This window comes from Bos javanicus, chromosome 19, assembly GCF_032452875.1.
Source record: "Bos javanicus breed banteng chromosome 19, ARS-OSU_banteng_1.0, whole genome shotgun sequence".
NCBI classification, from domain to species: domain Eukaryota; kingdom Metazoa; phylum Chordata; class Mammalia; order Artiodactyla; family Bovidae; genus Bos; species Bos javanicus.
The window spans coordinates 20695483-20766462 of NC_083886.1; the positions used below are offsets into that span (position 1 = coordinate 20695483).

At 49.5% G+C, this 70980-nt stretch overlaps 1 protein-coding gene across 4 annotated transcripts; it reads right to left on the reverse strand.

Moving 5' to 3' along the window:
* Positions 1 to 374: 374 nt before the first annotated feature.
* On the reverse strand, positions 375 to 43144 carry NOS2 (nitric oxide synthase 2). 4 transcript variants are annotated; one of them, XM_061390481.1, is made up of 27 exons: positions 42892 to 43141; positions 41184 to 41356; positions 31997 to 32081; positions 31088 to 31210; positions 29444 to 29592; positions 25730 to 25892; positions 24676 to 24767; positions 23584 to 23725; positions 23353 to 23492; positions 21447 to 21621; positions 21252 to 21353; positions 16570 to 16764; positions 15477 to 15559; positions 14572 to 14716; positions 13614 to 13718; positions 12424 to 12473; positions 11894 to 12068; positions 10971 to 11103; positions 9751 to 9829; positions 8561 to 8742; positions 6624 to 6787; positions 5078 to 5285; positions 4145 to 4232; positions 3550 to 3671; positions 3086 to 3234; positions 1742 to 1936; positions 375 to 964 (listed from the first exon to the last, which is right to left on the reverse strand). In XM_061390481.1, the coding sequence occupies exons 2-27, from the start codon at positions 41291 to 41293 to the stop codon at positions 848 to 850; spliced, it is 3471 nt and encodes a 1156-aa protein (XP_061246465.1). In that variant the 5' UTR covers positions 41294 to 41356; positions 42892 to 43141; the 3' UTR covers positions 375 to 847. The 4 variants fall into 4 exon arrangements, with proteins under 4 accessions (XP_061246465.1, XP_061246468.1, XP_061246466.1 ...); XM_061390484.1 differs by lacking the exons at positions 41184 to 41356; positions 42892 to 43141 and adding an exon at positions 35733 to 35947; XM_061390482.1 differs by lacking the exons at positions 8561 to 8742; positions 9751 to 9829 and having other exon boundaries at positions 42892 to 43144.
* Between the last annotated feature and the right edge of the window lie 27836 nt (positions 43145 to 70980).

A 70980-nucleotide genomic window follows, 5' to 3' on the forward strand; every position in this document is an offset into this window, starting at 1 on the left:
TTTGTCACCCAGGAGCCAAATCATTATTGGCCAAACTGTCATGAAACAGGCAGCCCCAGAGCAGAAGGCGGTGACTCCCGCAACAGGGCTGCAGGGCAGGCCTTCACTAAAGGACTGGCAGCTCGCGGCTCAGCTGGCGTCCTCAGGCCAGCTGTGCTTCCTCGCCTCCGTCACAGGTTTTCAGATGTGCACAAAACTTCATGTGCTGCCCCCAGGCCCAGTGGGCATTTCAGAGAAGCAACGTAGCCAAGCTGGTATGTCCCTTTGTGGGGGATTTTTGTCCAAGCTGTGGGAACCCCACCACCAGCCAGCCAACCCTAACTCTGTACAGCTTAAGGCTGCCTTCCTTACAAAACACACACATACATATACAGTGTGGTTAAAATAAAATGTATTTAGTATAAATATATCCATCATAGAATCATACAAGGAAGGCCCAAGAGGCAGACTGGGGTTTGCTTGTTTTAAATACAGAGGCATAAATAACTGTACATGGGCAGTTAAATACAGAGTGGTGTGACAGCGCCTCCTAGTGGTCACTCCAAGCGGTACAATCAAGGAAGTTCCATCTTTCTCACCTCTGGCCAGACACTGCAGATTTAGTCTCCAAGGGACCAGGGAGGCCAGTCTCTCCACCACCCCGGAGCAGGGGCTCAAGAGAGACAAAAGGTTCCACTCTGTCTCCAAGGCTGCTACTTGGTAGCAGGTCAAGTAAAGGGTTTGAGAGGGAAGGAGATGGGGAAATAAAATGAGAAGCTTGGGGATATAACCTCCCTCCAATCTCCCCAGTCCTGTGACCTCAGATAATTGAGAGTGGGTGCCATCATTAAGTTCCATGGCAGCAGCTTTAACTTCTGTGGGCGCCTGGAGCTCTGGGATCACTGGGCAGCCCTGCTGCCCCATCCTTTTTCACCTCATAGGGAAATACAGCACCAAAGATGTCTTCATGATAGCGCTTCTGGTTCTTTAAGGGAAAACAGAGACCAAGGTATTAATATCAGCTCTGCTGGTGCAGCCCCCTCTCACTCAGCAGGTACAGGCTGGGACCAGTCCCCAGGGTTCCCTGGTTTCCCCATCACACGGACACTCATGAACTATTTGCCTTCCCAATTGCAATGCTTAGATTAGATTTGAATCTCACTTAAGACTCTTTAGCTCCCATGAGTACCCACTCTGGTGTGAACCACAAAACATCTCCCCAAGCTTTATGATGGCCATTAAAGGCTGTTCATTGGAAAAGACCCTGATGCCGGTAAAGATAGAAGGCAGGAGGAGAAGGGGATGATGGAGGACGAGATGATTGCATGGCATCGTTGACTCAATGAACGTGAGATGGTGAAGGACAGAAAAGCCTGGTGTGCTGCAGTCCACCGGGTCGCAAAGAGTCGGACACGACTGAGCCTGCCCTGTGCTTGTCCCACAGGGCTCCAGGCACTGTGGGCTCTGAGATAAATATGGTTGGGAAATGCTGTGCACTTTCTCCCAGTCTTCAAGCTCTTTGATGCACAGCAGCATGTTAGGGACTCTGAGTGTCTTGCAGAAAATCAACACGTTTGCCTTTGTCTAACTGAGCAACCAGATCAGGATGGAGAGTCAGGCCTTCTAACAGCTCACCAGCTCTGACCTCCCGCCCTCTCTAGGATTCCTTTGAGTTCAGTCTGAGCCTGAGTTCCCTGGTTCCAGCTCCCAGGCCCATGCCTGTGACCTGCATCCCGAGCCCACACACCACCAGCGGCCCTACCTTGAGCTGGAAGAAATAGTCCTCCACCTGTTCCTCGTTGAGGCTCAGCGCAGTAGCCATCAGCTGCTTCAGGGTGCGGGCCACGTCCCGGGCCATGCGCACATCCCCACAGACATAGAGGTGGCCTTGCTCCTCGTGCAGCACGCGAAGCACCTCGCCCGCCAGCCGCTGCCGCAGGATGTCTTGAACATAGACCTGAAACCAGAGGAGATGGTGGGTCCAGACCCCCGCCTTTGAGGGCAAAGGCTGCGGTCAGGCCTCCTGGCCATGGGGAGGTGGGGAGGGGGCACAAGGGGCCATGGGGTGAGCACCCTCCCAGCCAGGGCCTTGCATGGGGACAATCAAGGTCGAGATGAGGAGGTGCACTGGTGCCCTGCCTGGCCCAGGCCTGAGTTGGGGCTGGAGACGTGAACACCGGCCACAGCCCTGTCCTTGAGGAGCTGACCTTCAGTGGAGCTCCCAGATTTAGCACACTTGCTCTGAATTTAGCACACTTCAAAGAGGCATCAATCAAGCCACTTGCCCTGCCCAGGGATCTGAGGCCCATCTGCTTACACCCCAGAAAATGAAGCCTCTCGGCGCAGACTGTCCAGGGGACCCTCCTTGTAATTCAGAGCAGGGTTCCCCAGATATTCAGAAGTCCTGGAGTCAGTCGGGGACTCCCTGCTCTTGCTTCACACAAGTGATGCCACCAGGCATGGAGATGCCACCAGGCATGGAGTACCAGCATGGGAGGGACCCAATGGGACAAGTTCACAAAGGCTGAGCCAAGAGACTGTTCTGACTGCCCAGGCTCTTGGGGCAAAGTGCCCACTGGGGTAGCAGAGTGAGTCAGCAGGCCATTCAGGGAACAGCAGCCACCCTCCAGCCTTGCGGTGCCTGGACCACCACCCACCCAACAGTTGTACATCCAGAGGAGGGAGCCTTCAGCAGGCTGGGCACTGGGGATGAACCCATACATGACCCTGACTTAGCCCTGACCATCTCAGGACCTGTCTCTTCTCCTGGAAGAGTGAACGTACATCAGTAGCTTCACAGCACCGCTCTGGTGACTGCACCATGGCTTCCATTTTATTTTTAAATATTTATTTGGCTGCACTGGGTCTTTGTTTCGGCATGCAGGATCTTTAGTTGCATGATGCCTGACCAGGGATTGAACTCGGTCCCCTGCATTGGGAGCATGGAGTCTCAGCCCCTAGAACACCAGGCAAGTCCCTTGCCTCTATTTTGGAGCTGAGGAGGTGAAGGCTCACAGAAGTAAGGAGCTTGTGGGGAGCCAGACACCCACCATAGTCTGTTCTTTAAATGCTCTGCCCTTTCTACACGCACAGTCGTGGCATTTACCTTGGGCTGGTCAGGCAGGCGGGAATAGGCGGTGTGCACCTCGTGCAGCGCCCCCTTGCGGGCCATCTCCAGCATCTCCTCCCAGTAGAGGTGGTCCTCTTCTGGGCGGCGGCACCCGAAAACCAGGGTCATGCGGCCGCCCTGGAGCCCTGCAAGACCCAGAGCAGGTTGCAGTTACCAGGGTGGCCAGCAGAGGGCAGGCGGATCATGCTGCAAGGCTGGCTGAGCTGGGCACCCAACTGGAATCCCATTTCACCACCACATCCTATCTAAAATAGTACTGTCCCTATTTTACAGATGAGGAAACTGAGGCCCAGGGCATTCATATCATTTTTCCACACATGCTGAGGTAAACTTGGGAGAGGGGCCAGGAAATGTCTGTGGGATGGTTACAGTTACAGTTTTACTCCCAGGCAGGCGCTGGGCACCACCCCTCCCCATCCCCGGGAGCCTTCCGGTTATACCTTTGTGCTCAGCCTCATGGAGCCGCTGCTGCCAGAAACTGCGGAAGGGGGCGATGCCCGTGCCGGGCCCAATGAGGATGCAAGGACGGGAGCGGTCCTCGGGAAGCTGGAAGCCGCTGGCACTGAGGGGACAGAAGGAAAGAGGTCCTGTCCTCAGAGACTCTGGGTCCGATGCATGCACACAGGACAGGGGCACGGGAACTGAGGTGTGGTGGAGGCAGCAGTGTTGAGGGGCAGGGGGTTGCAGTGGAGACAACGAGCTCAAATTTGATTTCCCAAGTCCAGTAGGCTATTTCATGTCCCCCATCCAGGTGAACTACATTCACCATCACCTCACCCTGGGGTCCTTTGGGAAAAAGGCTGAGCCTCGTTTTCTGAGCCCACCACCGCTGTCAACCTCCCTGCTAGAGACCTGGCTGTGCTCTATCGCTAGGGGAGATACCCAGTGTGAGGAGACACCCAGTGTGATGACCCCAGTGCCTTCTTTATAGGCCAATAGACCCCAAGTGGCATCTAAACCCCAGAAGCCTCCCTTTCAACCCAGTATTCCCCGGGGCCCGTGGTCCCACAATAGACACAGTGGAGGAGTGCCTACCTTCGCACAAAGCAGGGCACCGGGTCTTGGGGCTTCAAGCTGCTGAGCCACGTGCTGCAGACACCATGGTGCAGGGGACCTTGGCCATCTGCAAGGACAGCACAAACTGACCAACGTGGTCCCCGCCACCCGTGCATGAACGCTTTCAGTGGCTCCTCCCTGAACTGCCCGCTCAGGCGCTCAACAGGGTTTAATCAGAGGGCTGCTTTTCCTCCCGGTTCTGAGCTCTACTCTCTATGTGCCCAGAGTTGGCAAAAGCTGAAAGGGACTCAGAGCGGGCAAGGCTATCTAACTGCAGAAGCTGAGTCTCAGAGAGGGAAGGTGACTTGTACAAGGCCCCTCAGGTAACGGTAGAATCAGGTCACAACTCAGCTTTCCTAACTCCTACTCCAGTGCTCCTACCAAGAAGTCCTGTTGGTTTCCCTCAGGGTGGAATCCTGCTTTCACAGGATGTGCACCTGCCTCCCCTCCCCAAGGACTGAGCCCTGGCCTCTTCAGATGTTCTTTGAGTGAAAGTCGCTCAGTCACGTTTGACTCTTTGCAACCCCATGGACTGTAATTGTAACCTGCAAGGCTCCTTTGTCCACGGAATTCTCCAGGCAAGAATACTGGAGTGGGTAGCCATTGCCTTTTCCAGAGGATCTTTCCAACCCAGGGATGGAACCCAGGTCTCCTGCAAATGTTCTTTAGCAGAGCAAAGAGGGTCTCTGCCTGGTTTTCAGAAACCATGTGAATGTGCTTCTCAGGTCACATCTACAAAGAAGTTAGCTTGGTGCCCAGTTCATAGTGATCTCTCCCATACTCCTCCCACTGCTGTTAACAGGGCTGGAAGATGGGTGTGTAATGATGAGGAGATCAAAGCTCAGAGGTGTTGAATGGCTGTCCAGTAAGTAGCAGACTTGGGCTGCTCCGCAGTCACTGCCCCAGCCTCACCTCGGGTGCGGTACGTGAGCACGGCCACAGTGAGGTGGATCTCCGTGGGTGTGAGGTCCCTGGAGGAGCTGATGGAGTAGTACCGGGGCTTCAGAATAGGTAGCTGGGAGAGCAGAAAGCTGGCAGACACCCGCAGGGACGGGAACTCCTCCAGCACCTCCAGAAATGTGGGGCTGTTGGTGAACTTCCACTTGTTGTAATCTGAGGGCTGAAAGCCAAGGACAATGTGAGTGTCTCTGGGAGCTTGCTCCACACGGAGGGAAGAGGCTGTCACAATTCAGTATTCATTCATTCACTCACTCATTCATTCCCACAGCAACTATTTCAAAGAACTGGGCGCTGTCCGTGGTGCTGAAAACACTAAGCTGGAGAGGAGTAGCATTTCTCTAACCTGTGTGCTTAGAACCTTACTGTCAACAACTGGTGGGCAGCAGTCAAATATTTATTATAACCTAATTTGGGGGAGTGTTTTGGAATCATACGTGGGCAGCAGTCAAATTTTTATCATAACCTAATTTAGGGGAGAGCTTTGGAATCATATCCTGGAGAAAGAAATGGCAACCCACTCCAGTATTCTTGCCTGGAGAACTCCATAGACAGAGGAGCCTGGCGGGCTACAGTCCACTGAGTCACAAAGAGTAGGACACGACTGAGTGACTAACATACAGACCTGGGTTCAAACCTTGCCTGAAGGCTCTTACTATTTGTGGGATCTTGTCCCCATTACTTAACCTTTGTGGAGTGAGGGCAGCATCACTGCCTCGTGGGGATGTTGTGAGAATTAAGTAAGAAAATGTGCACCGAGTTAGTGTAGTGCAGCCACAGGAGAATGGCAGTGGAGGTGACTGGAATCAAGATAATTAGAGATAATGGTGATGGTAATAATGGTATCCAGTGCCTTTGCAAAGGGCTTCCCTGGCAGCTCAGATGGTAAAGAATCCATCTGCAATGCAGGAGACCCCAGTTTGATTCCTGGGTCAGGAAGATCCGCTGGAGAAGGGATAGACTACCCATTCCAGTATTCTTTGGGCTTCCCTTGTGGCTTAGCTGGTAAAGAATCCACCTGCAAAATGCGGAAGACCTGAGTTCGATCCCTGGGTTGGCAGTGCCTTTGCAAAGACTTGGGCCTAGAAAGTTTCCTGTGAGTTAATGCATTCTTTCATTCATTTATTAATTCAACTACTACACATCTGTCACTATGTCCATTCATCCACACCATCTATCCTCCAACACTTCCTGAGTTCCAGGCTTCTTCCAGGTGTGGGGAATACAAGAGAGAATGGTTCTCCTTTTCTAGCTAATTTCTGAGGAAGGGCACTTAGGTTGCATCCTGCAGACATTCAAAAAACTCAGTTCACTCAATGCAACTAACTATGTCCTAGAAATGGGATGGAAGAAGATGCCTGACTTCCTACCAGCCTTTGACAAGTCACGCTTTGGGAAGTTGGGGTGGATTCCTCTTGAAGCTTAAAAACCAGCTCTAGGCTCAGGCTCCCTCTGACTCTGGGACCCTGCCCCAGCCTCGCCCACCAGCCCCGACCTTCACCTGGCATAGGGTCTCCAGCCTCTGCTTCTCAGCCTCTTCTGTGGCCAGCTGGGCCAGCTTTCGGAGCAGCAGCTGGGTTGGCGGGGTGGTGATGTCCAGGAAATAGGTGAGAGCCTGGCTGAGTGAGCAAGGTGGCAGCCGCTTATCCTTGACCCAATAGCTGCCTGAAGCGGGAAGAAAGGAGACAGGATAGGAAAGAGGCCCCGTTTAGGTTTCCCAAAGAGTGATAAGGCATCTGGGACAGACATCCTCCACTCTCCAGCTCCAGGGGAGAGAAGACACTGAAATTCTGGTTCCAGGAACAGCAAAAGGGCTCACGTGCCCAACTCAAGTGCAGGAGGATGCTGCTCAGAGATAGGACTGCTAGAAAAGGCTGATCAATAGTCCCCTGAAGGGCACCCAAGTGGACACAATCCTGCAAAACTAACCAGGCACCAGAGTCCAGTCCCTCTCTGGCACGGACTTGAACTTCAGCAGTACACACACAGGTGAACCACAGACTCACAGTGACTAAATTCACCAAAGACTGGTGTACACCCTAGAGGTAGAAGAGTTGTTCATTTAGAGAAAAGCCTTCTTCTATCCTGTGGTGGCTACTTCTGTTATTATTATAATAGTAATTATTATGACTATTCTTGCATATCTGCCCCCTGTACTAAGTAATAGGTTTTCTGAGGGCAGACACGAAGTCTCATTCATTTTAGCACAGGTATATAGCCCAGGTGGGGGCTTCCCTGGTGGCTCAAATAATAAGGAATCTGCCTGCAATGCAGGAGACATGGGCTCGATCCTTGGGTCGGGAAAATCCTCTGGAGGAGGATATGGCAACCCACTCCAGTATTCTTGCCTGGAAAATCCCATGGACAAAGGAGCCTGGTGGGCTACAGTCCATGGGGTCACAAAAAGTCAGACATGACTGAAGTGACTTAGCACATACACACACAAGCCCAGGATATAGATGTTTTGTAGCCTGGTATACAAAATGGCAACCCACTCCAGTGTTCTTGCCTGGAGAATCCCAGGGATGGGGGAGCCTGGTGGGCTGCCCTCTATGGGGTTGCACAGAGTCGGACACGACTGAAGCGACTTAGCAGCAGTTAGCATACAGATAGTATTGGGCTTCCCTGGTAGCTCAGAGGGTAAAGCATCTGCCTGCAATGCGGGAGACCTGGGTTCAATCCCTGGGTCAGGAAGATCCCCTGGAGAAGGGAATGGCAACCCACTCCAGTATTCTTGCCTGGAAAATCCAATGGACAGAGGAGCCTGGACAGAGGAGCCTGGTAGGCTACAGTCCATGGGGTTGCAAAGAGTCAAACACAACTGATGAGCAACTTCATTTTTTTTCTTTCTTTCTTTCTATACAGATGGTGGTGGTGATAGTTTAGTTGCTAAGTTGCGTCTGACTCTTGCAACCTGATGGACTGCACCCCACCAGGTTCCTCTGTTCCATGGGATTTCTCAGGCAAGAATACTGGAGTGGATTGCCACTTCCTTCTCCAGGGGATCTTCCTGACCCAGGGGTTGAACCTGCATCTCCTGCATTGCAGGCAGATTCTTTACTGCTGAGCCACCTGGGAAGCCCCTGGTATGTAGGTATGAGAGGTTAAAATTTCGATGGAAAAATGAATCAATAAACAGAAATGGCCAGTTAAGGAAATGAATGAAGGGGAAAGACAGCCCAGCCTCTGGTGTTGGGCAAATAGTTCAAGGAAGAATCCCTTCTTGCTGGAACTATTATAGTCCAGAATATATAGCCCAGAATAAATAGTCCAGAACTATTTGCAAGGCTACTTTGGGGCAGGCTTCAGGAGCCCCCTACTCAGCCAGAAGGACAAGACTAGATGAGTGTTTGCATCCTAACCCATCAGTGGGACTGGCGGGGGGTGGTGGGAGGATGCTGAGGTCGCCTCAGCCAAGTTCCCCTGCATAAGGCTTACCATTCTCACAGAGGGTCTCCAGGCGCACAGGCTGGTGTGGGGCAGGGCCATCCACCACTCGCTCAAGGATGCCTTGAACCAGGGCCGGCTGGTTGCATGGGAAAACTCCGAGGTGCTCTCCCGGCAGGTAGCTTGGAGCTTGGCTGCCCTCACAGGAGAGTTCCACCAGGAGGGTGGTGCGGCTGGAGAAGGAAAAAGAAGCCTCTGATGACGCCACCAGGATTTCCTCCCATGCTCCCTGATGGGTGGGCCAGCTTCCCCAGGAAACATGCCCTCCTTTCGTGTTCCTGCCTGATTCCATGAACACAGGTTGCCGGCATCCCAGGGCTGGGGTGCTCAAGAGGGCCGGGGGCTGATGGGGACCATGGCTTCTCCGTGGGGAGAGGGTGGGCAGTACCCCTCCCATGCCACCCTCCACGAGAGCTTGGCCACAGACTCTGCCTAAAGAAAGCATGTCACTGGGAGATACGTGGGCATTGGGACAAACCTTTACTAGTGTCAGCACAAATCTGGTTCTTATTAGAACACAGCCCAGTTTTGCTAATCAGTGTAAGGACAGCACAGATAAACCTCTGGAGAATCGACAACACTGGCTGCCCGGCAGGGAAAAGTCCTGCCCTGTCAAAACTTCTGAAAGTTCTTAAGAGCCAAAGGGTTTGAATTTCTCTTGCCCTCGTTTTTTTGGTGAAATAGTTAAATCACAAAGGACAGGAAGTGAAGCAGGTGCCCGATTCCCAAGCTGGAAAACTGGCCCATGGTTAGTGGAGACCTGATGTGAAGGTGCTGGTGGCCACAGGGGTGAGCAGTTTAGCTGGTCCTACCAATAGCACCATAGCTAAGGCCAGCGGACACTTTTGTTTTCTTCTTTCAAAGACTGACTTACTTTGGTCTTCCCTTGATTAAAATAAAATCTGTGGGGACCTCCCTGATGGTCCAGTGGTAAAGAATACGCCTGCCAACACAGAGGGCGTGGATTCGATCCCTGGAAGATCCTATATGCCTCGGAGCATCTAAGCCCATGCGCTGCAACTATCAAAGCCTGTGCACCTTAGAGCCTCTGTACCACCTGGGCTCCGAAACTAGAGAGTAGCCCCCGCAGACCGCAACTAGAGAAAGCTAGCGCTGCCAAAAATAAATGAATAAGTCAAATCTGTGGAATTTCACCCCGGAAGTCCTGTCTTCTGCTCTACCTGGATTTCGGACTCTGCAGATTCTGCTGCGATTTGAGCCTCATGGTGAACACATGCTTGGCGTGCATACTGCTCAGGGCTGTGGAATAGAGAAACAGTGAAGTGGCGACGTGGCTCGTAAGTGCTGGCAGGGCAGGCTCCACGCGCTGAGTCAGCTACACCCGACATTCCCCTGGGTGTCTCACAGTGACGGTGCTGGGATTTTCCTTCCCTGCCTTTTTTTCCCACTATGTTTCTCAATCACAAATAAAGACCCTTGTTCTGACAGAAGGTGCTTGTGCTGCTGCCAGGTGCTGGGAAATGCAATTTAGATGCCCCCAGTATGGGGATTCCTATAGCATCCCATGGCTTGGGATCCACAGGAGAGCATAGTTGAAGCCGAGGATATACATGCAGAAACCTTCAGGACCACTGCAGTTGTGGTACAAGACAAGAGAAATCATGGGAGCACAGCATTGATAGGGGCCATCCAGAGTTCCCAGGCCACAGCTTGGAATTGCCTCTGCAAAATGTCCTTTATAACACCTGGATGCCACTGGAGTTGGAAGGCTGGGGCCCAAATCCCAGATGGCCTCGTACTAGCAACTTGTCTTACCTCCCTGAACTTCAGTTTCTCTGTCTGAGCTTTCCACTTGGGCTGAGTGTCAGAGATCACTTAGAGCAGGTGGACAAAGAGCCCAGCACAGTGTCTGGCACACGGGAGCACCCTTCTCTTTCCAACACCCTCCCATAGTTTCCTTCTGAATACCCTTCCTCAGAGACCAGACAAGCCCTGGGTCTTACATCCCTACAGACTCTTGGACCCAATAAGAGAGAGACGCCTGGTAGCCCTAGACTAGCTGCCTCCGTTCAGAGGGTCCTAGTGGTCTCCTTGGGTTTCCCAGGCAGCACAGTGGTAAAGAATCCATCTACCAATGCAGGAGACACAAGAGACCTGGGTTCGATCCCTGGGTCGGGAAGATCCCCCAGAGGAGGGCATGGTAACCCATTTCAGTATTCTTGCCTGGAGAATCCCATGGAAAGAAGGGCTGGGCAGGCTATAGTCCAGGGGGTTGCAAAGTCAGACATGACTGAGCAACTAACACACACATGCAGATACACACACACACACACACACACACACACACAGAGTGTTCTCCTTGACCATAGGCTCAGGACTCAGACATGCCCACCCCGGCAGGAAGGGCAAACAAGCTCCGTGTGGTGCAGGGAAGCAGTACCTTTGTTGAGGTCCAGAGGCTCTGAGTCCTGCACGAGCCTGTAGTGCTGCGGGTCCCAGGTCACATTGGAAGTGTAGAGCTTGGGGATCTCAATGTGGTGCTTGCCGCTGACATCGAATGTCTCACAGGCTGCCTGGACGAAGATGGAACAGACCAGTGTTAATAACCATTCCTGTCAGCAGCAGCAGCATCACCACCCCTGGGGCTACCATGTTCCTTACAACTGAGCTAAGTGCTTTAATTACTAAGGACACTTATCTGGTAGGGCTATTATGAAGACTGCAAAAAGTGGCTGGTCCTAGCATGGAGTAGGTGTTGCTGCTATTATGAATATTAATAGTAACGACAGCATCTCCTTTTATCTGCATGCCCACACCATGAGACAGGTTTGATTTCTCCCATTTTCCTGATGTGGAATCATGTGGAGGAGACCTGGGCTTGGGAATCATGCCGGCCTGTCTCAAGCTGGTGCTCATAAGCCCCGCTGCAGGGTGAAAGACTTCGCTTCAGTGAGTTTTCTCAGTCAGTGGGGTCAAGCCGGAGGCCCTAAAGACCTGCTGAGATAGCCCTGTCTCCAAGTTCTCTGTAGCTGGGACACTGAAACAGGACAAGGATGTCAGGAAGTGACCTGGATAATCAGAGGGGGTAAAGATCTTAAACCATAGCTCCCCAAGGGCAGGGAAGCATCTTATCCACCTTCTCCCACCTGGGGGACACATATCTCAGTGGAGCTCTTCTGGGGGCTGTTGGGGTGCAGCAGTGACCTGAGTCCTCCAACCTGCGACCCTGCCCACACTGGGACCATGCCTACAGGGCGCAATAGGGGTGATGACCCCCAGGATGCCTGGCACAGGTGTCTGGGGCACAAGCACACCACAGCCTCCCTGCCCATGTGGTGGGGCAGCTCCCAGCTGTGAACCGACCTTGAAGGTTTGCACGGCCCAGCTGCGAAAGGCCTCCTCCTGCCCGCTGAGTTCGTCCCCTTCCCCGGTTGGGGCAAGCTGAGAAGCCCCCAGCTGGGACAACTTCTGGTCAATGTCATGAGCAAAAGCGCAGAACTGAGGGTACATGCTGGAGCCAAGGCCAAACACGGCGTACCTGCCGGAGGAGGACACGCATGGAGCCTGGGTGAGCCGACCCGCCACCTGCCCCAGAGCCAACAAGCCATAGGCCAGCCCCCGGACACGTTCATGCCAGCTGGGCAAGGATCACCAGGGCACGCGTCCCCTTCCTGTCTTCCCTGACTGCCGAACGTTGTCATCAACTCCCAAGACCAACCCCACCCCTGGCCTGCAGACCCAAGAAAGGTACTTGGTTTTCCTGCTTTGACCCATGACATCCCTGAGGACAGGCTCTCTTTGGGTCTGGATGTCCCAGAGAAATCCCCCTCTGGTACATCCCCAGCTCCATCATCAGATGGAACCCAGAGTCTGGGAGCGGGGAAGGGCATTACCGGAACGTGTTGGTGAGTTCTTTCAGCATCAAGAGGGACTTCTTCAGTTTCTAGAAAGAGAATAATAGAAGTCTCAGGACACCATTAATGAGAGCACTGCTTTCCTAGTCATCCAGTGGCTCATTTGAAAACTGGCCAGATCTGGCAGGACAAAGTCCAAGATCCTCACGTGGAAATTGGTTTATGTGGACCACCTGGCTGGGACTCGGGGACAATTTCAGCCTCAGCAACTCATGGGGCCTGACCTTTGATGGGGGACCCAGGAGAGCCCAGCCCTGGCTGGGGCGGGGGATGGTTGCTGTCTAATAGCAGGGTATCTCTAAAGGGTCTCCTGATGGGACCAGAGCCTTTCTTCTTGTCAGATTGACAATTGGTCCCATATTCTCTGAAATAACCCTGATTTCCCAGAAACTTAAGATAACTTCCCAGGTGGTGCAGTAGTAAAGAACATGCCTGCAATGCGGGAGACCTGGGTTTGACCCCTGGGCCAGGAAGGGAATGCTTACCCACTCCAGTATTCCTGCCTGGAGAATCCCATGGACAAGGAGCCTGGCAGGCTATAGTCCATCGGGGTCACAAACACTCACACATGACTGAGCAACTAACATTTTCACTTTCTTTTGTTTTTTTCCAAGATAACTTCAGATGGAAAATAGTATCAAATCACATGGTGGGAAAATATTCTTTTTCCTATAATTTTTAAATAGTTACTCCAGTTTCAATTATTTTATTTTCTTGTCCTGAACACTAGGGGAAAATCTCAGATCACTGCCAATGGAGACTTAACACTTCTCTAATACTTGCTTATTACTTTTTGAAGAACAAAGCAAGCCATGATAAGGCAACAGTATCTGGCTAAAATTCAATAACTGACTTTCATTGGATTTACGTGGGACCACTCTTTGCTGGCTTTCTATTTCTGAGACTGATATAAAGTTTCCTCTAAAAATGAATTGTTGAATTTAAAAAGGCAGGTAAATTTACTGAAGTATATTAAGCACGTCATAGGCTTGGAGGCTCGAGTATGCACCAGTAATTACCAAGGAGGAAGGCTGATGGCTAACGTTAGGGCAACCCAGAGTGATCGGAGCTCTCACTTCCAAATGCCCTCCTTAGGACATGCTGAGTCCCCATGTCCTTTCCTTGGTCCTTCGGGCCCTTACCAGCCTCCAGACCCCTGGGCCACCCACCTCTCCGTTGCCAGGGGAGTCTCCGTTGCCAAAAGTGCTGGTCACCACCAGCAGCAGCTGCTCCTCCTCCAGATGGCTCAGCTGGTACTGATCCATGCAGAGAACCTGCAGAGCACCCAGGGTGGACGTCAGCCCTCACTTCCAAGGCTGACTCCCTCCACGCCCTCCCCAGGCATCCAGGGCTTGGGTCCCTGTCATCAGCTCTGTCCCCCGGGGCCTGGCACGGAGGAGGTAAGTACTTAACAAGTCCCTGCCAACCGAACCTATTTGCACACAGCATCTTCGGTTCTTGGATTCTCCCACAGCTAGCACATCAGCCAGCCCTGGGGGGTCTGCCTCCAAAACACTTCATGTCCCACATCACATCTTACCACTTTCACCGCTATTTCGGATTCTGAGAATGCGGACATATTTTTCACAAAACAGGATGAGTGGGTTACAAAATTGCTCAACTCCTTTGGCATCTTGGGAACACAAATGCTTTGCCTGAAGCTAATCTCAGGTGAAATACGTCAGGGCCTCAGGTTTCTACCCAGGCCAGCCTGACCCGGGATGCCTTCAGTGACTTCAGTGACGGAGGCTCAAATCCAACACCGCTAGAGGGAATGAGTCACCCTTCGAGGTTTCGTTTTATTTCTCTGCCTCTTATCCATTCTCTGCGTCCTTTGCCTTTAGCCCCACACCCCGTATAGGAGGTACTCTGTAAATGTGAATAAAATTCCTCTGGGACAAGCTCGTGTATCTGGAGACTTGGCATCATTAGGAACATGTTTCTCAAATTGTGTTTCCTGGAACACTATGAAAAGCTTACCTACTGGGAAGTTGGGAATCCTGGGACACATATCTCTCTTTCTATTACAGAGTTGCAAAGTACGTCCTGAGGCTCAGGGCTATCTGGGAGCAGAGCAACCACTGTAACTGGTCCCAGACTGCCCCACACACAGGCTGAGGCGGCTACCTTGGGGTTGAAGGCACAGCTGAACAAAGCCCCCAGGTCCTGGGCCAGCGTTTCCGATCTCCCCGTCTCTGTTGCAAAGAGGATCGTGGCTCTGACCCGGGATGCCATGGCCTTATGCATCAGCACCGAGGCGAAGAACACGGCTCTGTGGGGACAGACAGAGTAGGTGCCAAGTTAGCCTTCCAAAAAGGAAGACGGGGGCCCTGCACTTAAAGCAGGGCAGGTTGAGGGAAAAGAATCCAGGTTTCTTACCAGCTATGGACCTTGTCTCACTCCCCTCCCCTGCTCAACCCGCCACTCAGGTCCTTTGGGAAAATAGAGGAGCGAGAATTCTGGGGCAGAGGTGGCAGGTGACCCATGGAATTGGGGTCTGCTGGCGCCTGCGGTAAAGAACCCATCTGCTAATGCAGGAGACATAATGGACACAGGTTCGATCCCTGGATCAGGAAGATCCCCTGGAGGAGGGCATGACAATCCACTCCAGTATTCCCGCCTGGAGAATTCCATGGACAGAGGAGCCTGGCGGGCTACAGTTCATAGGGTCGCAAAGAGTCAGATGCGACTGAAGTGACTTATCATGCACGCACATCTGGAAATCAAACCCTCTCTCTCTCTTTTTTTTTAAATAGTTTTAATATGCTTTTAAAAAGAGATTTTTAAAGTCTTTATTGGATTTGTCACAAGGCTGCTTCTGTTTAACGCTTTAGTGTTTGGGCCATGAGGCACGTGAGATCTTAGCACCTCCCAGCAGGGATCAAACCCACACACCCCGCAGTGGAAGCGAGAGTCCTAACCACTGGCCTGCCAGAGAAGACCCTCCAAATCATTTCTCTTTGTTCCCTGTCCTTCAAGGCCTAGAAGGAAGGGCTGCCATTCAGATGTCAACATTGACCGCTCCCACTTACTTGACCAAGACTTTGAATCGAATCTCTCTTCTCTGGGGTCTCCGCCTCTCGTCCTGCCAGACGTGGGTTTTCCAGGGCTCCACCTTCAGAAAAGAGGCCAATTATGTGGGCAAGACAGACCCTGGCTTGGCTCCGGCGTGGAGAGACAGAGGGCCCTTTGTGCCCCTCGTAAGTTGGGGGTGGGGGTGGGGAGGCAAGCCACAGAGGGAAGGGCTGCGTCTGTCTGTCTCCCTCAAACTTGAAGCTCCTGTCTGGCACAGATCAGCTGATTTTCATTCAACTGTCCCCCTGGAAGGAGGGGCCACATGTCTCTTTCCTTTTGATGTCTCATCACTAGGAAGCCTATATAGACTGCATATAATGCATAGTCTGACCTGGGATGCTGTTGGGAGTAGAAGGAGGTGCTGTGACAACAGGCCCACAGTGTCCTGGGCAGTCAGTCACCCTCCTTCTCACCTTTAGAGCAAGGAAGCCCCTCCCTAAATCTAACCAAGGTCCTTTTGGATAAAAAAAAAAAAAAAAAGGAAAAAAAGAGCCTGTTTCACTGGGTGGCAGTCCCTGAGTGCACTCTGGGTAGGGCACTGGGGTGAGCTGTCCGTGCACTGGCTCACAGGATTCTTGACCACCTCTGCCATCATGGAGCTGATAGCTTTCTTTTCAGAGATGAGAAAATCAGGGCTTAGATGGGTGCGATGACCCACCCGAGATCACACAGCTAGGAAGTGGGAGAATCACCCCAGATGTATGTGACTGGGAGCCAGGCTCCTCACCACGGTGCTCTGTGACTGTCTACGCCCCTCCCAGGCAGGCGGGCACAAGGGGCGTGCGGAGCACTGGGCTACTAAAGGGACAATGAAAGGAGTTTCCTTCAGTCTCACCTCTGTGAAAATGGACAAAAGCATCCTTGAGTGAAGCCCAGAAAGCATTAAATATATGCCTCTGTGTCCCTGATTCTTCCCTGTATGTCCTGCACTAGTGAGCACACACATGCACACTCAAACACACACACACACGCACACACGCGTGTGCAGATACACAGTCTGTCTCCACCCCTGAGCTCCCAAGAGAGAGTAGAGGAAGCCCCCTCTTTTACCTGGTAGTAGTAGAAAGGGGACAGGACGTAATTTAACATCTCCTGGTGGAACACGGGGGTGATGCTTCCAGAGATCGGGGGGACCAGCCAAATCCAGTCAGCTGGGCAGCCCCCTCGGGAGCGGTACTCATTCTGCATGTACTTCATGAAGGACTCTGCAGCGGAGTGGTGGTCCATGATGGTCACGTTCTGCTTCTAAATCGGAAGGCGGCAAGAAGGCAAGTTGATGAGAGGAGTAAGGAGAGTGGCCAGTGAGCTACAGGGCTCCCGGATGGACTATGGGAGGGCCTGGCAATCTGTAAAAAGGGAGTGCAATCCCCTGGGCCCATTCTCACTGATGAAAGTAAACACCCAAATGCAAGGTACAGCCAGAGCCTCTGAGGAGCCCAAGCAGGCACAATAGCCGTGGTCAGCCCTCAGACCACAGGCTGCCGCCCTTGGCGCTCCAAGGGCGGTGTCCAGCTTCTCAGGCCATGCTCACACTCTCCCCAAACTCCCAGAAAATGGCTCCCTGGATGCTGTTGAATCAAAGCACAGTGCCTTTTTTGTCACTTGTTGGCAGAGAGTTCCAGGAATCACCTCCCAAAGGAGTGGCTGTCTCAGCTAAGAAGGAACTAGACATCTCTGAGGAGGGCTGAAGCCCTGGGGGAACTACAGAGTATGGAAGACAAATTACCACCATGTCTTATTATCACCATGGCATGTCCCATGTCTTAAAATTAGAATCCAAGGGGCCTGAGCCTTCCTGGAATGATCCAGTAAGAGCAGCCACGTTGTCTGGAGCAACTCATGCAGTCAAGAGACATTTGTTTCATGGAGTAGTTCAAACCTTGGGCTCTCATTAGCTCTGTGACCTTGAGCTATTAGTTCCTTAACCTCAGTTTCCTCGTCTGTAAAATGGGGATGGTAACAGTTGGTACATCATCATGTTGTTGAAAGGATGCAATAAATAAGGGACGTGCCTGGGGCTCCAATCACTAAGAATCTGCCTGCAAGGGGGAACACGGGTTCAGTCCCTAGTCTGGGAAGTAAGATCCCACCTGCCACGGGGCAGCTAAGCCCATGCACCGCAACTACTGAGCCCACGTGCCCTAGAGCCTGTGCTCAGAAACAAGAGACGCTACCATAATGAGAAGCCCACGCACAGCAAGCAGGGAGTAGCCTCTACTCGCTGCAACCGGATGAAAGCCTGTGCACAACAACGAAGACCCACCACAGCCAAAAATAATTTTTGAAAATCTTAAAATAGTTAACAAGTGAAGCATAAAACATGCTCAGTAAATGTTAGCTGCTATTATTATTTCTATCTACCAGCCACTGCATATGGAGATGGAACACGCAGCCCCGTTTCTGCCTTAGATCATGTTCCAACTGGGGGGAGGCAGAAGGACCTCGGCCGTTTCACATGGTCTGATAGAAGCCACGACGGAGGTCGGAACAGGTGCTGATGGAGGGCTGAGGGAGGGCTACGCTCATATAGGGTCCCGGAGGAGAGATGGGGGACTTTAGAGACAGCTTCTAAGAGGAGGTGAGTTCTTTAGAGAGCTTCTAAGAGGAGGTGAGTTCTTTAGAGACAAGCTTCTAAGAGGAGGTGAGTTTGGAGAGACGGGTACAAGTTAGGCAGCCGACGGGCATTGCTTGAGACCAGGCCAGGAGGCAAGAGAGGAGCCCGCTGGTGGAGGGACTAGCAGGACCAGCCACGCCTTGTAAACTTTTAAATATACAGCAACTGGGGGCTTCCCTGGCGGCTCAGACGGTAAAGGATCTGCCTGCAGAGCAGGAGACCCAGGTTTGATCCCTGGGTCGAGAAGATTCCCTGGAGAAGGGCATGGCAACCCACTCCAGTATTCTTGCCTGGAGAATCCCATGGACAGAGGAGCCTGGTGGGCTACATACAGTCCATGGGGTGGTGAAGAGTCGGACACGACTGAGCGACTAACACTTCACTTTTCACACAGCAGCTGCTGGATGCCAGACCAGTTTTAGGCTCAGGAGCTGATGGTGATAGTGGTGAGGATGGTGGCAACAGTAATAAATAATAATAACAACAAAACTGATGATGGACTTCCCCGGTGGTCCAGTGGCTAAAACTCTGAGCTCTCAATGTGGGAGGCAGAGGGGACTAGGTTTGATCCCTAGTTGAGGAGCTATTAATATTTAACAGATTCTACATGCTGCAACTAAAAGATTCCTCAAGCTGCAATGTTAAACGATCCTGCATGCTGTGATGAAGACTGAAGATCCTGTGTACGGCAACTAAGGTCCGGTGTAGCCAATACATAAATAAAACAGAAAAAAACCCACAAAACTAATGCTTTTTGAGTGTTTACTGTGGGTCAGGGAGCGCAGCTAAACAATTTGCATTGGTTTTCATTTCATTCTTACTGTAACCTAGTGAGGGAGGTACCATTATTATCTCTGTTTTACAGATGAGGAAATGAGCCCAAGTCTTTTGAAGTTGACCCCAAAGGAGGGTCACGGGGAAGTCCTGCCTGGAGACTCTCAAGCAGTGGAGGGATGTGGTCAGCAGTGGTCAGGAGACTGCTGAGGGTCAGCAGACTGCTGAGGGTCAGCAGATTTTCTGGGACGTACCCACATCCTGCCAATGTCAGAGCTGATCCCAGGGTCAGGATGTGTGGTCCACAGCCTTGGGGCCTTCCCAAGCTGGGCCAGCCTCAGGATGCTCTTTCTGTCTTATCTCAGAGCTTCCCCATGCCCCCTACTCCCCACAATCAGGCACGAGCTTGACCTTTCTATAGGGTGACCAGCCCTAGGGAACAGTGCATGATCATATGTATTTACTGGGTGTTTAAAGTCAGCTCCCACTACTTTCCACAAGGTCAGGGTTTCTGTCTGTTTTGTTCACTGCTCATATTCTTGCCCTGGCCTGGTGCCTGACACATGAAAAATGTACAATAAAACTTTGCTAAATGAATGAATGACTCTCAGCCCAGCGGCCGGGCTTCCAGGACATCTGCCAGCTTTGTGGAGATGATCCCAGCTTCTAAATCAATAATAGCTTCACACGTCCCATGGCTCCTTCCCACAAGGGGAGTGTTTATATGAGAGAGAGCAGCAGATGGGCCAGAGGGCTCAGTCCCACACAGAAACAAGCCTGCTGTGTGTGGTGGACGCTGCTGCCCAGATAGGGAAGCAAGAGTAACCACTGCTCGTGTGGACGTGGGCTCTAGTTCTTTCATCCAATGAATACATTTTTAGCATCTCCACGTGCCAGACACTCTTCTAGGCTCCAGGGGTAGAGCAGTGAACAAGAGAGAAAAGGTCCCTGCCCCACAGAGCCTACGTTCTAATGGGGCAAAGAAAGAAAGAAGAAGATGGACTTCTCTGGTGGTCCAGTCGTTAAGAATCCACCTGCCAATGCAGGAGACATGGGTTCGATCCTTGATCCGGGAAGATCCCTCATGCCACAGGGCAACTAAGCCCACACACCACAACTACTGAGCCCCTGGGCTGCAAGTACTGAAGCCCACGTGCTCAAGAGCCACGCTCCACAGTAAGAGAAGCCACTGCGATGAGAAACTCACGCGCCACAACTCGAGAGCAGCCTCCGCTCGCAGCAACTAGGGAAAGCCTGTGCACAGCAACGGAGACCCAGTGCAGCCGAAAATGAACACATAAAGAAAAACAGAAAGGAAGAGATGGACTATGTCAGGATCTCATAAGGATTGTGAAGGAAAAGAAAGGGTTAAAGGAATAAGAGGATGAAGGTGGAGTGAGCGTGCCATTTTTATGGTGTCAGAGAGGGCTGCTCTGAAGAGGTGATAATTGAGACCTGGCTGAAGGGAAGGAGCTGGTCACAGGATGATTTGTGGCAAGAGTTCTAGGCAGAGGGAAAAGCAAGTGCAAAGGCCCTCGGGGGCGGGGGGGACCATCCTGGTGAGTTTGAATAAAAGCCAGAATTCCAGTGTGACTGGCAGAGCTGTGGAGGATAAAAGCCTGACTGGAGGAGGTGGGAGGTGAGACTGTATTATGAGGTCTTTCAGTGGTTTGGGGGCTTCCCTGGTGGCTCAGATGGTAAAGAATCCAACTGCAATGCGGGAGACCTGGGTTCCATCCCTGGGTTGGGAAGATCCCCTGGAGGAGGGCATGGCAACCCACTCCAGTATTCTTGCCTGGGAAATCCCATGGACAGAGAAGCCTGGAGGGCTACAGTCCATGGGTCACAAGGAGTCGGACACGACTGAAGCAACTTAGCACATCACTGGTTTTGCTGTAAATGGAAGTAGAAAAACAAGGTAGTTGCTGCTTAGGGGGAGTATTTGGCTGGCTAGTCGTTTATCTCTTTGAGATGGGAATCATTACACCTTATTGGTCATCACTGGAAATGATCCAGTGGATAAGGAGACAGCTGCCATGAGAGGGGGAGGATTTTCAGGAATAAAAGTCCTTGAAAATTGGGAGAGGACAGGATTCAGTGCTCAAACGCCAGGACTGACCAGTCTTGAAAGGTAAGGAGTTGCCTGTTGCTAGAAGCATTCAAGTTTACACTAGAAGACCTGAGAGGCTTGTCTCTGTGTCCCCAGCACCTGACATAAAGGTCAACACTTGGATGCACGAATAAATGAGCAAAGCTGTAAGGGGAAAATCAAGAATGACATGAGCGTCTGCACCAGATAACCTTCTAACCAGAGCGCCTTCAAACCCACAGACAGCAGACGTGCCTGGAAACTGTGGAGCACAGCGACGTTGATCTCAACGACAGCCCGGTCCTTCCAGAGTGAGGCCACCTTGTGCGTTTCCAGGCCCATCCTTCTGCCCACTTCCTGTAGAGGCAGAGGAATGGGGGTGAGTCAGTCCCTGGGGCCCCACCCGCAGGCCCACACCTCCAGCCGGCCCAGCTGGACGGTCCTCATTACCTCCAGGATGTTGTATCGCTGGGCGTCGCAGAAGTCCCGGACTCCAACTTCTGTGCCCATGTACCACCCGTTGAAGGGGCACCCTGGGAACTCGAGGCCGCCCACCTCAAGCAGCATGTTGGCCACGGCTGGCAGGGCGTACCACTTGAGCTCCAGCTCCCGGAACCATTCGTACCTGGTAGGGAGGCAGGGCTGGTGGCAATGGAGCCTTCACTTCGGCCCACACCCACGCCCTAATAAAAGCTTCAGAAAGAGAGTCAACCAAGAAAACTCCTTTTCAAGTGCTGATCTCTAAGTTCATCCCACCTGGAGAGGTGAATTGGACATAACATGTGGCTAATTACGCATCCATTCATGAGATTATTCAAGCAAACATATTAAGCATCAAGTAAGTGGCAGGCTCTGGGCTAAATGCTGAGGACTCAACAGAACATACCAATCAAGGATCCCAGTGTCAGAAAGCCTAGGATCAAGTTCTGCCTGACTGATTACCAGCTGTGTGACCTTCAGATATTATTCAGCCTCTCTGAGCCTCAGCATCCCCACCAGCAAAGTAGAGATAAATCATGGGATTACTGTGAAAATAATAGTATCCTTTACTTGTATATTCATTCACTCCAGAAATATTTATAATCGAGTACCTACTATGAGCCAGACATCTTGCTAGGTGTTGGGGATATATTGCTGAACAAGAAAGACAAGATCCCTGATTCTCAAAGACCTTACAGACTATAAATAGGTAAACAAATAAATAAATAAGAAAATAAAGACAAGGTGATGGGACTGCCCTTGTGGTCCACTGGTTAAGAATCTGTCTTGCAATGTAGGGACTCAGGTTGGATCCCTGGTTGGGGAAATAAGATAACTGTGATCTCACGTGCTGAGGAGCTGCTAAGCCCAAGGACCACAACCAGAGAGGGTCCGCTGTGCTTCCCGAGTGACGCTAATGTAAAGAACCTGTCTGCCAATGCATGAGACATAAGAGATGCGGGTTCGGTCCTTGGGTTGGGAAGACCCCTGAAGAAGGAAATGGCAATCCACTCCAGGATTCCTGCCTGGAGAATCCGATGGACTGGCAGGCTCCCATCCATAGGGTCACAAAGAGTCAGACATGACTGAAGTGACTTAGCACGCACACAGAGTCTGTATACCCCAACGAAGACCTGACGCGTGCAAATAAATCAATGTATTTTTTTTAAAAAAGCACAAAGTGATATGTTAGATGAAGAGTAAGGGTTCCTACTCTAGATTGGGTGTTCAGAAGAGGCTTCTCAGAACAGGTAATGGAAATACCTCGTTAACAAGAAATGAACTCTGCAAAATTCTGAAGAAAGGGCCTGTCAGGCAGAGGGAACAGCAAGTGCAAAGGCCCTGAGCTAGGACTAAGTTCAGTATATCCAGAGGATAGAAATAATAGCCCAGCCTAAAGCCTGCTACACAGTGTCAATGTATGGAGGTATTTTTGTAATTCAGCCCCTGAAGCAGGGGCTGAATCCGATGAGCTCTTGAAATACTGTCACCCTATCCCGTCACCACAGTCAGGAGATGAATGGCTAAGAGAGTTGGCAGGAAGGTCAAAGAGGCCTGGGCTGTCCAGTGTGAGAATCTCAGGGCCTTTCAAGGCTTCCCTTCCCAGGGTCACCACTTCCCAAGCTCCCAGGGCCCAGTCTCCCCAAGCCATTGCTTTCCTGTCCCCTTCAGCATCTTCTCATAAGTCTGAGGCCTGACAAAGCTGCTGTACAAGGGTGATGTGGTGGACTGGGAAAGCCAGCCCTGCTGGGCATCAAGCTGCTGCTGGCTGGGCTTTGGGGGAGGAGCATGGAGGGTCCTGAGGACTGCGATCTCTCTTTAGAAAGGAGGGGGCATGCATGTGAACTCACACTCCCAGCACCCACAGCCTGCTCACCTGGGATGTTCCATGGGCACCTCGAGCACAAGGTCAGGGGGGATTTCGAAGAGCTCTGGGTCACGGCCGTCAGCCTGCAGGACTAGAGGCAACACGTCGAAGCGGCCGTACTTGGGCTTCCAGCCCAGGTCGATGCACAGCTGGGGGCAAGACAGGCCCAGTGAGCCTGGAGACCCAGGTCCCTGGGCCACTCTGGGCTCCGCTCTCACCCGCCAAAGCTGGGTCTGGTACCTGTGTGAACTCCACGTTGGCGGGGTCCCCTCTGATGCTGCCATCCGGCATCTGGTAGCCGGCATAGCGGATGAGCTGGGCGTTCCAGACCCGGAAGTCATGCTTCCCATCGCTCCGCTGGGGGAACACAGTGATGGCCGACCTTTCCCAAGATGAGGATGGTACTGTTTGCCACCCGGCTTCGGTGGGGGCTTCCAGCCACCACCCAGCTAATAGATCCCCCTCCCCTGCCATCTTCCCACTCCCCAGCGCTCTGCAGCCAAGCTAACTGAACCAAACCCCTGCAGCCCTGAGACACGCCAAGCTCTCGCCAGCCTCTGTGTAGCCTGTCCACTTCCTGACATAGCTGCTCCTTCCTTCTCCCTCCCCCCAACCCCGCTTCTACCCTTTCCTCCAGACCAGCGCAGGGACCACCACCACCCCTCCAGGGAGCCCTTCCCACCCTTCAGGCTGTTCCAGCCCTTTCTGCAGATGGACCGTATTTCTCTTTTTGGCATCAAGTTAGCTGGGTGCTTGTCTAGTGCAAGGTGTAGGTTCACAGCCGGCTGGAGCCTCGGCTTAGGGTCCTGCTCACTTCCCACCCCCAAGCCTAGCCCTGTGTCAGGTCCCCATCAGGCAGACACTGAGTGTTTGCCGAACAGAAAAATAAATGAATGACCAAATGAGTTGGCCTTGATCTCCTTGGTTGGGGGAGGGAGATGGTAAGGGAGACGGTTTGGGGTGGGTATGATGAGCAGTGAGTCCCCCACCTCCAAGGGAAACACCACACCGGACCCATCAGCTGCAAAACCAACTTCTCATCCCCTCTACAAAGTGGGGACCCTAACCTCGAAGACTGTAGTTACCTCTTAAAGATCCCCCCTGTCTCCTCCAAATGGTTTCAAGTCAGAAAGAAACCAAGGAAATGGGCCACTGATGAGGCACTAGGCTCACGGAGGCGGGCTCCCTGTGACGACTCCCTGAAGAAGCCAAGGTCTTTCTACTTTCTTCCTCTCTGGCCTCTCCGGGAGCTTAAACCCGCCTGCATCTCTTGGCTAAGCCTCGGGGGGCTGTGCGGGGCCCCAGCCGTAGCCTCAGGACAGGCACACGCACCTGATGTTGCCGTTGTTGGTGGCATAACGCACGTGTCTGCAGATGTGTTCGAACATTTCCTGGGCCGTGGAACAGCTCCGGGCGTCAAAGACCTGCGCACAGCCCACCCAGACCACGCCCGTCAAGGACCAGGAGGACAGAGGCCTCGGCGGGGCTGATCAGAAGCTGAGTGGGGAGGGACTGAAGGAGCGGCCCAAACCCCCTACCACCTGAACATCCTGCAGAGGCATGCACCTGCCTCCCCCCACCCCCACCCCCGCCACCTTCTTCCTTCTTCTGCTTTCCTAGGAGAGCCCAGGCCCCCCTGCCCACTTGGAAGACCCTATCTAAACCTAACCCTCAAGAAAACCGGATTCTCAAGCACCATGATTTCCACAGCCTAGTTGCTTTAAACATTTCACACATGGCCTCCAGCACATTTCTTTACAGCCAGAGCCCGTTCTGTTGGCATTTCTCATCTGTTTTTCTGTCCGAGTATTTTCACTACTGTTGTTGTTGTTTAGTCGCTAAGTTGCGTCCGACTCTTTTGTGACCCCATGGATTGTAGCCTGATGGGATCCTCTGTCCATGGGATTTCCCAGGCAAGAATACTGGAGTGGGTTGCCATTTCCTCCTCCAAGGGATCTTCCCTACCCAGGGATCAAACCTGCGTCTCCTGCATTGGCAGGCGGATTCTTTAGCACTGAGCCACCCAGGAAGCCCACAATTACCCAGCAATAAATGTAAAGATGACCTAGGAGGCTAGGATGAAGAAAATGTTTTCTAAAAGACAAGAATTCAATCAAGGTGAAGAACTGGGTCCACAGCAATAACAATAGCAAGGCCATTTGGTTTCATGCTGGCATTTAGTCTCAGATTTAACACAAGGGAGAAAGATGGGCTAGAAATCCTGGTGCAGAGGTTGGAGTCTAGACTCTGGGGGGTTGGGGGGGTGTCTGTGAGCCCCCATCTCAAGTGCAGGGATGGAGAGAGACCCTGCAGCCAGCTCAGGGCCCGCCTGCCCACCCCCCAGCTTCCTCTCCCGTTCCCCCCTCCTCCGTCTAAGGGCATCGACCTGCAGGTTCGACCACTGGATCCTTCCGATGCAGCGGGGGGCGTTGCGCCAGGCCTGCTTGGTGGCAAAGATGAGCTCATCTCCGGTCAGCTGGTAGGTTCCTGTTGTTTCTATCTCCTTTGTTACTGCTTCCACCCTGGCCAGATGTTCCTCTATTTTTGCCCTGCGGGACAGGAAGACATCAGGAAGATCAACAATGAGATGGCTTTAAATGGAGACTGATTCAATCCACAGAAGCAGGAACTGAACGAGGACACCAGGAGGGCAAGATGTCACTCAGAGAAACCGTCCCCTCCAGGGCAGCTTCATGGGCATGTGTCCAGGGCACCGAGCTCAGCAGGGCCCCGCTGGGCTTAATGCCCTGCTCTGATTGTCTTGAATTCTTAATCATTCATGAACAGGAAGCCACCTTTTTATTTTCACACTGAGTCTTACAAGTTACATAGCTGGTCCTGATCCCAGGCACCTTTTCTCTAGTCATACTCATCTCAGCGAGGAGTGCAATGCTTTTCAATGGTCTTGCAAGAACAGACCAGCATCCATCAGGCTGCAGGCACATCCTGCTTCTTGGCCAGGGGAGCACCAATCCACCTTCTCTTGGTTAAGAGATGAGTCAGCTCCTCCCCAGCAGCTCCTCTGCACTGAACAGTCACTAATGAGCCAAGTACTGGGCAACGCCACCCATAGTCAGGGTCCCATTGAGTCTGTGACAGAGGCGTTTTTGTGTCCTTGTTATAGTTGATGTATCTGGAAGGTTAAGTACTGGCCTGGAAACAGAAGTGTGACAAAAAGCAAGCCCAAGATTCAGACTCGGGTTGCCCTGATGCCAAGCCCAGGCTCTTAACCTTCTACCTTCCACCCTAGGGGGTGGATCACAAGCCCAGAGATGTGGAGGGCCTGCCCACATTTTCCTGGTCAGGTCCGGACAGGAATCAGCTCTCAGGACTCAGCCGTCAGGGCCCCAGGGTGGTTCAAGGAGGTGTCCGCCACAGTGTCATCCAGCATCGCAGGGTCCCCACAGCAAGCTTTCTCAAACCCGGTGCCACTTGGCCAGCTCTCCCATGTGAGATTTCCAAGCTGGCTTCTGCCCTCCCCTCCCAGGCTTGTAAAAACATCCCACAGCCAGGAAGGTTTTGAGTCACATGCACACAGAGCAGCCTTGAGATTTCCAATCAGCATCAAAGACGTCTGAAAGTGCCACAAACAAAACTATTTAAGGAATGAACTCTTGATTAAGGAGAGTGGACAGCTCAGGACAAAATGGCCTTTCAGTGGACGAAGAGTGTCTCGACAACTCTTTCTTGATTAAAGAAGAAAGCTCAAAGACAAAACACTCGGCGCTATTTATCTTCAAGGACACTCCTCGCATAAGGACCTGCTGGGCGAGGTTGAGGCTGCCCCACCAACGGCAGCCCTCCCCCCACAACCTGCAAACAAAGCTTCTAGCAATGTTTTTCATTCTGCATCCAAGCATGAAAACAGCAGCAACTACCAGAACATTGATGCTGCCAACACGCTTGGCAGTGTTAATATATGACTTTTTAAGAAAAGATTACGTTTTCACTCAATTCCTTTAGAGGTTTACATTATACCTTTGTTTTCAAACAGTCACATTTCTGAGGCACTAAAATGCTATGACACCTATTAGTTCTGAAAAAAAGGGAGTGGCTTTTGGCATCTGTAAACTGGCTTTGGAAAGAACATTCAGAAAGTTATCATTTCTGACTATATAATCCTTCACCTACGAAAGACTGAACTGGCCCAGGTGTGGGAATGGGCTGCCATCTGTCACTCACACCCCCAAGACCTCTTGGGGGAAACCAAGGCACAGACTTGTGACTGTGAAAACTTCTTCCCTCTGTGAAAAGCAAATGGATTTGAATAGCTATCATCAGCAGCCCTGTAGCTTCCCCAGCTAACAACCCCCCAACTGCCTTCCAAACACCAGCAGGAACCCCTTAGGTCCAGCATGAAGTCAGAGCCTTCAAAATCAAAGAGCTGGATGCTAGATCATTGAGTTTTAAAGCAAGGGCTCTGGCTTAAAATGCCTGAGTTCGAATTCCAGCTCTGGGACTTCAGAATGTGTGACTTTGAACAAGTTACTTCTCCATGGGCTCTGGCTTTCTTGCCTGTAGAGCAGGTAGGATAATAACAGCACCAGTCCCATAGAGCTGTGGTGAGCCTTACGTACAAGGCAGAGTCCAGAACATACCTAGGACATCAAAACAGTGGCCCAGTGAAGCCCACTGAGAAAATTCCTGGGGGCTTCCCTGGTGGTCTAGTGGTTCAGAATCCACCTGCCAACGTGGGGGACACGGGTTCCTGCCCTGGTCTGGAAAGATCCCACGTGCTGCAGGGCAACTAAGCCCACACACCACAACTGCTGAAGTCTGAGCGCCTAGAGCCTGTGCGCCACGAAAGTGAGAAGCCCATGCACCCCAATGAAGAGTAGCCCCCATTCACCTCAACTAGAAAAAGCCCATGTGCAGCAACAAAGATCCAGCACAGCCAAAAATAAAATAAATAAATCTTAAAAGAAAATTCCTGGACCCTGAAAGTCTTCTTAGTCAACAACCGAGCGGAAAACCTAAGGACCTTGGACCTCCCAGTGACAGAGCCTGTCTGCAGAGGTTCTATTTACACAACACAGGCAGTAGCAAACCCCTGACGGAGTTCTCAGTCTACTTAGAATTGCCTCCGGAGCTTGTAGAGAACAAGGATGTCCGCCCCCTCCCCACTTCCTGAGAAGCTGATGCCCTTGCCCAGGGGACCCTGGCACCAGTATTTTACAAGGTCCTTAACAGCAACTACTGGGCAACCAGGCTGGAGGATCACTGGCCCCAGAAGATAAGGACCTCTTTCATAGACTCAAGGTCCCTTCCAGCTCACACAATGCAGGTCAGAGCCAAGGGGGTGTGGCATCACCAGGAGCCAATCTTTCTGCCACACTGGATCCCAGGGTATTTCTGTGGCTCACTTCCTACAGTAAAGTGCCTTGTGGGGCTGCATCGTAAAAACCACACTCCCGTCCCAGCCCATAAAACAGCAAATTCATTCCCTCGGCCTTTCTAGATATTAATGGACTTAAATTAAGAGCCATATATTTTATGCAACTCAGAGATACAGATCCCCACAGAAAACAGTGCAAAGAGCTCTCTCCAAGTCAAGCAGCCTGAATTTCAGCTGGGACTGAACTCTAGCTGCTACTGGGCTTCCTGGCTCACACCTGGAGGTGGAGGGCTTGGCTCGGTAGTCTCCGAGGTCCCTTCTATCTCAAACATCTCATAATAAAAGGTTTTGCATATCGACTCATTGCTTTGCGCCAGGATGCTGTTTCAAACGTATTTAATCCTTGAAACAATCTTAGGAACAGTTTTATCATGACCCTGCTTTGGACTTATGAGGAAGTGGAGATGCAGAGAGGATCTATTTGGGAAATAGATTTCCCAAAAATACAGAACCAGCTACTGGTTGAGCAGAATCCAAACTCAAACATTTAGACACCCAACCCACATTTTCAACCACTACGGCCATGCTCCTTTCTCTTATGGTTTTGAGAACCTATCCAAGGTCTTTTCCCTGAAAAGCTGTGTCTTAGCCTTGGATTCACTGCAAATCTGGGAAGGAAAGAGGTTTGGGGTCAGAGGGAGATGGCAGGAGACTAGAGAGCTCAGGGGAGGCAGAGGGAGTGATGCTGAAGGAAGGGAGCCTTACTCTTTGAAGGAGCCGTAATACTGGTTGACAAATTCGATAGCTTGAGGTAGAAGCTCGTCTGGGGGGGTTGGCTTGTCCCGGGGTCCTATGGTCAAACTTTTGGGGTTCATGATGGATGCCAGGCAAGACTTGGACTTGCAAGAGAGATCCTGGAAAGAAAGAAGAGGTGGTGAGGCTGATCGCTTGGTTCCTCAGCACAGGCACTGATGGCCATCCTCTTCCAGGGCCAGCTCTCCTGGCCACCTCCTTCCACTCTGACTGTTCCAGCTCCCCACCACCCCTCTCTACCTCTGTGGCACCTTCTCCTTGGGGTCGACCAGGCTTTTCCCCCATCCATATCTCCTCTCCTCTGACTGGCTGAACACCACGGACTGTGGGCTGGGCCGCCCCCCCGCCAGCCCTAGTCATTGTTCTTTAGTCGCTCAGTTGTGAGTCTTTTGCAGCCCCAAAGACTGGAACCCTCCAGGATCCTCTGTCCATGGGATTTTCCAGGCAAGAATACTGGAGTGGGTTGCCGTCTCCTTCTCCAGGGGGGTCTTCTGAGCCAGGGATCGAACCCGAGGCTCCTGGGTCTCTTGCATTGGCAGGCGGATTCTTTACAACTGAGCCACCAGGGAAGTCCCCAGCCAGCCCCAGACCTAGAGCAAAGTCAACAGTTCGAATGCTGGGAACATCTCGACTATCTTCTCATTTAAAGAAGCTGATACGACTCCTGGGGACAAATTATTGCTATTCAGCCAAAATGAACTGAGAAGGTACAAATCCCGAAGTAGGGAATGGCACAGAAAAAATACTGAAAGAAAGCACACCCATAGGTGAACAGTGGTCATTCCTGGAAGGCGTGGGAAATGATTCTGCTTTCATGGCCTTGAAATTTTCAATCCTTTCCTACTTTACAATCACAGAATGCATATAAACTTAGAATAAGAAACCTAGAAGTTAAGAAGCCTTAAAGGGCACTTAGTCCAACTACTCACTGGATGCTTGGAACCCCTCTCCAATCTCCCTATCCAATAGCACTTGAATCCTTTTCATGACAGGGAGCTCACTACCTTATGATGTCGTTCAGTCCAGCTTTGGGCAATTCTGTTAGAAGATTCTCCCTGATATAATGATGAAATCTGTCTCTCTAAGAAAGAATTCATGTGTTCCTATAATTCTTTATCTCACCTTCTGGATTATCCATCATCCCTGGGGTAGGGGGAGGGACGGTGGGTGGGAGGGTGGTGTGGAGCTAACAGAGAGTTAGCATCATTTAGTCCTACTGTTTCACGAGAAACAAGAGTCTCTGTTCCCAGTAACCTTTGACCAAGCAGATGGCTGTCTGGTTTGCTGAGGGGGACATCTGTTTGATTCATTAACAGCCTTGATGGCTTTGCCAGTTTGGGACAAAGTGGTTCTCGAGGGACTTCCCTGGTGGTCTAGTGGTTAAGAATCTGCCTTGCAATACAGGGGATGCGGGTTCAATCTCTGTTCAGGGAGCTAAGATCCCACATCACAGGGCAACTAAGCCTGCATGCCACAACTACTGAGCCCACGCTGGAGACTGCATGACATAACAAAGGTCTCACATACCTCAATTAAGACCCAAGGAACCCCTCCCCCGCCAAAAAAAAAAGAAAAGTAGTTCCTCAGACTGCTCACCCCTTTGGCCTTCTGGTGAAGCGTGTCTTGGAAAGTCACTCCGCTGCCCCAGTTTTTGATCCTCACATGCCGTGGACAGGCTGACGGGGGCGCGTCCAGCTTGCTCAGGGATTCTGGAGACGTCTAAGAGGGAGGGAAAAAAATCAGGGGTTTCTAAGTGCCTCCGGCCCCAGGACCACAGGGGTCTCTCCCAGCCCTGAGGCCCTGCTTGGGCCTCGGGTGGGCGGGGAGCTGCGGGCGGCACACGGGTCGAGGTGTCAGCCCACGGCCCTCCTCCCTTTCCGGTAGCCAGGCCACCTGGGCCAGAGTCTGCTGGGAGCTCCAGGTGCCTGGGCCATTGGCCAGGCTCCTGTCCTCATCCAAGAGTCTGCCAAATGCTCTCTCAGGGGAATTGCAACAGGAGGGATTAAGGGGTCTACACAGCACAGATTACCATCACAGCCGCTAATCCTAAGAATAGAAACGGGACAAGGAAGAAGTGCCTCTTCAGGGAGGCACTGAAGAATATGCAAACCAGTCCTCTGCCCACCTCTGTGGAACACTAAGGGCCAAACCATGCAGGGAGGACGGAACCGTTGGACCAGAGGCTGGGGCTGGGGCTGGAGGCTCAGCTGCCAAGTCTGGGATCACTTCTGAGGGTCTCACTCTGACTCCACGAGTGGTCTGCTCCCTCCCAGGTCTGCCTGCCCACACAGGCATGTCACCCAGATGCCCACCCCCCTGGTGGGGTCAGGGTCTACCACTCCTGATCACCATGGTTCACCCCCTCTCTCCCAAAGCTCTTCCTCGCCCCCACCTGTGTCCCTGGGTCTCTACTCACTGCCCAGACCCCAGCATCCACCAGGCTGCCCACCACATCTGTCTGGGCAAGGGAGGAAGGGGCTTCCCACACCCGAGTGACTCACTGACCTTTACTGTCCCCGTGAGGGGCTGGGGAGACTCATTCCCGTGCTTGCCCGGGCTGTGACGTTTGGGGTCATCCTGTGTCACTGGACTGCAAGAGGAAACAGCTCTCATGAGATGGAGCGTCCGAGGGCAGAGAGGGAACTCAGGGTCGCCTCAGCCAGCCCTCATTTGACGAAGCGGGGAGTGAGGTCTAGAGGGTGAGAGTGGACGTCATGGTTTCCAGCCAACGTGGTGGAGGAGGCAGCCTCTGCACCATCACCACCCTGCTTCCTCTTCTCCCCTCACCTGCCCCCCCAACAAAGCCAAAGAGTCCAGAGGGGAGCTGAGCCAAAGCTAACAGGCCAAAGGGTGACCCACAGAAGCTCTGTGAAGATGACTCCCTCAGAAGGCAGGTACAAACGTGATACAGAGTGGAGCTGGCAGAGGACAGCTCCTTCCACCCTGCCCTCCCAGGTCAGCAGTACTGCCCGCCACCCCACCCACTCCCTCTTTGGGACTTAAGCTTTTTTTCTTTATAGCACTTGGTTCATCCTGGTTTATTTATTCTAAAATTTTATTATGGAACATGTTAAACAGACACAATTAGAGAGAAGAGTGTAATAAACCCCTGTAAGCCTGTCACCCAGATTCAGCCCAATTAAACAATTATCAACCCACGGCCAATTCTGTTTCCACATTACTCTCCCAGCCCTCGCTCTCATTTTAAAGCAAGTCTGAGACATCATGCCATCCGTAAATATCTGAGTATTTCTGGAAGATAAGGATACTTTCAAAATATATTGGTTATATTTGCTTGGAAACAACAGATTTAAAAGAATTTAACTTGGGACTTCCCTGGTGGTCCAGTGGCTGGGACTCTGAGCTTCCAATGCAGGGGCCCTGGGGTTCAATCCCCTGGTCAGGGAACTGGATCCCACATGTCACAACTAAGACCCAGTGAAGCCAAATAAATATGTTTAAAAAGAAGAAGAATTTAGCCTATCGTTTGAAGAAGAAAAAGCCCTAATAGTCTGAAATCACTCAGAAACCATTGGTTCCGGTTTGGGATTTTAGGATTGCTCTCCCTACATATACTACAGAGAACAGACAGTGTGAGCACCCCTCTAATAGTCACACCCCACACATGCCTCCTCCTGGGGCATCTCAGGAAGAAAGCTTATTGTGTCCCGAGTTCTCTACAGTATTTTCTAGGGTGCGCACACATCCCAGGGGAAAGGTGATTAGCGAGGACTACAAAGGTCGCTCATTTCCCACCTTATACACGTTTGTGATGTCGGAAAATGACAAATGAGCGTGTGCTGCTTTGTTATTAGAAAAAGTAATGACCATTTACATCGTGCTGTGCTGTGCTCAGTCACTCAGTTGGGTTGGACTCTTTGCATTCCCATGGACTGTAGCCCACCAGGCTCCTCTGTCCGTGGGGATTCTCCAGGCAAGAATACTAGAGTGGGCTGCCATGCCCTCCTCCAGGAGATCTTCCTGACCCAGGGATCAAATCCAGGTCTCCCACATTGCAGGCAGATTCTTTACCCTCTGAGCCACCAGGGACAACCGTTTACATTAGCATTATGTAATTAACTACATATATTATATGGTTGCATTGAATGATTTATAACTATAAAGAGACAGTGTCCCTTTAAGAGAAAATGAGTATGTATCAGAAAGCATCTTCATTCTGATTCAAGTGATTCAGTGGGCCTATACCACGCCCTCCCTGTGACTGGCTATCGTCACCCCACTGGTCTGGTCTGGTGTGCCCCACCAGAAAAAAAGCCGATACAGGGTAATCTGGACACTCAGAACAGGTAAGCCATGACTGAGTTGTCATCATGGGGCTGCTTACACGGGAAGATGTTTTGAGGCTGGGGTCCTCAGGGAGGCACTGCCTTACAGCTCTTCTCAAGCTTTTACCATCACCCCCGACCCCATTCCACCATTTTATTCTTGTTTCCTCTCCTTTACTTCTGCCTGGTTGGATGTCATCACTGACTCAACGAACATGAGTTTGACCAAGCTCTGGGAGTTGGTGATGGACAGGGAAGTCTGGCGTGCTGCAGTCCATGGGGTGGTGAAGAGTCAGACACAACTGAGTGGCTGAACTGAACTGACAGAACTGGAGAATCTGCAACACTTACTGGTCTATAGTAACTTGTAGATTGAGAAACAATGTCCTTGTTCACTTAGCAAAAGTATTGCCCCCAATTTAAAATGTTGGGATTTCCCTGGTGACTCAGATGGTAAAGAATCCACCAGCAATGCAGGACACCCAGGTTCAATTTCTGGGTTGGGAAGATCCTCTGGAGAAGGGCACAGCTATCTACTCTAGTATTCTTGCCTAGAGAATACCATGGACAGAGGAGCCTGGCGGGCTACAGTCCGTGGGGTTGCAAAGAGTCGGACATGACTGAGCAACTAACACACACTCACACACACATTAAAAAGTTACCTAAAAATCCTCTCTACCAATGGACTATAGTGAGTCTGACCCCAGCGTCTATGGCTGGATTTTAGGAAGCATCCGATTTCTTCACTATTATATATAATGCCTCAAACACTATATGTGACCTGATGCTGGCTCTGTGTGCGTGTGAGTGTGTATGTGTACAAAGGCATAGAAAAACACCTGGGGGTGGTGGGGGAGAATGCTAGTAACAGTGATTAGCACTGATAAGATCACAGATGATTTGAATTTTTCTTTATCCGCGTCTGTTTTTCCAACTTTCTTCAGTGACTCTGAATTCCTTCCGTAATTGGGAAACTTCTTTTTAACCTGAAGCATGAATATACGAAGCTATGCACAGTCTCCTTTCTCCCCTAGTAAGCGGATTTCTTTGGGTTAGTTGCTGGAAGATAAGGGTTCACCCAGAGGGTGAACATATCAAGGTTCTGGAATGCAGGCGTTCTCAGTCGCTAGGCTGTGTCTGACTCTTTGGTTCTGGATACTTATTGCCAAATTATTGCGGTGCCCACCCAGACACTGCAATTTGGCTAAATCCACAGCTGTGCTGGGTCCCGCTTGATCCTTCACGGGAACAGAGGACCCTAAGGATCTGGCATCAAAAGGAAAGCTGAAGTGCAGCTCTTGTTCAGACCCAGCAATGTCCACAGGTGCTCGAGCGACAGGGCGCTGAGGTCAGAGCTGCAGTCGGTGGCTCCTTCCGGAGCTGATTCCCTTGTGGTCCCAACTTCGCCACTGGTCCCCTTCTCTATATACGGGCGGTGGGGGGCCAGGAGGGGGGCCAGGAGGCGTTCTGGGAAATGGATCTTACTTGTAAAACAAGAACCTCCTTGCTCTCTAACCCTGTCTATCCTAACGGGTGTTGCAGCCCCAGTGTTGAAATCTAGAAAGCTCCCAAGTGCTGAAACACCCACACAGCCTGCAGACACCTCTCAGGTGTGCATGTGGGGTTTCTCTGGGTCTTTGTTGGCTACTGAGTTGCAACCCCGGATGGCATCACTGACTCGATGGACGTGAGTCTCAGTGAACTCCGGGAGTTGGTGATGGACAGGGAGGCCTGGCGTGCTGCGCGATTCATGGGGTCGCAAAGAGTCGGACATGACTGAGCGACTGATCTGATGCGTTCTATACCAGGAAAAATTTTTAAGGAAATCCCCATCAGAATCCTACAGAGCGAATATCCCAACCCTCCTGTTTTCCCCGGAAAGCCGAGGCTCAGAGAGGCTCAGTGCGCACCGGAGTTAGCCTCCCTCCCAGGGTGGACCCCGGCCCGCGCAGTACCTGGCTCGGCGGAGGCGGCAGGCGGGCTGCGGCCGGAGGATCCTGCGGAGGAGCCGGCAGAGCCGGGGCCGGGCGGCCTCGCACGCGGCGCCCAGCCCCTCGCGCATGGCCCGACGGCGGGCGCAGCTCGGAGGGCGCCCCGCGCCCCGCCGCGCTGGCCCCTTTATCGCCGCCGGATCCCGCAGCCCCCGCCCCGGGGCGGAGCGAGAGACTCGGTTTCATCCCGAGCCTGGATCCGGGCCAGAGTGTCCGCTCGGCCGGCGGCTGCCTGGTCCGGGCCGGGCGCCCCTCGCCCTGCGCCTCCGCTCCAGCGGGCGTCAGCGGGAAGGTGTGCCTTACGGATGCCACTGGCCTGTCTCTGGGCTGAGACTCCGGCCTTGGGTTTGTTATTCCCCATGAAGGAACATTAATGACCATAATAACTCTCATTGTACGGTGCGTCATAGTTTACAAAGCAAACTTTCCTGTCCGTTATTTCATCTTCCCCTTACTAACTCCACTCAAGAAGGCAATTCTGTATTGTTATCCTCACTTGATAGGAAGCTCAGGGCCATGAAAAGTGAAGGAGCTTGCCCAAGGCCTCACAGGAGCCCCAGGCCACAGCTGAAGTTCTCCCACCTTCCGGGGCTGGCCCAGGAAGTACTATTTCTTTCCTGCATGTTCATTTCGATTCCAGGAAAGAAGCCTTAAAGAAGTGCAGACCTGGGGGGGGGACCTTTAGTGGGAGTCAGCGTGGCTGGCCAGGGGCTTCCTCAGGTCCCTTTCAAGCTCCTGGTCCTCATTACCTGGAAGGCGCAACGGGGCCACGGACCTTGCTCCCTCTGTGTGTAGCTCCTTATACCGGGAGCCGGATAATTCCTAGGGTCCAGACAGAGGCAGGGCAGCAGCCTTCGACCCCAGAGTATGAGGAGCCTTCCTATGCGTCCTCCAGTGTGTTTAATCCAAAACCCAAATTAACGTGGAAAGAGGATACATATTTATTCTGAGCCTACTGCAACCCACCTTGATTTTGTCCCAGATCCCATTCAACTTCACCTAGATGTTCTCAACATTTGCCTTTGTCTCTAAAACACAGGCCCACGAACGCCCCATGTTCACTTCCTAATCATTTGTTTTCATAAAATATAGAACCATTACTCACATACAAAGTCCTGGGTCTTATTACACCTGAATGGATTTTAAAATTACTTTTCCAAATCAAAACACATTAATTGGCTCCCACCGCTTTCAGGATAAAATCCCCTTTGTGCTGCAGCTTCCTCTTCCAGTAACATTCTCCCCACCCCCACCCCACCGTTAGGTGAAGTCCAGCTGGGCCTGCCTCCTCTCTAAAGCCCTCTCCCCATTCCCATCCCCTACCCCACCCCCACACACACTCCAGCCAGGCCAGGCCCCCTACGGTATTCCCAGAATGGATCCCAGCATCCCCCAGTTCTCCTGTAACCCCCTGTCTACCTCTCTGTCCACCTCACCCTAATTTATAATGCTCTTTAACGTTCCGGTTTGTGTGTATTCTTCCCCAAACCAGTGAGAAAGATATCCTTTCCCCCACCCTCTGCCCAGCAGTGGGAACTGGGTCTCTTTCCTCTGTGCCTTTCTCAGCCCAGCACCCACCAGGCCATCGGGGAGAGTCCGTATAGTGTCCAAGTTAGGAGTTTAGACTTGGTTCAAACCTCAGCTCTTCCCCTTTCCAGATGTTGTCCAAGGAAGTCACTCAACCTTGTAATATAAGGCTAATAATAACTCCTACCTCATTATTGTCACAGTAATAGTGTTAATCACTCAGTCATGTCCAACTCTTTGTGAGCCCATGGACTGTAGCCCACAAAGTTCCTCTGTCCAACTGTGGGAATCTGTGGGATTCTCCAAGCAAGAATACTGGAGTGGGTTGCCATTCCCTTCTCCAGGGACTCTTCCTGACCCAGGGATTGAACCCAGCGCTCCCTCATTGTGGGCAGATTATTTACTGTCTGAGCCATCAGAGAAGACAACACCGTAATAAGGACTTTCTAAACAGTATCTGTTCTGTTTAGCTGCTGTGTATGCAATGAATGTGCTTCCCAGGTGGCGCTAGTGGTAAAGAATCTGCCTGCCAATGCAGGAGAAGCAACAGATGTGGGCTGGATCCCTGGGTCAGGAAGATCCCCTGGAGAAGAAAATGACAACCCACTCCAGTATTCTTGCCAGGAAAATTCCATGGACAGAGGAATCTGGTGGGCTACAGTCCACAGAGTCACAAAGAGTCGGACACAGACATGCTATGCAATATATTGTTTACTTAATATATATCAATATATTATTTACTTAATTGATAAACAGAAGCTTCACCGACAGCCCTGTGACTCCCCAGCAAGGTGTGAGAGGAGTAGCCCTCAGCAAATTGTCATTAATGGATGGAACATGACCAGAACCCAGAGCAGGGCAGCCAGTGTAGTGGTCATCAGCCAACCTGCCTGGGTTCACCTCCTGCCTCTGTCGTTTGCTAATGACAAGTACCTAAAGATCTAGACAAAATCTCAGCAAGTACCTAAACTTTCTAGCCTTCAGTGTCCTCATTGATGCAACGTGAGGACAACAAAAATTCCTTCCTCCTCGATTGTTGGGAGAGTTAAATGAATTAATGTGTGGTATTTTCTCCCAATCATCTCTAATATCTGATTTGAGTACTTCTTTCCAGCCCAGCCCAGCTGTAAAAGATGCGATAAGTCAGCTGGTTTGCCTCCAGTCAACCTACAGCTCAGGTCTCCTGAATGGTCCCAAAACACAAGTCAATGCTATTAGAGGGTCTGAAATTCAAGGCCACAGCCTATAGGCCACACTGTAAGGATTAGGGGAGGAGGGGGATTCGAGATGATCTCAAAGATTAGGGGATGGATTGGGTCTGCATATCAAGGGAGGAATGTGCCATGTACAGGAAAGTGAGGAAGGCCTGGCTGAGCAGGTGGGATGGACCCTTGGTCTGGGATGGTGATCAGCCAGAACCCAGCAGTCAAGCCTCCATGTGGCGACCGGCAATAGGGAGCCACTAAAGACTCTAGAGCCAGAGTGTGGCTTGCTAGAAGGCAAGTTAGAGTGAGAGAGGTCAGAGCCAATGTGGGGGCTGCAGTTAGGGGAGATCAAGAGGCCAGGGCTGCAATCAAGATGTGAAGAAAGGCAGAAATGACCAAGAAGAATCAAGGCAGACCCCTGGGGTTCACAGACCCCAGAAGGAGGATGGAACTGCTCTCAGACTGCAGCATCTGAGTCCGGAGGGCCAGGAAGACACCTAGAGGCAACCCAACCCTGCATTCCCATCCTGGGCCTCCTGGCCACGTTGGCCACCACAGCCCAGACCGCCTGGTCTCCAGCATTCTCTCCTCCAGTTAAACCCACACTCTCTATCTGGACGATCTTGCTCAAGAATCCACAATGGCTCCCGTTTGCAAGCAGAGAAAAATCCAACCCCCCTGCTCTACATTCAAGCTCCCAAGCTCCGGCATGGCCTCTCCTATCCCAGCCCACCCCCACCCCCACCCTGGGCCCCAACACAGTCACGCTGGCTTGTGTCTCGGAGTCTTTGGCCACCCTGCCCCCTTTCTGGAATGTCTTTACTATGTCTCTTCACCTCCTCCCAGTCTATCCACCCTTCCACGTCCACACTGAGCCTCCCACTCCTGTGCAGTGGCTAGAGGGGACTTTGTTTGATGTTGCTCAACTTTGTCCTACTGACTACAGCAATTACAATGCTGTCAGCTGAGAGAGATGCTGTTTATGAAGCACGGACTCTGCCAGGCATGCAGCTCAGTTGTTTACATGTGAAAACTCACGTAACCTCCTACCACAACCCCGGGACACAGGCATTCCTACCCCTTCTTACAGATGAGACAGTTGAGGCTTAAGGCCAGGGGACTTGCCAAAGGCCACAGGCTTAAGGTTGCCACTAAGTAGTAAAGCCACCTGCTTATCTGGAGAAGGAAATGGCAACCAACTCCAGTGTTCTTGCCTGGAGAATTCCATGGCCAGAGGAGCCTGGAAGACTCCAGTCCATGGAGCTGCAAAGAGTCGGACACAACTGAGCAACGAACACACACACCTGCTTATATGCAAGCCCAGGCTCTAACTGGTGCTGCTTTTCTGGGTTGCCCTGCTGCCTGCCTGCAGGGGGCGTCCTGCCCACTGTGATCCAGGGGGAAGGCTCCCCGGGAGCTCTGTGAAGCCTGGGGCTTTGGTTTGACTCAGACTGTGGTGTTATCACAGGTGGACTTGTCTTTCCAAGGGAGTAAGCCTCAACGTGGAGTGCGAGGCCATGAGTTCTCCTAGCTTTGGAAGCCTTTCCACTGATTGGCAGGCTGGCACTCTAATTCTCTCTTGTTCTATCTCTGGCTTGCTTCTTGTACAAGGTGCAAGGGACTTTGAAGGAAGTCACTCCAGGCGTACGGAAAGTTTCTGTTGCCTTAACTGTAAAATGAGACAATACATTGTACTTCACAGAGCCCTGGAGGACGGCAGTTGAGTGGCAACCCCTGCAATGGGCCCTAGACGGCCCTGGCCCAAAGTGAGTGCTCGGTAAGTTATAATAAATGCTTGCGTTTATTGAGTGCCTGCTCTTTATGGGCACGCTGCTGATAGATCTACATGCCCACTCTTATGGGGCTTCCCTGATGGGCTGTACAGTCCGTGGGGTCGCAAAGAGTCAGACACGACTGAGCGACTTACACTTTCACTTTCCCACTCCCATTTCATCCTCAAAATGCTACAAAATGGGTCGCATTGGTTCCCTGGACCGCAGATGAGAACATCTGAGGCTCAGAGAGGTTCACCTGCCCCAAGTCACCCAGCTGGTGAGAGATACCTCAGAGCCAGTGAGTGAGGCCCAGCACAGGGCTTGGATATAGTCTATCTAACATGTCCACGTTCAGCTGTTTGTGACCCCATGGACTGTAACCCGCCAGGCCCCTCTGTCCGTGGGATTCTCCAGCCAAGAATACTAGAGTGGGTTGCCGTGCTCTCCTCCAGGGGATCATCTTGACCCAGGGACCAAACCCGCATCTCTTATGTCTCCAGCATTGGCAGGCTGGTTCTTTACCATGAGAGCCACCTAGGAACATCCTGGTAGCCTTCCCCAGGTTGATAGTCAAGATAGCTGATCACCAGTGAAGCACACGCACTGGCAATTCAGAAGGGGTGTCGGCCACGATGCTGCCTGGTTCTAACCACTGGCCTCTACTGCCCCCGCCCCCATTCTCAAGTCAGGTATTGCATATCAGACGCTCCCTCCAGGACCGTGCCATGGCCCTTCCTCCTTCACATAATGTCAGGTGCAACAGTGGCTGCACCAAACCCCGACAGGGACATCAGAGAAGCCTCTGGTGAGAGCAGACCTCCAGTGAGAAGCCAGGAACAGAGAGAAATTCCGAGATGGAAACCCGGAGGCGCCCAGCAGGAGGCGGCAGGCAGCAGGGGAGAGCCTACCTGGACGGGGGCTGGTAGAATTTTCCCACATTGTTGTTGATGTCCAGTTCCGTAGCCAAGTCCACCTTTTGGGATTTGATTTTGAACAGAAACTGCCAGGGACAGGCCATCTCTGCGGTCTTGCAAAGCACGTCGTTTGCCTGGATTTAAGCTTGGAGGTTCTTCTCGGCAGGCTGAGGAAGGAGAGGGAGAGCGTGACGGGAGGTTGGGGAAGAGGCGACAGGCCTGGGCCTTCTCAGTGTGGTTGGTTTATCACACCGCGGCATCAGTGCAGGGGATAACGCTCGTAAGTCATGAACTGCCACTTCATCGGGGTTTTGCGACCTCTGTTCCTCTTTTGGAGTTGCATGCAGGGATCCTATGGATTTAATTCTACAAAACAACGTAACTGTCTAAAGGAAGAACACATAACTCAATAAGGACAAAGCACAAACCCTGTGAGCCTCTTGAATGGGACCTGGCGAGCTTCACGGTTGACCTGAAGCAAGGTGGCGAGGAACCCGCTGGTCATCGGAATACCATCTGCCTGGCCCTGCAGGCAGAGCACCTATCACTGGGGAAAGCTTTCAAGTCATAGCTGTGCTAACTCTTTTCTGATTTTGCAGTTATTATCAATGCTGCCATCTGCTCCTTTTTTTAATTTTATTTATTTATTTGGCTGCACCGGGTCTTAGTTTTGGAACATGGGATATTTTATTCTGTGGCATGTGAACTCTTGGTTCTGGCATATGGTATCTAGTTCCCTAACCAGGGATCGAACTTGGATCCCCTGAGTTGGGAGTACAGAGTCCCAGTCACTGGACCGCTAGGGACATCCCTGCTCCTTTGTTATTATGGGGGGGGGATAATTATTTGTGGGGGGAAAATGCACTCAATTCTCAACATTTGAGATCATCTTCTTTTAAAAAAGGATCAGAGAAGAAGACCTAAGTGGAGGCCCAGTTCTGGTCTGGGCTTGCCCCACCCCCTACACCTTCCTATCCCCTACACCCACCCCTGCATATCTCCTCCATGGAAAAAGCATTGGGAGCCAGTGTGGTGAGATGTGGCCCATGGGACCTGGGAATTAGAATCGTAGAGCCTGGGACTTATCTGGTGGTCCAGTGGTTAATAATGCACCTTACAATGCTGGGGATGTGGGTTCAATCCCTGGTCAGGGAACTAAGATCCCACATGCCATGGAGCAACTAAGCCCGTGTACCACAGCTAGAGAGTCCATAGATCCTGAATCTTGCAACTAAGACCCACTGCAGCCAAATAAATAAGTTAAAAAAAAAAAAAGACTCTTAGACCTCCCAAATGTGGGTTCAAATCCTAGCCTTACTAGTTATGTGACCTGGCTCAAGTTATTTAAAAGACTCATTTTTTTTCTCCCATAAAATAGGCTTAATAATATTTAGTTTACCTTTCCCCTAAAGCTGCATGTTACAAGGACTGGACAGTATCACCAATGTAAAAAAGAATTCTCAGTAGATTACTCCCCATTCTCCAAATGTTTTCCCTTGAAATGTAGCAACTACAGCAAATTTGGCAGAAAACAAAATATGAACAAGATGCCAAACCTCATGTTGGCATTTCTTAGATTTTTTTTTTCCCACCAGTTTATCTCTATAGGCAGAAAAGTCCCACATTTTTCTGAGCCTTCCCAAACAGTAAGAAACAGAGTCCTCTCAAAACAGTACCTTCCCCAGAAATGAAGACAACTCACCTTGGGGCCGGCCACACTGCCTATGCAGGGTCTGGACAAGAGAACTCGGGAGATCTTCACGCTGAGAACTTTGGAACCGTCTATAGCTGCCCAATTCCCTCACCAAGGGTGGCTGAGAGGTTTCAGACCAGTGACACTGAGTTCTCTAGGGCTAGAGAGTCTCAGTCTTCAACTCACTGCAAAGTTGTGATTATATCAGCAGCTAAGAGGAATTTATACCCAACCTGTGGCATCCAGGGAGCTGTTTTGCATAAGAGTTGTTTTTCTTTCTTTCCCTAGGGAGTGTTCCTGGCTGGGTATACAGTTAGCTAATTTATGACTCGCCTTTGAGTGACTTGATGTTGCTGTTACATCACTGTGTGTGTGACATCCTCAGTAAACCCAACTCTTCCTGGTCTCAGGTCCAAGGCGGTGGTTCATCAGCAGGGCACTGGGTTCAGTAAAGGAGTCATTATGAAGCCAAGTTTTATTTAGCTAAACCATGTTGCCTCACTTTCATACTCTGGGGGATTTTTTTTTTTTTTACACCTCAGCAGGGAGCACTCCAGTTCATTTCTGTCCAGCCTCTTGGTTTTCCAGTTCATGGCAGAAGACCAGGAAGCCAAGGAATATTGACAATATGGAACACACTGGAAAATGCCCAGGTTACAGAAAGCCAGTGATGCTGGGTCCTGCCAGTGTTCCCAACAGATCTCTGAATCATTCAGCTTGAGCTTTCTGGAAGGGAAGGAAAGCCCTTGGCACAGAGAGACCTCTCAGATGCAGGTATTGCTAATGTCTCTCACTTCAGCTCTGAGTAAGGGAGGGTGGCAGGTATAGTGGTTTTCTTCAGGGGGAAAAAACCTTTCTTATAACAGAAAGTATATCTTAACTTCATTATACTTTCTTAAAGTTCCATTTTATTGCAGTGCCTCAAACACAGTGTTCTTATATGGTATGAATTGTTCCATTATAAAAGAAAAATAATAACTATGTTAGGAAAAAGTAAAAAATGGAGGGGAAAAAAACCCACCCTTGTTTTCACCATCCTAATGCATTGCTGTCACAATCCGTTCATTTCCTTCCTGCATTTTCCAAATTAAATGCAGGATTCTAATCAATTGGATATGGCTAAGATAGGAAACAACTGGAGAGGGGAATGGCTACACACTCCTGTATTCTTGCCTGGAGAATTCCATGGGCAGAGGAGCCAGGCAAGCTACAGTCCACGGGATTGCAGTCAGACATGACTGAGCGACTACTGAATAAAGAAATGAATAGGAGCTCCAAAGATCTTTGTAGAGTGAGTGGTTGAATGAGTGAATGAATGAAAAATAGGAGTAGCCCTCAATGAGTTTCAATGTATCAAGACCATTCTTGTTTTTAGCTGGCTTTAGCCAGTTCAGTTCAGGGAAACTAATGCTGCTTGAGGGGAGATACAGAGTCCCCTGGTTCAGGGAATACAAAGCTTAAAGAGTAGATAATTATGGATATGGCACCCCACTCCAGTACTCTTGCCTGGAAAATCCCATGGACGGAGGAGCCTGGAAGGGTGCATTCCATGGGGTCGCTAAACGTTGGACACGACTGAGCAACTTCACTTTCACTTTTCACTTTCATGCATTGGAGAAGGAAATGGCAACCAATCCAGTGTTCTTGCCTGGAGAATCCCAGGGACGGGGGAGCCTGGTGGGCTGCCGTCTCTGGGGTCACACAGAGTCGGACACGACTGAAGTGACTTAGCATATGGAGTGATCCGTGCAGTGAGGCAAGGGGGCTACAGCTGGAGAAGCTGAAACTGCATTGCTCAGGGAAGGTTGACAGGGGAGAGGGTACCAGGACAGGGTTTTGGGGGATAATTAGGGTTTTGGGGGATAATTAGGAGTTTGTCTTACTCTAACCATGTTCCCTATAATTGCTTCCACATATTCTGGCTATATCTGTAGCAAATACATGTATTAATCCTTTAACTCCTCCAACAACCCTGAAAGGGTACTGCTCCTTGCCATTCATGGACTCCTCTAGAATCTTATGTACTTGACCTCAAAACACCTGGCTGTTTTTGCTTCAGAATATGCAGTTATTCCGTTGTTTAATCGATCAGACATGTGATAGCTGGGCTTTGGCTGCACGGGCAGTGAGATCCCAGGCTGTGTGTATGTTGCCCCTCACTTGAGGCTGGCCCCCGGCTCACTCCCGCAGATGCTCCCACCCTGATGAAGAACACCACTCCCAAACGCAGTCCCCAGAGAGTGTCTCTGTGTCCTCATGATCTTGTCAGGGTACCTCCACAAGGGGCCTCCCTTTACATGACCCCCTGAAATACGTGATGCCTATAATCGGCCAGCTGCCTGTGTGTCCATGGCCTTCTTTGATTCTCCTCCCTGGGGATAGGTGTGAAAACCAAAGCACCTGGAGTCTCAGGTGAATCTGTGGCAGAGTCAAGTGGGAACCCAGATCTGGTGACTGTCTCTCCCCTAAATCGTGAGCCCTGGGGAGGAAGGGACCATGCTGTCCCCATCAACCAACATCCCCAGCACCTGCTGACCAGCATGGAGTGGGCACTGCGGAAGCACTAGATGAATGAATGGTGGATGAGTGAATGATGAGTGGCGCCCCTCTAGGGGCCCTGGAGTAGCTGGCCCAGAGTTAAGGCTCTATAACTACTTGTTTCCTTTTCCTGTTCCTTTGCATGCTGTTCAGGTTACCAGCCTGAGCTCAGAGGCTGCCATCTCACCTTGGGTCTTGCTCTGATTCAGCATCTGCCAATCATGGTGTTCTTGGCCTCCGGTGGCATTTGGGTCAGCAGTGACTGTCTGACCTGAGCACCAGGCTCAGCACCTGACACGCTGCATTTAGCCTGAGAGGTTTTGGGTTCTGGTGACAGTTCTGATACTGAGCTGCTTTGTGGTCTCAGAAAAGATCAGGCCTAGGACTGACCTCAGGCCCTCTAGTCTCTGGGCCTGACTTTTCACATTAGAAAGACTGGCCAAGATAAAGTGAGTAAAGAAGATACAAGAAAATGCTTTGAACTATGGAGCAAAAAGGTAATCACACAAGAATTTCTGGTTCCCACTGTGGGTCAGAGAGGAACAATTTACTTTTTGACAAAGAGCAAGCAGGTGAAGATCCCCTGGAGTAGGAAATGGCAACCCCGTCCAGTATTCTTGCCTGGAGAATTCCATGGAGGGAGGAGCCTGGTGGGCTACAGTCCATGGGGCTGCAAAGAGTCAGACATGACTCGAGTGCACACACACTCACACGCAGGTGACATGACCTGCTTTTGAAAGTTTCTTTCTTCATAAGGGTCAACACTCTTCTGCAAAAATTTGTGTTTTTTTAATTAATGAATTAGTTTGGCTGCACCGGGTCATAGTGAGACATGCGGGCTCTTTGATCTTCGTTGCGGTATGCGGAATCCAGTTCCCCGACCAGGGATCGAACCCTGTCACTCTGCACCAGGAGCACAGAGTCTTAGCCACTGGACCACCAGGGAAGTTCCACCATTAGCTTTTAAATTCCCAATTCTCTTTCTCTGTATAACATTACATTTATGTATTCATCTTCTTATTAGGATAAAATTCATATAACATACAATTCACCATTTTAGCTATTTTTAAGCGTTACACGAGGTGGTGTACAACCATCACCACTCTCCCAATCTCTCTTAATTAGCAAATGGCAAAGAGGGGAGTAAAAACAGCACTAAGGATGGTACACACAGAGAAGCTAAGAGACTACCCACAGTCACACAGCAGACAGTCCCTGGGCTGGGACAAACAGGGCCGCTCACCTCAGAGCTCTAGTTTGCAGGGTCCAGGGCTGGTTCCCATCCTGGAGGTTGTCATGGATTTCTGTATCTGCTGTTCTGTGCGTTCTGGGTCCACTCCACCCTTGGCCCTGCTCACCCGACAGGCCGCATTCCTGCCCGTCTGTTGTTGATAGATGCAGCAGGTGAACGCTGCTGAGGGGAAATCAAAGCGCAGTTTGAAGAGCAGGCAGAGGGCGCGTGGGCCCCCAGGAGGGTGGGGATGCAAGTTCCAAGGCTGCTGTGAAGAACGCATCTACCCTACCCAACCGGTGCTTCAAGGCACCATGCCAATAGCAGCTGATGCTGGAATTTCTTGGCTTCCTCATCCTGGGATTGACTTGCCGTCAGATAGAGTTGGGGCTTCCCAGGTGGCTCTAGTAGTAAAAAAAAAAAAAAAAAAAAACCCACCTGCCAATGCAGGAGGCATAAGAGACAAACGTTCAATCCCTGGGTCGGGATGATCCCCTGGAGGAGGGCATGCCAACCCACTCCAGTATTCTTTCTTGGAGAATCCCATGCACAGAGGAACCTGGTGGGCTACAGTCCACAGGGTCACAAAGAGTTGGACACGACTAAAATTTTAGCACGCACACACATGTTCTAATCAGTAATTTGCAGAAGAGGAATCTGCAGTTCGAGAGGGAAGGTGACACTTCGTCACCCAGGGAGGAAGGGGCAGAGCTGGGATTTGAACCCAGAACTGTCAGACCCCAGAGATAGGTTCTCCGTGTATTTATAAAGTGGGATAAGGGGGCTGTTAGGCAGGATTCAGCATGCTAGTGAGCAGAGGGGTGATCCTCAAGACATGGCCTTTGTCCTCCTCACTCCAGAATAAGGGAAAGAGGGTGACCCTTCAGCATATCCCAAGTTCCATGAGAACAGGAGGGCTCTATCACATTTATCACTATATTACCTTGGTACACAGTAGGTGCTCAAGCAGTGATTACCTGGAGGATCTGTGCACTTACTACATGCCTAGTAACCTCTAGACAACCCTGCAATGGAAGTGTCACTGTTCTCATTTTGTCGCAGGGCACCGAAGCTCGGAGAGGCAGCCCACACTGGCTCGAGGACCCAGGGATCAACACGGGACAGCCACAACTGCGGTTCTGCATGCTCCCAGCTCTGAAGCCAGGGGGCCTCTGCCCTGAGGGTCTCCGTGCTGACTCCAGTACTCTGCCAAATGCTGGGCTGTGTTGCCTAGATCCTGAGGGCACCAGATCTTCAGGGATGGGGGCTCGAGGGCTTTAGGCCATGGGGGGAGGACAGAAGGACAGAAGGACTTAGATGGGGGGAAGAGACAGAAAGGGCATCTCAGGCCAGGGGAAAAGCCTAAACCTCCCCTGATGCTAAGTGCCCTGTCTCCACAGGGAGAGCCTTCTCTCTCTGGATCCAGAGAACTCCCATTCCTGGAACTGGCTGCTCTCAGGGTGCTCTGGAGGACTTAGGAGCAGCCTCCCAGCTTCAGCCAGGCTGGGCGGCCAGGCAGCCTCAGGCAGGCACTGCAACGGCTGATTTGTCAAGTGATGTCATTTCGGCAAGGCTTGAGACAGTCGGGCTTACCTTCACCCCCGGTACACGTGGGACCGTGAGGTCATCCTGAGGTCGTGAATGGTGTCCCAGGCCCAGCTCAGCCAGGTGACCTTGGCCAAATCCCTTCATCCCACCCCTAACCTCACTTTCTTTAGCTGCCAAAAGAGACCAGGAAGCGCTTCTCTGTAGGATTTTCCTGAGGATAAAATGAGATCCTCTCTTTTTTTTAAGAGGTTTTCTTTATTATTTTTGGTTGCACTGTGTCTTCATTGCTGCATGCAGGCTCTCTCTAGTTGCGGCGAGCAGGGGCTGCCTGTAGCTGCGGAGCCCAGGCTTCTCTTTGTGGTGGCTTCTCTTGTTCCAGGGCACGGGCTGCAGGGCACTTGGGCTTCAGTAATTGCAGCACGGGCTCAGTAGTTGTGGCACACGGGCTTAGCTGCTCCACGGCATGTAGGATCTTCCCAGACCAGTGATCGAACCCATGTAACCTGCATTGGCAGGCAGATTCCTATCCACAGTACCACCAGGGAAGTATGAGGCCCTGTCTTCAAAGTGCCAGACACCTCAATAAATCCTAGGGGTTCCCATCCTGGCAGATGGGGAAGTTGAGGCCAAGAGTAGCTCATTCCCGGGTCTCACAGCAGTTCGTTCTGGCCTACTTCCTCTTCTAGGCCAGCAGGCCCCTGACCTTCCTGGTAGCTACATTAGGCCCTTCTCCTCCTCCTTCCCCAGGCTGTCTGGTACCACCTCCCCTACCCTTTGAGATGGTGACATGGATGCCCTCTCCCCATGAATAACCTCAGCACTCTGCACTCTCAGATGCTCAGTAGATGCCCTTACTGGCGATGCTAAAGGTCCATATCTGCATGACCTGGGATCTCTTTTTCAATCAAATGACAAGTTTCCCTAAACGTGACCAATCCAGAGGAGATTTGCAGTGGTAGGTGGTGCTAGTGTTAAAGAACCCGCCTGCCAATTCAGGAGACTTCCCTCCCTGGGTCAGGAAGATCCCTTGGAGGAGGGCATGGCAACCCACTTCAACCATGGACAGAGGAGCCTGGTGGGCTACAGTCCACGAGGTCGCAAAGAGTCAGACACGGCTGAATGACTTAGCATGTACCTGGAGTAACCTTTTTTAATTTTAATAGTTGAAGTATTTATCAGTGTGTTTACTGTCTATGACCATTTACTGACATTTCATGGGTGGGAAATGATAAAAATAGATTTGAGAATTACATTTATTTAAGTTCAAAGAGGAGTCGGTTTAAGGGGAAAGTATCGGAGCAAATAATAATGTAGGTAGTATGCAGGTGTGACAAAAATTATCAAGGTGAGATGCAAGAAAACTGCAAGGAGCACCCATGAGATGTGTGACTTTGGTTCTTTCTCTACACGTGTGCCTGTGTGTGACCTGTGATGTCGCTTGTCCTGTTTAGGCTTCATGCCCCTCACCTGACCAAGGAAGGCAAAGGGAAGAAGCTCTCTAAGGATCCTCCAGTTCTGATACCCTAGGGCTCATGCAAGACCCCTGGCCCTGAGCCCCTCCCTTGTCATTTGTTGACTAATCACTGGAGGGCGTGAGTCACACAAGGTCTCCTGAGTGTATACCACCTTGGATAACTTGGAGTTGGAAACAGAGGGATTTTTGCTGGAAATGACCCGGTTGTTACCTAAGGTGGACAGACCTAGGATGGACCAGGATTTGGACGGCTTTGATCGCTGAATCCCTGGAGTATGACTCATGCTGGCAGGCACAAGCCTGGCACTTCACTGGTAGGCTGGGCACAGTAGGCGATGACCTGACCAGCTCTCGGGGGCGGGTCAGCCAGGAATTTTCTTTAAGGGCCCAATTTCTTGTTAATGCTTCCCAGAACATCATCCCTTTTCTGCCCTTCCTCGCTGCTTCTCGGGTTGAGGATTAATACTTGGCGTGGCATCAGGGCAAGTCCTGAGGTGTGGTACTTCAAAGGTCAAAGATTAAGGTGCAATTAGTACCTGATTCTGTGCAGAGGACATCAGTAGGGGAGCAAGGAAGGACAGGTAACCATCAAGTGTGCAATGCTAAGCTAGTAACCGCAACAGGCAACTGGAGTTCAACCCCACATAGAAACCTAGGTGAAACCCAGACCTCACCCAAGGTACAAGACTTCTGACTGTTTGCCCGACAATTCTAGAGCATCACTTCCAGGAACAGGGTAGGGGCATTAACTCCCCAAGGCCTGTTATGGGCAGGGTAGCCTTCCTTGGCTCTGGAAAAGCCCACAGGCACAGAGATGCCAAGGTTGGACGTACTGCCATGAAGGATGCGGGCAGAGCAGCAGCTGCGCTGCTGCGAATGGGCTAGGGTTAGGTCAAACGGAAGACAAGTGTCTGGTCACTTTCTCCCCCACTTCAGCCTCTGAGGATGTTGGATGCTGATCCAAAGAGAAGGTCTAAATACCTTCTCAGTAGCTTGGGTGAGCACATTGTCTTGGGTCCTCCCCTAAACAGCTGTGAATCTTTTGTCTGGCCCCGTGAGCTTGCTGGGTCTCTGTTTTCTCAATTAAGGTTCTCTGCAGCCTTTCCAGCTCTGATATCTGGGTTTTTCTGAGTCTCCCCAACTCAAGTACATCTTGTCTCAGGTGCTCTTGGGAGAGTTCCCTTGTCGACTGGAGTGCCCTCCAAGAAAGCAGAGCACAGCAGTAACCAGCGCCAGTGACTCCAGACCCAGGCCACAGAGATGTTCAGGGCATCATTGCACATAAGGCTCAGAAACAACCTAAATGATCATCTTCAAGAAAGGCACCCTGGTCCAACTTTAGGGGCCAGGGTTATGGTGGACCATTACACGAAGAAATGAAGTATTTTAAGAATATCTTATGACAAGGAATAATGTTTATGGTGTCAGTAAAAACATCAGATTATAGTGCAGAATCACCCCCTCCAAGTAAAATAAAGGCATAAAAAGACACGAGAAAAAATATTAAAAGTGGTAGAAATAAGGGCGCTAGTTGCTTTCTTGTTTACTCTTCTTTGTATTTTCCCTACAAGAACGAGGGTAGGGCAGGGGGCACAGGCACCTGGAGAGGTTCTCTCAGAGTAGGTTGAAGCTTTGGTTTTTTAATATTTATTTTTTATTGGGCTTCACTGGGTGGGTCTTCATTGTGGCATTCAGGATCTCTAATCGCAGCACGTAGGATCTAGTTCCCTGACCAAGGGTCAAACCTGGGTCCCCTGCATTGGGAATGTAGATTCTTAGCCACTAGACGACTGGGGAAATCCCAGAGTTGATGCTTTATTTCCTCCTGCCCAGGAAACGTTCCTCTCATGTTACTGTAGGAGGGAAATTTGGCCTTTGGCATCTGACACTTGGATTTGTCCTGCCTCATCCTGGTCCCTATTTCAATGTTCTCCCCTTCTCCTGGGAGGTCCCCAGCCAGCCACACCTTTGCATAAGTTATTCTCTCTGCTTGGATTATCCTTCCTGGCAACTCCCCATCCCCACCCTTCTCAGACTCTGCTCTACTTCATGATGCTGTCATCTCTAAAAAGTACTCCTGACCTTTGATCCCCAGGCTTCCCTGGGTTCCCCTCCACCTCAACATTAATCCTACTCTTTTAGTTGTGGACTCACTCATTTGTCTCCTCTATGAACTGCAAGTTCCTGAAGGCCAAGGCAACATCTCATACATCTCTGTGGCACCAGCACTGTGCCAGACACATAGTAGATGTGTCAAGAAAATTTCTAATTGAGACATGATTCACACGTCATAAAATCCACCCTTTAAAAGTGTACAGTTCAGTGGGCTTTATATTCACAAGGCTGTGTAACCATCAGCAGAACCTAATTCCAGAACATTTCCATCACCCCCAAAAGAAATTCCATATCCATTAGCGTCATGCCCCCTTTCCTCCTCCCTCCCAGCCCAAGGCAACTGCTAGTCTGCCCTTTGTCTCTATGGACTTGTCTATTCTGGATATCTTATATATATGGAGTATGTGACCTTTGTGTTTGGCTTCCTTCACTTCAGTTCAGTTCAGTCACTCAGTCGTGTCTGACTCTTTGCAACCCCATGGACTGCAGCACACCAGGCTCCCCTGTCCATCACCAGCTCCCGGAGCTTGCTCAAACTCATGTCCATTGAGTCAGTGATATACAACCATCTCATCCTCTGTCGTCCCCTTCTCCTCCTGTCTTCAATCTTTCCCAGATTCAGGGTCTTTTGCAATGAGTCAGTTCTTCACATCAGGTGGCCAAAGTATTTGCGCTTCAGTTTAACATCGGTCCTTCCAATGAATATTCAGGACTGATTTCCATTGACTGGTTAGATCTCCTTGCTGTCCAAGGGACTCTCAAGAGTCTTCTCCAGCACCACAGTTCAAAAGCATCAATTCTTTGGTGCTTAGCTTTCTTAATGGTCCAACTCTCACATCCATACATGACCACTGGAAAAACAATAGGTTTGACTAGACAGACCTTTGTTGGTAAAGTCATGTCTCTGCTTTTTAATATGCTATGTTGGTCCTAGCTTTCCTTCCAAGGAGCAAGTGTCTTTTAATTTCATGGCTGCAGTCACCATCTGCAGTGATTTTGGAGCCCAAGAAAACAAAATCTGTCTCTGTTTCCATTGTTTCCCCATCTATTTGCTATGAAGTGATGGGACCAGATGCCATGATCTTAGTTTTCTGAACGTTGAATTTTAAGCCAGCTTTTTCACGTTCCTCTTTCACTTCATCAAGAGGCTCTTTAGCTCCTCTTTGCTTTCTGCTATAAGGGTGGTGTCATCTGCATATCTGAGGTTATTGATATTTCTCCCTGCAATCTGGATTCCTGCTTGTGTTTCAGCCAGTCCAGCATTTCGCATAATGTACTCTGCATAGAAGTTAAATAAGCAAGGTGACAATATACAGCCTTGACGTACTCCTTTCCCAATTTGGAACCAGTCCATTGTTCCATGTCTGGTTCTAAGTGTTGCTTCTTGACCTGCAAACAGATTTCTCAGGAGGCAGGTCAGGTGGTCTGGTATTCCCATCTCTTGAAGAATTTTCCAGTTTGTTGTGATCCACACAGTCAAAGGGTTTTGCATAGTCAATGAAACAGAAGTAGATGTTTCTTTGGAATTCTCTGGCTTTTTCTATGATCCAATGGATGTTGGCAATTTGATCTCTGGTTCCTCTGCCTTTTCTAAATGTACTTGAACATCTGGAAATTCTTGGTTCACATACTGTTGAAGACTAGCTTGGAGAATTTTGAGCATTACTTTCACTTAGCATAATGTTTTCAGGGTTTTTTCATGTTGTAGCATGTATCTGTACTTCATTCCTTTTTATGACTGAATAATAGCCCATTGTATAGACATAGCACATTTTGCTTATCCATTCATCAGTTAATGGGCATTTAACTTGACTTCATTGTTTAGATATTTTGAATAATGCTGCTATGAATATGTGAGCACAGTTTCATATGAAAAAATATTTTCAGTTCTGTTGGGTATATATACAGGAGTGGAATCGCTGGGTCACAGGAGAACTTCACGTTTAACTTTTTTTTATTGTTTAACTTGTGGAGGAACTGCCCTAATATTTTCCAAAGGGGCTGCCCCATTTTATGTTCCCACCAGCAGTGTATGAGGGTTCCTATTTCCCTATTCAACCCTTGCCTGTCAACTATTGCCTGTCTTTTTCATTATACAATCACTTCCTAGTGGGTGTGCAGTAGTCAATGGACTTCTGATGAATGAATGAGTGGCTGGCCAATGTATGGGTGGATGGACATGTAAAAGTAGGTGTCAGTCTCTGAGCTCCGAGATCTGATTTTGGTGGAAGAGCCTGATCCTCCGGCTCGCTGGGGGCCTGCACTAAGTGGGGACACAGCAATCTGCAGCCTGCCCCCACCTGTGGCTCCAGACACCCCAAAGCTGCCTCAGTCTTGGGTGGCTTACAGCACGGCTCTGAATGGGACCTGTTTCTGGGTGGGGCTAGCTTGTAACCCCTCTGGGCCTTGGTTTCCTCTTCTGGGTAATGAAAATAAAGCTCAGCGTGTGGAATGACTGTAGGATGAAGCGACGCACGTAAATTGTCCACAAAGGGCACAGAGTGGGCGGTGCCTTTTTCCAGACTGTTTTCTCAGAAGTCTGCCCCATCCGTGCATAAATGTCACTTCACTGGTTAACTGCTGGACAAGAATTTGAGAAGAGGGGGGTGGTGGAAAGGGTGGGTGAAAGACTGGAGGTTTACAGATAGCAGGGAACAGCAGCGGGGGCAGCTGGCGGTTGTGGAGTAGGTGGGCAGTGCAGACAGTCCTGGGAGGATTATCACAGGCCTCCACAGGGCACTTCCTCCCAGTCATTTCTGTCCTCAAGCTCTCCGGATTTTCAGATCCCCGAGTCTTCTATGTAGGCCCTTGAAGGGCATTGGTTGGGAGCGCTGGGGGGGTGGGGGTGGGGGTGAGGTACACCTGAGCGATGCTGATTCAAACTCAACTGCAGGTCTACAGGCCAATCTCATGGAAGGGTGATCGGATGCCAAGATCTAGGATGGCATATGGGTTATCTGTTGTGCCCAACTTAACAGATAAATAATAACGATTCGGAGCCTCTCGGCAGGAATGAGTTTAAGGTTCTGTACTTTAAGGCTCAGCAGGAAAAAGTAGCTGTACCTGTCCCAGCTCCGGAGTAGGGCGTGGTCAGAGCAATGACCCACATTTACTGTTCTAGACCAATATAAGGTGAGCTGTCTGTTGGGTAGTTTCTATGTCGCCTAAGCAATTTGTTGGTTGGGGCAGTTTAAAGGTCAAGAGAGATTCAGAGAATTTGCTGAAATGACTGAGGGTGGTGGCGCCCATGGCTTCCCGCTCTAGCTGTCTTCCAGAGGCTCTAGCACGTGCCAGAATGTTGTGTCTGGTTTATGGGAAACCTGGGCAGAGGTTTACAGGAAACCCCGGGCAGAGGGTATCACTCACGCACAAAGGCCATGGAGTGCCGTTAGAGCCTGACCCAGTTGGGGGAAATTCTTGGCTCATCTGAATGGCTTCCAGTGAGCCAGTTCCCTGGTTCTGTGTAACATGGGGCCACAAGCCTCATGGGGCTTCTGGTCCAGGTGATCCGATAGGCCCTGATCAAGAAAGTAAAGGTGCATGTGGAGGAAATGTATGGTCTTAGTTTGACAAGAAGAGAAAACTGCAGCCTGTACTGGGTGGAGAGAGATGGAGAAAGTACACTCAGAGAGGTGCAGCTTTGTGACTGCAGCTTGGATTGATCCCTGTTTTGTCTGTGAAAAAAAAAACAGTCACTCAGTCATGTTTGACTCTTTGTGACCCCATGGACTGTAGCCCACCAGGCTCCTCTGTCCATGGGATTCTCTAGGCCAGAATATTGGAGTGGGTAGCCATTCCCTCAGAGAAGGCAATGGCAACCCACTCTAGTACTCTTGCCTGGAAAATCCCAAGGATGGAGGAGCCTGGTAGGCTGCAGTCCATGGGGTCGCTAAGAGTCAGACACGACTGAGTGACTTCACTTTCACTTTTCACTTTCATGCATTGGAGAAGGAAATGGCAGCCCACTCCAGTGTTCTTGCCTAGAGAATCCCAGGGACGGGGGAGCCTGGTGGGCTGCCGTCTATGGGGTCGCACAGAGTCGGACACAACTGAAGTGACTTAGCAGCAGTAGCAGCAGCAGCCATTCCCTTCTCCAGGGGATCTTCCTGACCCTGGAATCGAACCTGGGTCTTCCACATTGCAGGCGGATCCTTTACTGTCTGAGCCACCAGGGAAGCCAGTTTTGCCTGTAATTCTGTGTTAATTGTTTTCTCATTAATACCTAATTCCCGCTGGAGAGACTCCTAGAAGTATTGGGACACCTGCTCTGGCTGACACTTCTGAGGACTTTCCTGGGCCTATTTCCCTGCTGTGTACCACGTGATCCCTCCCAGTCCATTGGACAAGGGTGGGCACCTCACCCTGGGGCAGCCAGTGGCCTCGGATGTGGACCCTCTGCCTTTGAGTATTTGAACTGGAGACAGAGGAGCAGCAGTTGACAGCAGTGTAGACCTCCAAAAGACCCCAGAAAGAAGAGAGAGGGTGGGAGGCAGAGGGCAGAGGAAGCCACCAGTAAACAGAAGTCTGGGATGGGGAGCAGAGGCCAGATTGCAGGACGCCCCAGATGGGCAGGGTAGGGGAAGCCCAGGCCCTGGACATGACTACCCCAGGTCCCGAACTCTCCCCCAGGCTTTGTGACTCTGGCCATGTGACCCAGCTTCCTTATTGCCCAGAATATTCTCCAATAAATTCTTTATTCCCTAAAAGAAGCCTATATGAGAGGCTTGTGTTTTTACAGCTCCCTAACAAAGCCTAACACGGGTATTATTGCTTTATTGAGAAAGTTTCCTATTTCACAGTAAAAATGGAAGCAAATTGTTTATCAGGGACTGAGGAAGGAGAGGAGCTAGACGGTGATAAGGCTCGATGCTGGAAAGTACCCTGACTCCGCATCTTCCGGGGCTCTGGAACAGATGGCTTTGCCGCAGTTCCTGTTGGAAAGCAATCAACCTTTCATGGCCTACTAAGCAACTTTGCTGCTGTTGCTGCTATTGCTGCTGCTGCTAAGTTGCTTCAGTCGTGTCCAACTCTGTGCGACATAGACAGCAGCCCACCAGGCTCCCCCATCCATGGGATTTTACAGGCAAGAGTACTGGAGTGGGGTGCCATTGCCTTCTCCAACTAAGCAACTTTAATGAAGGCCAATTTTATGATTGCCTTTGCACTCACCTGTCCTCCCTGGGTAATATGGAGGCACGGACTTTCTCACCATGAAGCTGGAGAAGTCCAATGCTTGCTCGAAATTACACAGCATCTACCACCTGACTTGTTGAACAGTTAAAAATGAACAGAAACCTCAATTAAACAGACTTGGGAGATCACACAGCAGAGTTCCTCTGACCTGTGCATCTAGCAGAGCCCAGCAGGAAGAAGAAAGACTCCTCTTCTTTCCTGGCAAGCACTCAGCCAAGGAAAGCCACAGACACTTTGTTTGCACAGACTTCCCAGCTTCCTTTGCCCTCTATAAAAGCAGTCTTCTTCCCTTGCCTTGCAGAGACTTGCACATGGCTCTCGAACCCCAAATTGCAATTCTCTGCTGATCCCAAATAAACCCATCTTTAAAAAATTAAAAAACAAACCCATCTCTGCTGGAGAAATATCTGGCAATCTGTTGATTTCAGGTCAACCAGACCTTCCGTGCGCTTCTCAGCTTCCACTCCACTTCCCACACACTAGGTCTGCAGTCTGCCTGAAGACCTGCAGTCTGCCTGTCTTCCCTATTGTAGCTCAAAGTGATGAATCCAAGAGCCAGGAAGAACGAGGGAGGATCTTCAGGGCAGGTAATTCCTGAACAGAGCTTTGTGTTTGAATTAGCATTGGTTTTTCTTTCTTTTGATGCACAGACATATGAGTGTTAATACTTGTATAAATTCATGTGATTACTACCATATTCAGGATACAGAACAGTCCCATCACCTCGCCAAACCCACCATACTCCGAACCCCAACTCCCTGGAACTGTTATGTTCTCCGTCCCTATGGAGAAAAGTTTTATCTTTTATAGATTGTCGTATAAATGGAATTACAAAGTGTGTAATATTTGAAACTGATTTATTTCACCCAGCATAATGCCTTTAAGCACCATTCATAGTCTGTTCCATTCTGTTGCAGAAGAGGAAGCCACCGTATGGACAAACGACAGTCTAACAATTCATCCACTGAAAGATACTGGGTGGTTGAGTTTTTGACAGTTATGGGGAGAGCTGCTGCAATCATCTGTGTGTAGCTTCTTGCATGAACGTAAGTTTTGTTTCTCTAGGTTATATGCCTGTAAGTGGAATTACTGGGTCTTGTGGTAAGTGTATGAGAAACTGCCAAACTGTTTTCCAGAATGACCATATTAAGAATTCCCTGTTGGTCCAGTGTCTGTACTTCCACAGCAAGGCGTATGGGTTCAATCCCCGGTCAGGGGATTAAGATACCATATGCTGCAATGTGGCATAAATAAATAACTAAATTAATGCAAACAGCTTGTCACCTCTTTCTAAACAAACAAACCAACCCAGAATGGTTATACTGTATCGCATTTCTACCAACAATAATGAGAGTTCCAGTTGCTCCACACACTAGCCAGTACTTACGATTGTCAGACTTCTGTTTGTTTAGTTTAACAGGCTGTAGGGTTATCTCACTGTGGTTTCGCGTTTCCCTAGTGACCAATGGTGCTGAGCATCTTTTTGCGAGCCTATTTGTCATTTGCATATCTTCTTTGGTTAAGTGTCTGTTTGAGTCTTTTGGTCTTTTTAAAAATCTGGTGTTTGTTTTCTTCCTGTTGAGTTTTGTAAACTCTTTATATACTCTGCATACAAATTATTTTCCAGATACGTAGTTTACAAATATGTAGTCTCTCAGTCTTTTCAATTTCTTTAAAGTGCTCTTACAAAGCAAGTGTTATTGATTTTGCTTTTTTATGGATCATTAAGCAGAGTTTTGAAGAACACATCCAACGGATTCTAGGCAAAGGTCACACTACGTGCAAAGCAGCTCAATACTGCTGGAGAGGAGCGTGTGGGGTAAGGGGTAGAGGGAGTGACTGATCATAGAAGGATCAGACCCCATGTCTCCAGGATGCCACACCAAGGAGTGAGGACAACTTGTCCTGTAGGTGAGGGAACTACCAAAGGACATGGCAATTGCTTGCTTTTATTTTGACTAACTTTTAAAAATGAGTTTCTCATAGGAAAACAAAGAGCAACAAAAAGACAGTTAAAACCCTGCGTGATCCTACCACCGAGAGGGGAGGTACACTCATTAACATTTGGGCTGGTTCTTCTTTTCATACACACATGTACACATACATTATTATTTTTTTTTTTTACAAAAATGAGGCCATGTCATCATACTGTTTTATAACATGTCTTTTGCTCTTGCTCAACAATAATATCTGTGAACAGTTTTCCATATCATTATTTTTTACTTCCTCATGTCTTCAGTTAAGATTATTATTTTTTCGGGCTTCCCTGAAGCCCTGGTGATTCAGCGGTTGAGAACCTGCCTATCAGTGCAGGACACCGATGTGAACTCTGACCTGGGAATATCCCACATGCCATGGGGCGACGAAGCCTGTGGGCCACAGCTACTAACCCCTTTATTAGAGCCCGGAAGCCACAGCTACTGAGCTCACGCACCACGATGCGTGCCCTGGAGTCCAGGCTCCGCAACCAGAGAAGCCCCTGCAAACCGGCACAGCTCAAAGAAGAGTATCCCCCACTCATTGCAACGAGAGAAAGCCAGAGCAGCAACGAAGACCCACTGTACTCATAAAGAAATAAATAAAATAAATTTTTAGAAGATTAACCTTTTTTCTTTTGTTATATTTTAATGTAAGATTTCATGCATTTAAATTAAAATGCCCAACATGAAAAACATGATGATATTATGAACTACCATCTGGTTAAAGGATAAGAACACAAACAATGCATCATCTCTGCGGTGAACACGTGTCTAGTTCTTCCTATGTGCCAGATGCTGTTCTTTATATATATGAACTCCTGTCCTCTCCAAACAGCCCCCTGAGGTAGTGACATTATCTCCATGTGACAATGGGGAAAGGTACAGAGAGGTTAAACCAGCTTCCCCAAGACCACACAGATAGTGAGTGGCAGAGATAGGACTGAAACCTTTGGGTATGGAAACACCAGGTGGTGGCCATGGAGGATGAGGGGGCACAGGGGTCAGGGGTGACTCCTAGAAAGCTGCTGTGACTGAGGAGCAGAGATGCCACTTACTGAGCCAGGAAGATGGAGGAGGAGCTGATCTAGGGGTAGGGGAAGGTCAGGAACTCGAGGTTGAAATGCCTGTGGAACAGGAAGGTAGACATGAATGAATGTCTGCAAAATGGAAAAAAGAAATGCGTGAATGAATGGAGAAATGACCCACTCCAGGCAAGGACATCCACAGCAGAGCAGCAAAAAACTCTGATCAGTCAGGTCAGGGAAGGCATAAAGCTGCAGGGTCTAGTTGAAGAGGGTCACAGCTGTTTACAACAGGGAGACACACAGACATACAGGATTTGGGAGCAGTTGTTTTCACCAGTGTTTATCAAGTACCCAGGGTATGGCAACTGCTCCATCCACAAGTTACTGTCTCTACTCTGAACCTGGGATTGGGGGTCCGGTGGAGACCAGCTGGGAACAAGGCACATTCCTCAGCGGTCAGGGCAGGAGGGAGGTGGTGGGATGGGGGACGCTTCCATCCTTCTTCTCAGAAGACAAAGGGCTCTTCATGATTTAATTAAAAATGCCCATCAAAGGCCTCAGAAGATAAGGGCTAGTTGGAATGAAATAAAAATTGCTGGGGTGAACATATTACCAATTTAATTTCATTCTGGGGGCATCTATGAGGTTCCAATATTAAAGAGAGAATCCATCACTAAATTCCCATCTGTCCTGCCATGAGTGAGTGAGTGAGTGGGTGGGTGGATGTCAGTCGTGTCCGACTCTTTGTGACCCCATGGTCTGTCTATGGAATTCTCCAGGCCAGAATACTGGAGTGGGTTGTCATTCCCTTCTCCAGGGGATCTTCCCAACCCAGAGATTGAACCCAGATCCCCTGCATTGCAGGTAGACTCAGACTCAGGTACCGTCTGAGCTACCAGGGAAGCCCCACCCTGCCATACCGGGGGCATTTCTGAAGATGTCCAAGTTCTGTTTGAAGAGGCCTGGGGAGCTTTTAGCAACTGAGCTCATCTGTCCTTTGTTTCTCAGTGAGAGGAGAGCTGTAGGGGGTGAGAGACTCTAGAATACAGCGGACACTAGATTAGTGTATGTGAAAGGGAGGGAAGGAGAAAGGAAGGGAGTGGGGGTTGGGGGAGCTTTGGATTTAGAACTCACCTCATCTGAGGGTGAGTCAAAGCCTTGCAGAACAGCTTTTCCTCCAGATAACCCCATGACTCCCTTCCTCCCCACCTTCAATTCTTTGTTCATATGTCCCTTTTCATTGAGGCCAACTTTGCCACCTGTTTAAAAGTACATCCCTTCCCCAACCCTGACCTTCCTGATCCCCTCGTCTCTGCTCTATCCATCTCCCCAGAACTGAACTTCACATCCTATATAATTTACTAATTTGTTTGTTCATTGTCTGTTTCTCCCCACTAGAGTGAAGGCCCCGTGAGAGCAAGAATTTTTGTCTCTTCTGTTCATTGATGTATATATATACCCAGTGCGTAGCATCATGCCTGCCTCGATAAATATTTGTTGGATGAATGCTTTGATTCATCTGGCAGAGAATAAATTGTTAATAATTTGTTAACTATCTCCTTCCAAGGAAAGTGAGTCTCAAGAATGACCCTGACTCTTCCCAGTGCTCAGTAAGTCCCTGACCGTCTCATGTTGGTTCTTCCTGGTCCAGCCTGCAGTCTCCGCTGAAACCAGTCCAGGATGGCCTGCCAGTCATATGCCTTTTGTATAGCTCTGACTTAGAGCAATAGGAATATTTCATAAACACTGCACAGATTTTAAAGGGTACATAGTCTATACCAACCAGGAGGTGAAAAATACAAGCCCTTTCTCCAAACTACAGAAAAACTGGGCCAGGCAAGGCCTCTTGTCAATAAAGAAGAAAAATTTAAGTTAAAAAAAAAAAAAGAGGAACAATCCTGGGTTAGCAGAGCCTGCTGATCCAAAGGTGACTTATCCCCTGTTGTACCTGCACCTGCAGACTCTCAGGTATAAACTATGAGTCAGGGAAGAACTATTCTTCCAGCATCAACTCAAGGGTCATAGCTCTCACCCCCAGGTCTGCTCCCCGGCTCTGTGCCCACCAGCCAAGTCCAAACCCCATACACTTCGGAAATGGTGAGAAATAACAAGGGCCTGCCAGCCCCTTCCTCGGAGTGTCAGAGTGAAGTCTACAATAGCAGCTTTCTTGTCCCTTGCAGATGGCAGGGTGGCTGCTGAGGCTCACGTAGCCAGAGGGAAGGCCCTGGGGAGCAAGCCAGGAACACTCTGGACAGTAGTCATCTGTCTGGAAAACATTAGTCCTCAGTCTGATGTATGCAGAACCTGAGCCCAGACACTCTTTCTCTTTCGCTTACAGAAATAAACAGTTTTGGGTCTCAAAATTCTCAGGACTTTCCTTGGTTACTGCTGCTGCCAGTACTGGTTTAGTCTTTCAGTGTTTAAAGTCTTTCAGTGTTCTCCGGAAGCAAATATTTAGCCTGGGCAATGTGAAGAGTAATGAAAACATTGTAAAATGCAAAGCCAGGTTCTTTTCTCCAAGGGTAATTTCTTGGAAATCTTGTTTTGCCAGAAACACCTAAAAAGTCTGGCCTGGTGCAACATCCTTCTAAGCATTATGGAGACAGAATTTTAGAAATGGAAAGAACCAAACTTTTTCCCTTACATGTCCCATCCATCTTAGAGTTGATGGCTCCATACTATCCCAGCTCAGAGCATCTAGACTCCTTGCCCGTTCATCTCTTTCTTCTGAGGCACAGTTCAGAGACCCTCTCCCTAGTTCAGAGACCCTCTCAGATTTTAACACTCTACGGGTCCAGATCCCTTTTAAAGACTAGATCTATAGATTAAGTGCACCCCTCCTACCCTGGGTGGAAAATACAGACTTTTCACTAATTTGAACTGGAACAGTTGGGTTTCCATAGGGAATGAATATAAAGAATTTTGAGCCCTACATCACATTAAACACAAAATGTAATTCAAAATGAATTGCAGGCCTAGGAATGAAAAGGTAAAACAATAAAGCTTCTAGAAGAAAACATAGTATGAAATCTTCTTGACCAAGGGGTAGGCAAAGATTTCTTAAGCAGAATGCAAAAAGCTCTAACTCTAAAAGGAAAGTTAATAAATTAGACCTCATTGAAATTAAAAACTTCTGTTCATCAAAAAGATATGATTGCTGCTGCTAAGTCACTTCAGTCGTGTCCGACTCTGTGCAACCCCATAGACAGCAGCCCACCAGGCTCCCCCATCCCTGGGATTCTCCAGGCAAGAACACTGGAGTGGGTTGCCATTTCCTTCTCCAATACATGAAAGTGAAAAGTGAAAGTGAAGTCGCTCAGTCATGTCTGACTCTTAGCGACCCCATGGACTGCAGCCTATGGGATTTTCCAGGCAAGAGTACTAGAGTGGGTTGCCATTGCCTTCTCCGCAAAAAGATATGATTAAGAAGGTAAAAAGTTAGCCATAAACTAAAAGATATTTGCCATACTTACAAGTAACAACATATTTTATATATTTCTGTATCCTGAATATGGGCTTCCCAGGTGGCACTAGTGGTAAAGAACCCACCTGCCCATGCAGGAGACATAAGAGATGCAGGTTCGATCCCTGGGTCAGGAAGATCCCCTAGAGGAGGGCATGGCAACCCACTCCAGTATTCTTGCCTGGAGCATCCCATGGACAGAGGAGCCTGGCGGGCCATAGTCCATAAGATCACAAAGAGTTGGACACGCCTGAGCAACTTAGCACACACACACACACATCCCAAATATATAACAAGTTTCTAAAAGTCAACAAGAAAAAGACAAATGATTCAATTATTAGGAACAGCGGAAAATTTTTACTTCACAAAAGAGAATATTCACATGGCCCAAAACAGCATTTTAAAAGGTGCTCAACATCCTTAGTCACCAAGGAAACACAAAATCCACAAGGAGATACCACAACATACTGACCCAAATGGTGGAGTTGAGTACCTGTAGCAGAGGCTTATATAGTCTGTGTAGCCGAAAATGCTTATTATCTTACCCTTTACAGAAACAGTTTGCTGACCCCTGATACACAGCACGTCTTTTTCACAAAGACCGACTCCCTAATACATGCAAAAGCCTGAGTGATTCTCACAGACAGAATGTTGAGTGAAAGAAGCCAAACGCAAGTGCACCCTGTATGATTCTATTTAGATACAGTTCAGAAGCAGGCAAAATGAATCTCTGGTGATGGAGGTCAAGCCAATGATTACCTCTGGGTGGATGCGAGGAAGGAAGCAAGAGGGAGTCTGTGTTCTGTCTCTTGATGGGGTCACGGTGGAGATTCCACTGGTGTGTCATTATGCAAAAACCCATCAAGCTGCTTAGTGTAATTTAGTGCATTTTACTGCATATAATGTCTCTTCAATTTTAAAGGGGAAAAAGTGCTGGTCTTCAGGCAAGGGCTTCCCTGGTAGCTCAGTTGGTAAAGAATTCATCTGCAATTCAGGAGACCCCGGTTCGATTCCTGAGTCCAGAAGATCCGCTGGAGAAGGGAATGGCCACCCACTCCAGTATTGTTGCGTTTCCTTTGTGGCTCAGCTGGTAAAGAATCCTCCCACAATTCGAGAGACCTGGGTTTGATCACTGGGTTGGGAAGATCCCCTGGTGAAGGGAAAGGCTACCCACTCCAGTATTCTGCCTGGAGAATCCCATGGACTATATCGTCCATGGGGTCGCAAAGAGTCGGACACAAGTGAGCAACTTTCACTTCACTTCAGGTCTACCAAGTGCAAAGCACATTAGGGGGGGGTTCTTCTTTCATCCCAGAGACTGAACTCAGTATTGGAGTGGCCACACCCTGGCCCCTTGCTGACTCAAGCATGCCAAGATCTTTGCATTTATAGCGACAGGTCACCATGCTTCGTACTGCTTGAGCCCATCAACCTGGCTCCAGAGAGCTAGATCCAATGGATGGTGTCAAAGGCGACTCTCCACATTTAGCCTTCAGACTTCAGGACAACTGTAAATAAGCTGAGAGTTTGCTAGTGACGCCTATTCCTGGCCCCTCATCCCCAGGTCCTGGGTGGCATTGTCAGTAGTTCGGCATGTGAATCTGATCCAGAAGATCTGGAGACCACACTCTGAGAAGCGTTGCTGTGCAGGCTGAGGCAGGAGGTGTGAGGGTGCCAAGGGAAAGAGACAAACTGCTCTAGAAAGGGAAGAAAGAACCTGAGAGGAAGAGGCAGTGGGTGAGACTGAGGGGAGCAGGGAGATAAGTACTGATCGGAAATGGGGTTGGGGATCTTTATTAAGCTGGTGTCTAGGGGAGCACCTTTTCTCTGTCTCTCCACCCAAGTGTCGTAAAGATCCCAGTTCTTATTACTATACTATGACGTGCCCACCTCCGAGGTGAGCTCAGGATAAGAAAAGAGCCTGTCCTTAGAGATTTGGTCACATCTGGATTTGATAACCATCCAGGAAAATGCATATCATCCTCCTTTCAGCACCTGGGGCCAGTCATTCCCCTTCATAAAGTCCAGGTTCAAGCTGCCCCTTCCATCATATTCAGGCAGGTGTGTTTTTTTTGTTTGTTTTTTTTTCTATTTAGGATTTTTTTTTTTTTTTTAAGAAAGCACTTGAGTGGTGTTCTTTGATTTTTTCTTTCTGTGGTATACTGAAGTTTTACACAGAATCCATACCCTTTGAACTGGTGGTTTGTGCTTCTGAATGAACAAAAATCGACTAATGGGGTTATTTTCTCCTCAGGGAAGGTATGAAGACACTGCATGAGAGAGAGGTTTACCTTTTATTTAAGTTGAAAAGAAAGTAAGTTATAAGTGGTAGCCTTACTAACAAATTTAACACTACCTGCACCTACCAAACATGATTTGGAATTGTATAGCTTTCCCAGTCCTACTAGGGACTCGAGCAAGGTGTATTAGAAAAAATACGGTATTTTCCACCATATGCGTTTCATGTTGCCTGTGTACAGCTCTGGAATTTTATGGACCTAGGGAAGGAACAGACAGTTAAAAAGTAAAACAGACACTCAGTATTTGGGCCTGTGGAGAATCATGGGAAAGCAAAACACTTTTACTAGATTTGATTTAAAAAAAAAAAAATGAGAATAAGAAAAGTGTGCACAGAGACACCTGTGTGGACCCCTACCTGACTACCATGGGCAAGATCAAATAGGCCAGACAATGTGGCCAGACGAGTCTGCAGGAAATAGGTTGCATTAAGTAAACTGAGTGTTCTTGCCTGGAGAATCCCAGGGATGGTGGAGCCTGATGGGCTGCCGCCTATGGGGTCACACAGAGTCGGACATGACTGAAGCGACTTAGCAGCAGCCGCAGCAGGTAAACTGATGGAGTCTTCAGCGGCTGTTACAAAGAGCAAACAAGACAAGACGTGGTAGCATCACACGACTTGTGAAAAAACAGTGGGGGCCCAATACCTCCACCAGTGCTTTCCCACTTTAGGTGTCTTGGAGACGAATGGGCACTGTGGTTGCCTCTGGGAGGGGAGACCGGGTGTGGGAGAGAATCAGGGCTGGGTGAAAGTGAAAGTGAAAGCTGCTCAGTCATGTCCGACTCTATGCTGCCCATGGAATTTTCCAGGCCAGAATACTGGGGTGGGTAGCCCTTCCCTTCTCCAGGGGATCTTCCCAACCCAGGAATCAAACCCAGGTCTCCCACATTGCAGGCGGATTCTTTACCAGTTGAGCCACAAGGCAGGGTTGGACGGAAGACTTAATTTCTATCCTACATTCTTTGAGGCTGTTTGACTTTTTTACCCTGCATAAATTTTGTCTACTAAAAAAAATAAAAATTAAGAAAGGAAGAGAGGGAGGGATGGGAGGAGGGAACAGGGCATTTGGTGGGCATTGTTCTTGAAAAGCCAGCTCAGAGCTGTTCCAGAATGAGAGGCACGCACAGGCTCCAGAGTGTTCCTGCTGGCCAGTTCGTGGTGCCCACAGGCTGCGTGCCAGGTCTGTCACCATGCCCGGCACTCCGTCCTCCATCACTTGTTCCACAGCCTGAGGTAAGAACGTGTTGTCTTGAGGTTGTGCCCACACACCCTGGGTGGAAACACCATGCTGTACCAATGTGGAATTTCCAGCAGCTCTTACAGCCCAGGGTAGGAGTTTGGAGAATGAACTCCAAGGCAGAAGCAAGAAGTGCAGAAGAGACAGGGGTTAGAAAACACACAAAGAGCTGTCAAAGGGCCTCCTGGTCATTGTCAGAGCATAAGAAATGAGAGGCAGGACAGGGCCGTGGTTACAGGTCTGGACCCATGTTATCTGGGGCCAAATCCTGGCTTTTCCACTTAGAGACTGCGAGACCCTCCAGAACATCATTTCCCCCATGTACAATGACAAAATCTACCATGCAGGAATAGTGAGAATTAAATAAATTAAGGTGTTAGTGTTTAAGTTGGAGAAGGAAATGGCAACCCACTCCAGTGTTCTTGCCTGGAGAATCCTCTATCTTATGGCTCCTCTATCTTCTCTGAATTCTCATAGTACTGTGTCAGACAGGATGTGATTATTGGTCTATTTTCCCCGGATACATCAAAGTTCAGATAAATAAACTTCGTTAAGGGTTAGACAAAGGAGTCTCTGATACCAAGCATAGGGTTTCATCCATTACATCAGCATTTCCCAAACTCTGTTCCAATGAACAATTGATGTATCACCAAAATCTTAATGAATGTTCCTCCAACACAAGGTTTTGTAACCAATAAGTTTGAGAAATACTGATTAAGTGAAATTAACCAGGTTATTTACTGTAAGATTCATCAGAGCCTTTAAAATGCTAATCCACCCATGACTCCACGATGGAGGAGCATTTCCCAAGTCATGCAACCACTGAACAATTTTGTTTTCCGTGGCATACATATTAACACACAGAGAAACATTAGGGTTCTATGAAAAATAGCTCTGGACATGCTTTGCTACATTAAAGGGCAAGCACGTCACTTCCCTGGTGGTCCAGTGGTTAGGAATCCACCTGCCAGTGCAGGGGACACAGGAGACACCTCGTCAGATCCAATTAAGTCTGTGAGCCACAGCTACTGAGCCCAAGCTCTAGAGCCCAGCTCCACAATCAGAGAGGCCATCGCAAAGAGAAGGCCACACGCTGCAACTAGAGAGCAGCCTCTGCTCACCACAACTTGAGAACGCCCTCGCAGCAACCAAGAGCCCACATGCCACAACAAAGACCCAGAGCAGCCATAAATAACTAAACATTTTGCAAAGAACAAGCACAACTAGAAGAAGGCTATTCAACATCTGTTTTCATGTCAGTCTCCATCAAAGAGAAAGTCTTCCAATCACGGAATATAGAACACATTTGGGCATGGTGGTTAAGACAGGGATGATGAGCCACGTAAAGTACATGAGCACGGAGGTAAGACTGGGATCTGAATTAAGATCTTTTGTCGGTGGGGGGAGCGTGCTAGGTCTTCACTGAAGTGCGTGGCTCTTCATCGCAGCACACAGGCTTCTCTAGTTGTGGCACACAAACTTAGTTGCCCCTCAGCATATGGGATCTTAGTTCCCCAACCAGGGATCGAAGCCATGGTCCCTGCAATGGAAAGTGGAGTCCTTAACACTGAACCACCAAGGAAATCCCCTGAAGGCAAAGCTTGAGTTCCCTGGAACGATAGGTCATTTGCTATCTCAGAGCCTCAGTTTCCTCATCTCTAAGTTGGCAGAATAACATCTACTTCATTTGGCTGTTTTACGATTTAAATTTCAGTGAGTAATATCTCAGGGTTAGTCTCCTTTCTTCAGTTAGAATGTTTTCGGTTGCAAACAGCAGACAGAAAAACTTAAATTGGCTTAAACAAAAAAGGGAATTTACCAAAGTAAGTAAAAGTCCAGATAAGGTTTTACCAGTGCTTATGATGTAATTAGAGTAGGTGATAATTCTCACTGTCAGGAAGCTTAATGCCCATCCCTGGAAAAATTCTAAACTGAGTATTGAATAGATGATCTTTTAGTGCCTTGATCTCTAGGGACCAATGCAAATTTACTAAGAACAAGTCATTGGAAGATAGTCCTTTTTATTTTTTCAAAAAAAATTATCCCATCAGGGGACTAGTGATTCTCAAGCTGTGTAGGCAGGCACCCTAGACAGCTCTCAGAATTTCCAGAGGGATTTTTCTACCAAATTCCTTTGGCGTATAGATCTATTTTAAAAGTGGAATAAATAAGCATTGCACAGGGCATGGGCGAAAAAAATGTTTGAGAAGCACTGTCACACCCATAGTATGACTGGTTCTCAGAAAGGGCATTTGATAAAACCTCTCTCGAGGGCTTCATAGATAAATACGCTGGGGGCATGTGAGCCAGCAGAAAACAACATCTCCTAATGATGGAAACACTATATAGTTTTGTGTAAAACACACAGAATCTTGAATTTTATATTTAAGCAGAACTTGAAATCTTTTATTAAATGTGCATTGGTTATATGTATACTGCTCAATGAGGGATAAATTGTGAAGTCCAACTTATAGTCAGAAGATTAAAAAAGAGTTGTGTACCATGATGCTCATTGTAGCATTATTTATAGCAGATAGGGAAAACAACAGAAAAGTCCAACAATAGCAAAATAGTTCGTAAATCATACAAAAGAGTATTAAGGTAAAACACAGACTAAATGAAGGAATTATTATATAGTCATTATGATGTTACTTGGGATTCCCTGGCAGCTCAGCAGTGAAGAAACTGTCTGCGATGCAGGAGACACAGGTTCGATCCCTGGGTCAGGAAGATCCCCTGGAGAAGGAAAGGGCAACCCACTCCAGTATTCTTGCCTAGGAAATCCCATGGACAGAGGAGCCTGGTGAGCTATAGTCCATGGGGTCGCAGAAGAGTTGGACACGACTTAGCAGCTAAACAACAAAATGATGTCACATAGCCTCAGTATGAAGCAAGATTGTGAAGAACACATAATGACATGAAATATATAATCTGAATTTTGTTTTAAAAAAGTGTAAACACACAGAAATGGATAAGAAGGTAAAATGAATGATAAACATGTTAATGATCGATTTATTTTTTTTTAACCTTTCTATGTTTTTCCAAAGTCCCTCTCTTTCATAACCAAGTGGGGGAAATAGCAATAAACGTTCTTTTAATATATCATTGGGTATTTTGACAGATCATAAGCCCAGCATGAGTCAACAGTGAACAGACACATCTGCCAAAAATACTAACAACTCTCAGCTCCGTGAAGAGAAGCAGAGTGTTCTGAAAATAAGAGGTGACAACCTTTGGCATACAGATGGCTCATCCTCATATGAAACTTTGTGTCCAGTTCAGGAAACCACATTTTTAAGGACATTGGGACACTGGGGCATGCCCAAAGTAGAGAAACAAAGGACATTAGGAAAGTTTATACCCTGTCATATTTACTCATTAATGAACTCACCTATTCAAACCTCAAAAGTACCTCTTAGGCACTGTAGGTGAAATGGGAGAATTGTATCAAAGGATGGTTGATGCATATAAGTCGGGGGCACGATAGCTGTCTACAATATTTTAAGGTCTATCATGTGGCAAATGGACCAGGGGCATATAAAGTTTCAAGACAGTGCATGGAGGCATACATGGTCAAATAATTTTCTACAAGGATGCCAAGACCATTCAATGGTTAAAGGACAGTCTTCATCAAATGGTGTTGGTGTGATGAATATCCCCATGCAAAGGATGACGTTGGGTCCTCCTCTTACTCCTCATCTTTAAAAGTAACTCAAAATAGATCAAAGACTTAAATTTAAGAGCTAAATCTACCAAAGTCTTAGGCGAAAACATCATGGCATTGCAATCAGCAATAATTTCTTGGATAAGATAGCAAAAGAACAAGCAATGAAAGAAAAAGAAAATACATTGGAATTCATTGAAATTTAAATGGAAAGGAAACCCAAAAAAGAGGGGCTATATGTATATATAGATATGGGCTTCCCTGGTGGGTCAGATAGTAAAGAATCTGCCCACAATGCAGGAGACCCGGGTTGGATCCCTGGGTTGGTAAGA

Bases quoted from the DNA above. Each gene is read 5' to 3' on its own strand.
- NOS2 (XM_061390481.1), bottom strand. From the start codon at position 41,293: ATGGCCTGTCCCTGGCAGTTTCTGTTCAAAATCAAATCCCAAAAGGTG. The intron at 29,593-31,087 runs GTGAGCAGTCTG...CTTTCTTTCCAG, and splicing joins TTCACCAGAAGGCCAAAGGG to GATCTCTCTTGCAAGTCCAA. The intron at 12,069-12,423 runs GTAATGCCCTTC...CTCCTCCGGCAG, and splicing joins GAACTCACCAACACGTTCCG to GTACGCCGTGTTTGGCCTTG.